The sequence below is a fragment of the Asparagus officinalis genome, chromosome 1, assembly GCF_001876935.1.
Source record: "Asparagus officinalis chromosome 1, Aspof.V1, whole genome shotgun sequence".
In the NCBI taxonomy this organism is placed as follows: domain Eukaryota; kingdom Viridiplantae; phylum Streptophyta; class Magnoliopsida; order Asparagales; family Asparagaceae; genus Asparagus; species Asparagus officinalis.
The window spans coordinates 843,848-895,268 of NC_033794.1; the positions used below are offsets into that span (position 1 = coordinate 843,848).

Below are 51,421 nucleotides of genomic sequence, written 5' to 3' on the forward strand. Positions count from 1 at the left end.
AACCGCTCGACAGCTGTCAACCGTGTAAGATTAACGCGTGTCAGCATGAGGGGCAAGCGCATCAATACTCAATTGACGAAAGAGCTTTGCTACTATTGGATAATAATGATGACCAATTCATTATCCAATAGGAGGGGGACACCTCACTTGTCCCCTTTATTGGTCCCATATTTTGGGTCCTTAAAGAATTTTTCATAAAATAATATATCATCTATGTACGGAAATTCTTCTAATTGAATGGAATGTTTCTTAAAATAATTTTTCAGGTTAAATTAAATTCATAGATCTTTTGGCTTATTTTGCCTTTTTTTCCCCTCAGTGTTTTTCTGTGTACATTTCTCCTGTTCGTTTGCCAACTCCTGTTCGTTTGCCTTAAAAAAAAATGGGAAATCAAAGAAATGGAAAATGAAGAATTGTTTTGGAGTGTTCGGTTGGCTAAAAAAAAGGAAATCCGGGCCCGGGCCCGGGCCGGCGGGCTTTTTGGACAGGCCTATCCTCACACATCCAAACACAAAGTTTGTTTACACCTAAACACAAAGTATAGAATACAAAGTGTATAACTACATACGTTAGAGTGCGCGCCATACACCTTAAAGTACGTACCTATATACACTCTGAATTCTATGCTTTGTGCCGGTGTATAGGTAAATAAACTGTATTTGCATGAGAGCATATATAACTATGCGTGTTGTAAATTGGGCAAAACCTTTGGTTTATAATAAATAAAAAAAATAACCCCTTTTTTTTACATGTTGCTTTGCATACCAAAAGTGATGTCACGTGACACCACTTTGCCATATTTGGATCCGCTCCTGACTATATTGGTTTTTCTAATAGTGATGTGCTATTTAAAAAAGTCTGGATCTACATTTTTATCTCTTTTTTATCTGAACCAGACTATTTATAAGGAGGGACTACTTAATACTCAAACGAGAGACTATCATAAGCTCACCCTCTCCCACCTTTATAATCCAGGTACTAATCATCTATGAGAACTAAGATTTTGTGACAAAAAACTCATCATTTTAATTCTACCGAGTTCTTTCTAAGATTTGTTCTATCAAATCTTTTTTTTTTTGGAGCTTCATTCTTTCCATGAAGAAACTACCCTACCAATTGATGCATGGTGCTAGTTTGTTTGTCCAAAGAGGAGAACTAGTGAATCATAACATGTTCTTAAATTTTGTTCACTTTTGATTCCATTTTTTAGTTAAGGTTGATATTCTAGGATCTCCTGAAGACAATGTTTCAATTTTCAATCTGTATGAATGCAAGTAAAATATTTTCAAAAAAGTAAATTTTTGTTTATTTGGACTATAGTTGAATCAATGTAGATATGTAAGCAATACATTAGTTGATTTGAGGGTAAAAATTGACATTTTTAGATGACATGCTCCAATTTTGAATTTTTTCAAGCTTATGCATCAAAACCGTACTAGTTGACTTGATGGTGAAAAATGTCATGTTAGTTACGATATCATGTTAGTTATGATATTAGTCCCAATGATTATAATTTCACTAAAAACAAACACTAGTGTGGACTATTTAAAATTAGTCCGAATTTTAGTCTGTGGGAAAACGAACATTGGACTAGTTAGAATAGTTTCATCATAGTTGGAGGACTATAGTTTATAGGTTATAATACCCCCTAGTCTTAGGATAAAAAACAAACGTAGCGTTAGTTTTTAGTTTTTTTATTAGGTAATGGAAGGATTTACAATATTTGTTGCAGCCAAATTTGTTTGCTAGAGGTTTTTTCTCTACGAAATAGAGATTTTGTTGTAACATTCGCGCTTGTAAATCTATTTCAGCTCCTGTTCGTTTGCCTTAAAAAAAAATGGGAAATCAAAGAAATGGAAAATGAAGAATTGTTTTGGAGTGTTCGGTTGGCTAAAAAAAAGGAAATCAAAGAAATGGAGATGAGATGAGATGAGTTGTCACATTATTATTGGATGATGTGAGTGATTTTTTAAGAAAACTAGTTTTGATGTTGTTCGGATGGCGAAAAAAAAAAGGAAATGAATTATAAGAAACTTATTTCCTGTAGTTTTCTTGTTTTCTTTTGTTCGGTTCATTCTTAAAAATAAGAAATGAAATGAGATGAGATGAGTTGTCATTGTATTATTGGTTGATGTGAAGAAAGATTAAGAAATGTGTTTTCACAACTTTTTGGGATGAAATGGAAGAAATAAAATGTTAATGAGATGGGGTGAATTGTTATAATATTTTATTCGATGATGTGAGTGATTTGAAATAATAAAAAGAGATGAGTTGAGTGATGTTTGGATAAAAATAATATTTTATTAGATGTGATGGATGAGTTGTTAGATGAAAATAATATTTTATTAGATGTGGTGGATGAGTGGTTAGATGAAAATAATATTTTATTAGATGATGTGGATGAGTTGTTGGATGAAAATAATATTTTATTGGATGTTGTGGGTGAGTTTTAGGGATGGAAATAGAAGAAATGGATTATTTTGAGATTTCCACCATTTCCATTTCCATTTCTTGCTTTTTTGAAAACAAACGAACAGGCCCTAAAAGAAAAGAAAATATAATCAAGCTTTAGAGTAAAATGTTCGAAACTTCTTTTGATGTTTTGAGAAGGAAATATGAAACTATTTACGATTTCCTTTCTTATCAATTTTATGAAGTTTTACAAAACAATAAAAATAACAGAATAGAGAAGAATGACATCAAGTGCAACAATTTAATAGAACATCAACCATTCAATAATACCTAATCATTATAGCTAATTGGCCAACAAGTAATCACCAACCCAACTCTGCTGATTTTCTGTCCCTGTAAATTTCTAATATACAATATAGATTCATGTTGTAGATACTTGACACATCAATTCAAACCAAATCAGAGCTCAAATAGCCGACCAAATCTTAGCATGTCCAAAATAATCAAGCCAAAACGTCCAAACAATTTTAGCCATTCGATGAATCTCAAAATTTTGAACTCAACAACCCCCCTCCGTACCAAAGTGCAAGAACCAAACAGAATTGCATAACAGAAATCAGGAAACGGCCATGAACCCTCATACAGCAACAAAACTGTACATCAGCCCAAAAACTCCATCAGAAATAGAGATTTAAAATAAAAAAAAAATCCATTCTTCATCCTCAAACAGAAACAAAATGTCCAACGAGGAGAATTGCACTCCTCCAGTACATATATACCATTAGTTTCGACTGGTTACTCTCGCTCCTCAAGAGCCAAATATTACCTCTCCCTCTGCTGACCTCCTCAGCTAAACCCTGTCCCCCAAGTAATTCAACGAAATACAGAAAAAAACGACAGGTTTCATCTTGCTCGACTCCTCTTGTTTCCTACAGCTTTTCAAGCCTGCTCTGAAAAAGTCAGGCAATTAGAAGTGGAGCATATATAACCGGCTGAAGAAAGGAACAAGCTAGCACATGGAAAAACTACAGACAGTGATGAACCACAACAATATGTAGCAAAAAGGGAAAGACGGGGGGTATCAGAGGACATGCATCCGATCAAATTACCAGGTGGAGGCTGCATGCGGGAAGTTAAAGAAGGTTGGTAACCCATGCATGGAAAAAGACTAGTGATGTAAATCAATCTCTTCACCAACAACTGTCGAAGATGAATCAACTACTACCAAGGAATATGCTCAAATTCCTGCGGTTCATCGGTACATTTTCTCACTGTAGACAGCAGCCGTACTATGTTGATGCGCATAACATGATATCACCAGAGTCCGTTAACATTGCGTGTTAATATATCTGATAATCTCATAAGTAGCTCGAGTTGGATGCATAAAGTACATTTAGTTACGAATGCTTAACCTTTGCTAATATGTACAAGATATACGACAGGCACGGTCGGTCTAAAAGAAAGATGCAACAAGAAAGACAGTAAAATCTTTTAACCTATCATCTTTCTCTATTCAGTTGTTACCGCTTGAAATAATTTTAAAATGTAATTAGAATGATGTTAACATACTTAATTATCAAAAGATTTCCTTGCACGCTCGATATGATAGAAATTAATAGCCTGTATTAGCCTATTCAAAAGTATATCGTAAGATCACTGGTTGAAACCTAATTAATAATCGTGAGACATCATCATTTTTAGTATGATTCTAAATTTAACACATTGCTGATGATATTATTGATGATACCATCGTAATCAATTTATCACCAACAATATCTAATATAATGTTCAAATACATAACTCAGGGGTTTAATGTTGCCACCATTTGGAAATTGGAATGATCAGTGATGCAGCTAATATCTAATTAATTGCTGCAAGCTCTTAGACGATAGTCTGTCTTCTTGGTTTCTTAACACACCTCTCTGAGACAATGCAACTATCTACACTATGGCATGTGTTAGAGTTAATATGAAACTATAATCCTCGATCCATCACCATAATTTCAGAGTGTTTGGTGTACTAGTAAGAGGGACTTAATTTTAGATGGTATCAGAGCAACCCAGGTTCGAATCTTGTCATCCACAAATTCAATGCGGATTTATAAAAAAAATTGTTACTGATGCGTGAGTCTAAGTATTAAGCCCATAAAGGATCTATTAATTGTTCCCACAATGTTGATTCAGGTCAGAGATCTAGAGGAACATAACGAGAGTGTTGGAGAGCTTATGGTTGGGCTGATTGAGGTCTCTGCTTCAAAGATGGGAGAAAGAAAACATCGTACTGAAGATGTTCATGTTGTCGAAATAAAGCGTGCAACTGCAACAAATGGCAATAATTTTTATATGTCGAGTGATTCCATAGAAGAATGGTAGCTAAAAGTTCTTTTTTGCTAGTTAAGAGTGAATCAGTTGTATGTTGATCAATAAATTACCAAGATCCAGAGACAGATTGAAGCACATAATTATAATTGATTTTTGCCATCTAGGAAGGTGGTGCTCAATGTTTATCTAAATCATCATTTAATTGGTCAAATTGAGGAGTGAGCAAGATGTATGATCATTTACTCATCGACTATAAGCCAGATATCAATTAATGCAACATAGATCAATTTCAAGCATACGTCTCTAGTTGTTCTGATATGCCTAGCGACCAATATGAAAGGTCGCAGATATCAAAAGATACCTACAAGAAGAAAACTACACTGTTGTATACCTAGTGTCTACTTCGATGATACAAGGCACGTGCATGACATCTATAGTTAGCATTGAAAAAAATAAACCAAATTTTACGACATTTCAATTTTTCATTTTAACTTCACAGTAATGTGTGTTCATTCTGTAGGGATTTTTAGATCTAAAAAAACCACAAAAAACCATCAAACGCAATAAATAAAATCACACAGAATTTAATGTGGAAAAACATCAACATGAAAAAATCACGGAATCAAAATCAATCCACTATCACCTCTAAATTACAATCTTTTATCATTTGTCCTGCCAAACTCTCTCTCTCTCTCTACACTTCTTCTTCTTAGTTTTTCCTCTAACAATAGAGGGACATATATAGGGAAATTAAAACTATATCTCTAGCCTAACTTCCTAATTATAATAAGATTCAAACTCCTAATCATGATAGATCTCTAACCCTATCTAATTCTCATAAAGTTACACAAAGAACTAAAAACACTACACTAACTTGGAGTTTGAGTTGATAACCAACATATCCTCCCTCAACGAAAAATCTTCAAGTGTCTCAACGGCTTCAGAAAAACTTACTCTCTTCTTCTTATTCTTTACCTATCCCTTGTGGACAAGAGTCTGAGAAGAGTAATCTATACTATTAACGAATCGCCCATCTAAATAGCAAATATGGTTGCTATTCTTCCTCCCTCGCAAAATCAAATCACCATCTCTATACACTTTGCACCATTCTCCTTCACCCACATACTTGTACCCACGTGATGCCATCTCACCCAACGAAATTAAATTAGCACCATGTACATGACGGCACATATCTCACATGATGAAGAATTCCGACCTTCCCAGTGTGAAGCTTGAAGCGAACACTTCCAACACCTTCAACCTTCATCTTCTCGTTATTTCCGGCCAACAATCACATCGCCAAATTCTTCATCTGTCTTTAATGTGTTAAAATAATTTTTGTTGTTGCAAACATACATAGAGGTTGCAGAATCTAACACCTAAGTGTTACTCGCATCAGTACATGTACTCTGCATTAATAAAATCACATCTTCATCATACACAACCACCGAGGAGTCCGCCTTCTTCCCGTTTTCTTGACGCTTCATCTGTCTAATACTCTTCAAATCATCACGCATTTGGGAACATCTGAACTGAATGTGACCATTCTCTCTGCAATAATAGCACTCCTTCGTCTCGGGCCGAGATTTTAACATTCCTTAATAACTATCACATCTTCTCATACTCCTTCCTCGATTAGAACCTTCAAAAGCTAGTGCACTCTCACCACCATTAGATGCGCTCTCCTTTCACATCATTCTTTCATTCTCACGTAGAAGTGCTGTCACATCGTCAAACTTTAAAGTCTGCTTCCCTACAATTATCGTCTAAACTAACGGCTTGTATGACTTCGGCAAGGAAGACAATAGGAGTAGCGCATGCTCTCTTCTTTAATCTCCTCATCAATATTCATAAGTTGGCAAACTAGCTGATTAAAGGCATTGATGTGGTCTTGAATTGCCGTACCTTCTTTCATCTTCAACGAATAAAGCTCCATTCTCAAACACAATCGGTTGGTCATCGACTTTGACGCATAAATTCCCTCGAGCCTTTCCCACAACCCTCTTGGTGTGGTCTCTTGCATAACATTGTACTTGATCTCGGGGTTGAGTGCCAAACGAACTATACTAACCGCCCTCTTTTGCATAGAACTCCATTCAGCATCCTTCAATCCTTCAGGTTTTTTATCCTCTAAAGCTTGATTAACACCCTGCTGCACAAAAATATCTTAAACCATGCACTGCCATACTATAAAATGTGTCTTACCATTGAATAGCGGAATATCAAACTTCGGACCCAAAGAAGTCATCATCCTCTAACCGCAATTAAAATTCAAATCATTCACTAGATTGAATTTGATAAAACCGACGTAAAAAACGAACTTAGCACGTCGAAGAATCCTAGGAACGACTCATGGATCACCAAAATCCGCCTCCAAATCCTCGATCAAAAGACAAATCAACCTCAACCATCGGATCTGCATGAATAGTGCCCGCTACAATATTCCCACTACAGTGTTGTCGCCACAATAACCTTTTTTTTCTCAATATCGATCACCGCGCTTCGCCCTCTGACGCCTTCACAATTCGCGTACCGATCAAACCTCTACGAACCGTCAAACCCTGTTCTGATACCACTTGTAGGGATTTTTAGATCTCGAAAAAAAACCCTAAAAAACCATCAAACGCAGCAAATAAAATCACATAAGATTTAACGTGGAAAACTCTCAACAGGAAAAACCAGAGGATCAAAATCAATCAACTATCACCTCCAAATTACAATCTTTTGCATGGACAAAAATTATCAAACCCTCTCTCTCTCTCTTTCTCTCTACATTTCTTCTTAGTTTTTCCTCTAACAATAGAGAAACATATATAGGGAAACCAAAACCCTATGTCTAGCCTAACTTACTAATTAGAATAAGATTCAAACTCCTAATCGTGATGGAACCCAAACTCCTAATCATTATAGATCTCTAACCCTATCTAATTCTCATAAAATTATACAAAGAATTAAAAACACTATATTAACTTGGAATTTGAGTTGATACCTAACACATTCTAATTTCTTCTTACAAGAAATTAACCAAAAAATCAATTATAAATGAATTTGATGGGATCCAAAACCCTTAAACCACACAAATCAAACAAGCACCAAAATTAGTTTGAAATTGAAAAAAAAGCACTCTAGATCAAAACCCAAGAAATCAAGAAACCGAAGTCTTAAGCAGAGATCAAAAGATCGAAGAGATTGGCTCACCTAATGCCAAAAGATGGCCGAATCGGTCCCTGAATTGGAGGTTTATGCTGCATTTGGGAGCTCACTAAGGGAAGGAAAGGAAGGATAGGGAAATGAAGGGAACTTGTCAATTTGTCCTTCCCCTCCTTTACCTCCCTCCCCCCAAATTGGGGTAGAATATTTTAGTGTATAATTTCCCCTCATTTCTCTCCTCTACCCTCCCAATAAAACTTCCAAACAAGGTTAAACTCATGTTTCTCTTACACTTCCCTTCTCCACCCTCCATCCAAACGCAGCATTAGAGATAAATGAGTGAAGTCATGAGTGCGAATTTGTAAAGAGTAACCGCGAGCTCCAACTTACGAATTTCTACAGAAAATTTTGAAAATAGGGGAGCTAGATGCGAAACTGCGCAGGGTTCGTAAGAAGGATTAGGGGCTGTTTGGATCTGTTTTTTGGATGAGTAAACGGGGGGGAGAGCTGTCAAAAATGGCAGCTTTTTGACAGCTTTCCCCCAAAATCACCTCTATAAAAGGTGATTTTGGGGGAAAGCTGTCAAAAAGCTGCCATTTTTGGCAGCTTTCCCCTTTTTTACCCATCCAAAAAAGAGAACCAAACGGGTAAAAGGTGATTTTGGGGGAAAGCTGTCAAAAAGCTGCCATTTTTGGCAGCTTTCCCCTTTTTTACCCATCCAAAAAAGAGAACCAAACGGGGCCTTAGAAGATGGGCCTTAATGCTGTAGTCCACGTCAAAGGAAAAGAACACAGAGACCCACCTGCAAATTTTCATTCCCATGGAAAAAACTTTCTTGTTTGAAATTATTAGAAAAAGAAAAGCAAAAAAAGCTGTGGAACTTCCGAAGCCCTCCAACAAATTCCTGTCACAATTAATTAGCCAAGCGATTCTTAGTTTCTTTCTTAGTAGTTGTACGCTCAAAACTTTATTGATGGTCTTCATTAAAACCTTACTTCCTGGTTGCGATGCAAGTTAATTTGAGGCAAATAAAGTCAGCACGTTGAGGCAGCTACACTAATCGCGTTGTTATTGGAGTTGCTCGCCTTCATTCTGCTGCATGCGTGTGCTATTGTAGCACCTTTCACTCACTTGAGATTCCGAAAAAAGCCATATTGCCTTTTTAATAATTTATATATATATATAATATAAAATGAGCAACGTGGGATTTGGGTCCCCGCACAGATCCAACTCGTGATCGTGGCAAAGAACTCGTCGAGTCAAGACGTCGAATGCGACCGTAAACGTACCCGCTTCGTGTTCAACCCGTGCCCTTTTGACTTGCTAACCGGTGGTGGTCCAAGAGGGGGTTTATAGAAAAGTTTTTTTTTTTTAAGCTTACAGGTTTTTTTTAGAGAAAATTGCAAGACTAATCAAATGGGACGGAGAAGGGCACTTTAATAAAGAGGCATCCGATACTCGATCATAAAAAAGATCTAAAGATACGAGTAAATCTCTAATTACATGAAATTAATAGTCAAAGCCGGCTATAAAGCAATATTTCACAACCTCGGTTAAGTAAGAAAATAGACAAAAAAAAAAACAATAATAATATTTAATTACGTATAATGCACGTGCATGCAAAGTAGTAGGATAAAAGTTTAACGTTTGGTTAGATTTCTCTCAACAAAAGAATGTTGCTATTTTTAGAAAAGACGAACAAAAAAATTAATTACCGCCAAAGCCATGCATTTAGACGTCGGCCTCTCTGCCTACTACCTACCTCGATTAAGTGTCTGTGGGCCCCACTTGCTTCCATCTTCCAGCTACTTCCTCGTTCGGGTCAAAGAACGTGGGGCGTCTCTCTCTCGCGTCGTCAGCGCGTGCCTTTAGATGCGTCGCCTCCTGTGTCTTTTACCTGTGGTGGCCATGCAAGTCCTTATATTAATTCAGAGATATGATTCCGGTATGGTTATTTCACGCGCAGCGGCGGTGAGCAGAACCCAGCGGATGGTGGATACCGCTTTCAACCGTTCGCCGACTTCCCCCCACTTCCATTTTTTTTTAGTACTGGCAGTGGCAAAATATGATGATTAAATATTTTTAATTTATTTTCGTGTTAAAATTTGTTTCTCAGTTTCGCTGTAATTGTTTTTGCTCATTTAGATCTCTAAACTTTAGCATTGTAATTATTTATTTTCTTTGATGTTTGTTTGGATGGACTACACCGAATTTAAATTTTTATGTTGATAATTGAATTGACAGGGAACAAATGTAATCTAAAGCCAATTTGGTGATTTGGACCGACATGAACCCAAACTTGACTTGATAAATTATAGTGTTGTGAAAGTGAAAAATAGCCTTATAAAAGCAAGACGGATAATTAAAGGCAATAAGCCAATATGATTGATTAAAAGCAGGCTAGAAATAAACTAAATAGAATATGAAATTGTTCTTAATCATTGATAGACTTCCATTAAAAACTATAAACTAAATATTAATGCTAACTCCAATACACATTTATATAATTTTTTAAAATATTGAGTGTGCTAATTGTGAATTAAAATTATTCGGGGGCTATTGTTAATTTCAAGATTCCATGTTTATTGTTGTAAGTTAAAAAAAGTCACGGTGTTTTATGTAATTTTAAACTTTTTTGGATATTTTGTACAAATTTTAAATTTTTTTAGTTTTTTTAAATTTTTTTATGTTTAATAATATGTTAACTATGCGTGATTTCTTAATCTTAGTTTTTTTAAAAAAATATTGAGCTATAGGTAGTTCACGTTTGATTAGTTTAGTATATAATTAGTATTAGAATATATTAAGATTTAAACGAAATATTCATAAAAGTGTTTCATGTATATTATTAATCTTATCTTTTTAAATTGTTGAGTTGTAGATGGTTCACGTTAGTATAAGATTTAATTAGAATTAGGATTAATCATTTAATTGAAATATTTAAAATATTGAATGATAATATTGATTACGGAATATTTATTTTTCAAATTCATATTTTTAAATGGAGTATAATATAATATAATCTATTCTTTTATACAAATGGGAGAACCTAAGATTCACTATTCATGCTAAAGTAAATACCACAATATTATTTACTGTAGCAACCAGGAAACGAGATATTGTAGCGTTTTTGAAGATTACCGTAGCGCAAGGGAACGAGGTGGAGTTTTAAAAAATTACTGTAGCCGAGCGGGATATTGTAGCAATTCAAAAAACACGACAGCAGAGCGTATACTGTAGTATTATCACTGTAGTAAATATGAAACTGAACAATGTTGTTTTTTTAAAAATATTACTGTAGCACACGGGGCTGTAATAACGGGATACTATAGCAATTCAAAAAATTCAAAAAAATGTTGTGACGGTTAAATCGGGATTACTATAGCGGGAAAAAATTATGCGGGGAAAAAAGTTATGCCGTGCTTTGCACGGCGTTCACACTAGTATGATGTAATACGAGTAACCGACACGCAACTGAGATCCGAACCCGAAAAAACTAGTGGAGCCGGATCCGTGCACCTAGGCAGCAAAATCCAACTCGAAATATCCGATCTCACGTATGCTGAGGTCATTTCAAGCGAAGTTCAACTTGCACAATATTTCACCCACAACACGAGCGGACCTCCCCCCCCTTAGCTTGGCTGAGGAAGTTGGGTAAGTTATTGGTGCGTTGACCAAACTATGGGTAGGTAAGCGGAAGGGCACCAGAATTTAAACCCCAACCCAACCCTAACAACCCACCCATACCCCTTTTAATGTGCCTCTCTCGTTCGTTCCCTCGCAGACAAAGGCATACGTACTAACCCCACCACGCGCCCCCCCCCCCCCCCCCCCGCCTTCCCTAACCTCCGACAGTCTCACAATCTCAACCTGCTAAATATAATAAATAACTAAGAGAGAAGAGAGAGAGAGAGCTCGGATCATGGCAATCAGATGACGATGAATCTATCACGCTCTAGATCTGAATGATGGCAAGACTAACGGGGAAGCCGGCGACGGCGGATTGGGCCGACCCGGGGGCGGCGGACGAATCGCTGGGAACCGCGAGGTTTTATGATCCTGACGACATCGATTGCATGTGTTTGAATTGGATGGACGGTGGTACTTTTAATGGCGGCGATCCAGGCGGGAAGTCGAGCAACGAACAGTGGAGCCTGCCGAACCTGCTTTGTGAGTCGCGAAGGAGCCGGAGCCTGAGGTCGACGATGGAAGGAAGAAGGTTACTGTGTTTTTCGGTACTCAGACCGGGACAGCTGAGGGTTTTGCCAAGGTTAGGGGTTTGGAATTTTGGATCTCGGTTTCTCTCTTGAATTTAGGGCTGGATTGAGGTTTCTTACCTATTCTCTGGGCTTTGGATCAGGCGCTGGCGGAAGAGGCTAAGGCTAGATACGACAAGGCCACGTTCAAAATCGTTGATCTGGTGAGAATTCAAACTCCGTTGCGAAGGACTGGAGAATTTGGAGAAATGTTGACTGATTTAGTTTGTGAACAGGATGATTACGCCGCGGATGACGACGAATACGAGGAGAAGATGAAGAAGGAAACCCTAGCTCTGTTCTTCTTGGCTACGTGAGCTGGAATTGCGATTTAATTTTTGTCTTTTGGATTTCATTTGTTGGAGTTGTTGCGTTGCTAATTTTGACGTTGGTTATCTTAGGTATGGAGATGGGGAACCAACTGATAATGCTGCCAGATTCTACAAATGGTTCACTGAGGTAGTAACTTGCGTGTTTCGTTGAATGATATTGGTACTTCCTTATGATTTTTGTTGGAGGATTGACGAGGGGATTGAATTTTTAGGGGAAAGAGGGGGAAAGCGGCTTAAGAGTCTCAGTACGCTGTGTTTGGTCTAGGCAACCGGCAGTATGAGCATTTCAATAAGGTCAGGCTTTACTTCGAGTGTTATGGATAAGTTTTGTGATTGTGATATGTGCATTCCTTACTGATGATTGGTCTTCTGGATTCTGCTTATTGATGTAAAAAGGTTGCGAAGGTGGTGGATGAGACCTTGGCCGAACAGGGTATATACTTTAAATCATTTCTCTTTTTTTGTTGCTTTAGGTGGACGGACTATCGTATGGTTCATCAAATGTAATCCACTGTGCTGTCTAAACTGTTTATTTCTGTTATTGCTTTATCATATTTTGCACTTTTCTGTCTTTCCTTTTCCACATGTTCTATCACAATTTGTCTGGGATCTTTTGAAAGTGCACTTAATATTTCCCCTCGTTATGTCTCGCTATCTGGGAGGAATCTCTCTTTATATAAGATAGTTACGGGTTGTATAGTTTCATGATTGAAATAATTCTGTGGGCATTAATAAACATGTATTTGACTTTTGATATATTAAGGATATTGATATTTTGACCTTCTCATACTTTCCAAGTAAATGGAGAGCGTGCTTCCAGTTCCAGAAAACTCTTTTAGGCGTAACTGAAATTCTTTCCTACCCAAATCACATGGATGGCTGCCCCCCACCCCACCCCACACACACACACATAATAAGTTAATATCAGTGTTGGTAAATGCATATGGTTTAGTTACATACTGAAATATCAATGCTTAGGAAATCCTAAGTTTGTAGTCAGTGACTTTTAGCTGCTCCGAAGCTGCAGGTAACTTTGTGCTTGGAAACAAAGTTATCATATGGCTTGGAAACAAAGTTATCATATGGTTTTAGTTGCATACTGAACGAGCGATTTAACTTGCATGCGAATTCACTTCTATAAAAATATCTATTATATGCTAGCTTTATGCTCGGAAACAAGATCCCCTTTTTTATGTATCAAAATGCATAATATCTATGAAGTTGAGGATAAATGCAATAAATAATAGGATCATTGGTGTGATGTGGCATCATGCAAATACATTATAGTCTATGTTCTTAAGGATTGGAGCTTACCTGATTTCCACATTGTACAGACTAAGGTCTGGTTATTTTGCTAAAAATATGTCAAGTGTATCTTGTTTTATTGTTTCTTTATGTTTGGGCTCAAGTATGTTTGTTGTTTCTCTTTATCATTTTTCTTTTCAGTTAAATCCAATAATTTGATATATGTTCCCAAACATCAATTTTTCTACTTTGGGCATGGTTGGCATTATTCTTGTTTCTTGCTTTTCATTTGGGGAAGAGAACAACAGGAGCATTTTTCATGCTTAGCACATTGGACAAAATACTCTTACAAAAAACCAAAATGGTCTTGCGCTCATGCAACATAAGTCTTTCAGTCCTATTAATATAACTATCAGTCTTCTTCCATGTATCCTGCTTGATCGGTTATTGTCCATAGTGTAGTCGGAAAAGCTATAATTATGTTTTCTGCCTTGTTTATGTGATTAAATAAATTTATAAATTTTCTTGCTGTGGTAGGAGCGAAGCGCCTTGTCAAAGTAGGCCTAGGAGATGATGATCAGTGCATTGAAGACGACTTCACTGCATGGTAACAACACGTTCATGTTGCTGCTAAACTTAAAGTAACCATTAAATAAATTTTGCCGCTTCCTGATTTGCAAAGAAATTCCTGGATGAATTTGCTTTTAGTACATTATTGTGTTTAAACGTTCCATATGCTGAAGTTATGCAAGTAACAAGGTATATATTCTTACAGGAAAGAGCAATTATGGCCAGAATTAGATCAGTTGCTTCGAGATCAAGATGATGCCTCAGGTGGATCTACTACTTACACAGCCACTGTTCCTGAATACAGGATTGTGTTTGTTGACTCAGAAGCCACATCACATTTGGAAAAGAAATGGAGTCTTGCAAATGGTCATGCCGTTCATGATATTCATCATCCATGCAGGTACTAAAGGAATGTTTTATATTGAGACATGGATTTAAGTTCATCTAATAATGGAATATAACATGATATCCGATCTTCAGAGCTAATGTAGCTGTGCGGAAAGAGCTCCACACTCCAGCTTCTGATCGTTCTTGCATTCATCTGGAGTTTGACATTGCTCGAACTGGTCTTGCGTAAGTACTTGTATTTCTTTTTTCCTTTCTTGATTCCATATCACATTATTTCTTTTTTCCTCTTTTGATTCCATGTCACATTATTCATTTTATGCAACTCATTCAATTGTATACTTAACATGACAATGATCTGATTGTTCGAGTGCCGGATATGTTCAAAGTCTTTATGACTTGTTTTTTGTCTTTGAACAATTTTGCCTTTAGATACATCATACATGAGAGTGGTGCTATAGCATGTGAAAACAACCATTGAATCAATCTTATGATCTTAAGCAGTTGTATGAATTCGTGCTCTGTAGGGGTTCGTAGATCAATGTTGTGCAGTTCATTAGAGGTTATACTCGGGGAGTTACATCATTTTTATACATGTAATGGACAGGGCTTTCCTACATTTCATGTTTTTCGTCTTATATCTTCTTTTTTTCTCTCTTTCGTTTTTTTTTTAAATTTTTATTTTGACAAGCTCATCAATATAAAAGCTAAACAAAACTTAAATTATGATTGTGTTGGTTATTTTTATGGTTTATGCTGCTGTCATGTCGTCATTATTATATGTCTGTTGTTGCTTTACAAACTTAAATTAGATATTGCTGGCACATTTCCTTGTGCTCACGGTAAAACAACTCTTCCACCAGATATGAAACAGGAGACCACGTTGGTGTATATTCAGAGAATTGCATTGAGACTGTAGAGGAGGCTGAAAAGCTATTGGGTCTGTCATTGGATACATTCTTCTCCATTCATGCTGATAATGAAGATGGAACCCCCCGCAACGGTGGTTCTCTCCCACCTCCTTTCCCATCTCCCTGTACTCTAAGAACTGCTCTTGCACGATATGCTGATCTTCTGAATTTTCCTAAAAAGGCAAGAACTATCTGGATTCGAACAACTAATTTAAACATTTGTTTCTAAAACAGTATATTTGATACTATCAATTGCCCCTATTCAGGCTGCTTTAGTTGCTTTAGCTGCACATGCTTCTGATCCCAGTGAAGCAGAAAGATTGAGATTTTTGGCGTCTCCTGCTGGCAAGGTAGGTTCAGTTATTGATGACTCTAATTGTCTAAGCTTTCAGTTTTATCATAAATCATTTTCTCATTTTCCATTGTTTTTCTTTGACATAGGATGAATATTCTCAATGGATAGTTGCAAGTCAGAGGAGCCTCCTGGAGGTTATGGCCGAGTTCCCTTCAGCCAAGCCTCCACTAGGAGTTTTCTTTGCAGCAATAGCCCCCCGGTTGCAGCCTAGATATTATTCAATATCATCTTCACCAAGGTGAGCAACAGTTGATGTTTTGGTTTTTGGACATTAATAGTTTCACACACTTTGCATGAGGTGTATTCATTGTAGCATTAAAGAATGGGTGGGACTTCTTTTTGCAGGATGGCACCAACTAGAATCCATGTAACATGTTCTTTAGTCTATGGACCAACACCGACAGGAAGGATTCACAAAGGAGTCTGCTCAACCTGGATGAAGGTTTGTCTTGTTCTATATCTTGAAAATTGTGCTTCTTTAAATTTTCGTTTTAATTTATCCAAAGATCCAGTTCAGAGATTTACCTCTACATGTCTGCTTACACACAAAGAGCCACCCAGATCCAAAGATTATTCCTATGAATTGAGTGTTCCAGTTTGCTCTTCTTTTTAATTGCTAAAGCTAACTAAGATTCTTATATTATTTTGTGAAGAATTAGCATATCAAAGTAATAAATAAATGCAGTCAATGATGATGCTTGTGCCGGACTTTAAGATAAAATATCACGAACCAATGGAAGTTTACTATTGTGTTACTAAGAACTTTATAGTGTTATCTAAATAGATTTTGCTCACTATTCTCGTCATCTTACATCACTAACTCACTAAGTCCTCAGTTAAGCATGTCAAGCTAGTGGTTAGCGTTTTTCCTTTTTAAACCTCCACTAGAGGCCTCACTTGACCTTGTTCTTCAACTTCCTTCTCACAGTACGCAAATCCTGTGGAAGAAAGTGAAGATTGCAGCTGGGCTCCTATATTTGTGAGGCAGTCAAACTTCAAACTCCCTTCAGATCCATCCACCCCAATTGTTATGATCGGCCCAGGCACAGGGTTAGCACCCTTCCGGGGCTTCTTGCAGGTCCGTTTCATATACTGAAGCTTCCTGTTGCTATTTAAGTTTTCTATGAGTTTAGTAATTTGACAAAAAAAATTTGTTTATGTGAAATTTCTCAGGAAAGGTTGGCCCTTAAGGAAGATGGGGCAGAACTTGGCCCTGCTATTCTCTTCTTTGGTTGCAGGAACCGGAAAATGGTATCTTTAACATGACATTATTTTAGATAAAGATAGTAAATATAGTCGAGATTATATATTCATTTCCAAAGCTGTCTGTGATTTTTGAGAGTTAATTCTAAGGCGAGTTAAAACTTGCAGGATTTTATCTATGAGGAGGAGTTAAACAGTTTCCTGGAGGCAGGAGCATTGTCTGAGCTAATTGTAGCCTTTTCTCGTGAGGGTCCAAGTAAAGAATATGTGCAGCATAAGATGACTGAGAAGGTTGTGCTCCTTATGTATTTTTTTTTGTAAAGTTTATCTTCATAATTAAGAACTATTTTTTCTTTATTATACTTAAAAATTATGATTGTTTTTCAGGCTTCTGACCTTTGGAATATCATCTCGAAGGGCGGATATATTTATGTATGTGGTGATGCTAAAGGCATGGCTAGAGATGTCCATAGAGTTCTTCATACGATTGCTCAAGAGCAGGTATGTTGCAGGACCATCACAGTTGTCGCTTTAGGAAACTTAATATTTTAGTAGCTTCTGTAAAAGTGCTTGTTTCTAGTAGCAAGTAGTCTAAATAAAATTATTTGTTGTCGGTATGTTTTTAACTGTTAAGCTTGATATTGTTAGATCCAGCTCTAAATTTATTTAATGCTGAATCATTAAGGATTTATTAGACATATTCCAAATTCAAAAAAAAATATTTGCTGTCGGTATGGTTTTAACTATTAAGCTTGATATTGTTAGATCCAACTCTAAATTTATTTAACGCTGAGTCATTAAGGTTTTATTAGACATCCCAAATTCAAAACCTTCTTAATGGGCTTACAGTCCACAACCAGCCCGTACTGGATCCAAATTTTTAGGTTTTTCTTGACGAGCTCCATCCATATATGCCTCTTTCGGAGTTTCTTTTATTTATTAATTATTTATAATCCGAGCTCAACCCTATCCATACTTATCAGTTTTTAGAGTAGAGGATCTTTTTTGTCAACCTTCTTTTGCAGGTACACATTTTTTTCAAGTTCCCCAATTTCTTTTCCTTGTAGTTCCATTTCAGATTCCGACTTACCCATTTAACACAAGTTAGATTGGTTGACTTTATTTCATTTAGAACCTTGGCAAGACCACATGAAACAGGGGTGAAAACAAAAAACCGCGAGCTTGTACATATCAAATTGCATTTCGTACAGATATCATTTAAGACTATCCAAAAAACCTAGTTAACTTTCTTCTTAGCACCATCTGGATTTGAAGAACCTGGCTCGTTGACGATGTAACGTGTTCTGCGTTGGTCACACTCACACTTGGAAGGGTTTATGACATAATGCAGACGTGACAATTTATATTCTTGTAAATTCGTGCTTGTAGGGATCAATGGATAGCACAAAGGCGGAGAGCATGGTGAAGAGTCTGCAAACGGAAGGGAGATACTTGCGAGATGTGTGGTAGAGTCACCCTGTGGCAATTATAACACGAAGGGAAAATGACATCATTGCAGAAGCAAGGAGCAAACAAAATCTCGTTTTATTAGCTCGTGTCGGGGATATTCCGGAGCCTCAAACTAGATTGTGGGTGGGACGGCGCAAGAAAAGTGTGCTGCTCTCTCCCCTGGTGTTGTGATATCATCAATTATATCATGTAGTGATTCTTTTTCTACATTCTAACAAAAGGATTTTGTACGTCTAGACCGGAGAATGCATATATGTTTTATTATTATTAGGTGGGGATTCAATGGGGGTAAGTTCCAAGGGAAATACCTTTTTTTTTTCTTTCGTTTTATGTTATTCGATTAGTTTGCTTGGGAAAGGTCGAGGTCTACTGTGGTAGAATTGTTTAATACACATTTCCCTGTCTTAGTAGGCTTGATATGTGACTTGAGAAAGATCGATGTAGCTGATTCCTAAGTTGTTTCTAGCTAACTAATAAATGGAATCCCCTCGTATGTTATGGTTTGAGAATTTCGGAAGATAACGCGAAACAGGGGCGGCCCGTAGTCTGGCGCTTGGATGAGGCATCTGACGTCATCACGTCAATTAATAATTTTTTTTTTTTTAAAAAATGGAGCAAACAAATGCCTGACATCCCTAGGCTTCTAATTATTCGAAAATGATGAAGTAAGTAGCAAACCATGGCCGACAACATTAGAGTGATGAACGTGATTTTAATTGGAAAAGAGTAGGCTTCAAAAATCTAATAGTGCTGCGCATCCAGGGAATCGAACCCTGGTCAGTACCGTGGGAGGGTACTATGATACCACTACACCAGATGCTCGAAAACTTGCATACGTTTACCTGAGCAGAACCCAGAGTTACATTGGACACTGTCAGTGCCACAATCAAAATACCTCATCATTGGTTTTCTAGTTCTTAGATAGCCTTATTTCATATCAACTTTTCCAAATCTCATTCTGGCGTTAAAATGACAAATACGTGTACAAATTTCAGGACTGGAAGTGTGTATAACTTCAAGTATGGAGCTATCTACCACAGGCCCGAGGCCAAAAAAAATTAACCGTATGTAAGTACCTACATCCTTCTACCAAACAACCAAAAAAAAAAAAAATCCCACCTCTCCTTACACAGCTAAACACAAGCAGCATTAAGTTTTTTGATTTCTCAGTCTTCTGTCACAGACCGAAGTCCAAACAGCAGAGTCCAAGCGTCCAATGAAGCCAATACCATCAAAACAAAATTTGACCAGGAAAAGGTAGAACTTTGCATAATCGGAATATCATAATACATTTAACACTAAAACAGGTTCACTGATCACTGATCTCCAACAGAAGAACATGTTTCCACTATTAAACATCTAATAAGGTAGAACAAATGGAAGTAGGTAGTTCTCACGAAGAAGAAACTCGCAGACTGGGAACATGGACTATTGTTTGTCATCAATCTGCATCTTCAATTTCCTCATCCTCTGGCACACCTCGAAGGTACAGCACATTGTTGCATCTGCATAGAAAAAAAGGAGAAAAGGGTAAGAGACACAAGACTAATGATTTAAAATCCTTAACTTTTAACATTGATGTTATTTTGGGTAATTTTTTATCCACTTGCAAGCCCCCAGCGAGTCAGTTTCGTTATCATGGCCTAGTTTTTGTCAAAGAAATTAAAAAATATTTATTGAAGTTTTGATATAGAAGTTAGATTAGAACAGGAAAAAAAAACTATTTGGAAAAAGGGAGAAATAACTATTTAACAAAGTGGAGAGTGTGAAGGATTTTCAATTAGCAGCGAGAACAAACAAGTACGTAGTTTCATCATGATGGTAGCAATGCATCAAGGAGAATATCGTTTAGAAAATTAAAGTTGGGTGGCCCTCAAACAGAGTTTAATGGAGAATATTGTGCTATGACAATAATATTTTGGCACAACTAAACTGTTTGTTTCTCCTCTGAATTTTAAGAACAAAAAAATGGTGCTTGCTCTCCCGATAGGGCTCTTGAGAGTCTTCTGATGTTTATCATCACATCATATGCCATAAAAACCATTATCTTGGTGTTTCTTCTTTCATAGCCTACCGTAGGTTTATCTTTTTGTTTCTTTCAGGATGATCTAGATTTTCAGTGCATATTTAGTGCATATTTAGATCATGGCATAGTTAGTTCTGCGATACAAGGCATATTAGCCCATTCTGTAACTTGGGTAAATCATGGCAAGTCCTTTTCTCTATGCATGAAATGAAGAGATCAAATATTTCTGCCTTACGAAGTAACAAATTTAATAAGCATCACGCACAGTTACCTTATCAGAATTTCCCCGAGGTTTCCTGTAAACTGCCCATCAATGTATTCCTCGGTGTTGGCAAGCTGCAAAAATGGATCTCATAAATAAAGTGAAGGAATCCATTGAGAGGCATTATTTCTATGCCTAGGTTACCCTATGTTATCAACTTTTATAGCCTATGGAGTTAAAAAATCACCTGCAAGTTCATGTAGGAATCCACCGAGACAAGATAACCTGCAGGAGAAAAACAAAAGAGGCAATGATAGAGTAAATAAAAATGTCAACGGTCCTCAACAAGGGAATATTCATTAAATTTAAAAGAGACTCGATGTGCTACCTTTGTACTCCATTCCCCACTTAAGTTTCACAATCACGGGTTTCCCAGTCAAGTTATTCAGGAAAGGCTTTGGGTTAACAGGTATAGCCTGCAAAATATGTGTTAAATAAAGCCAATTCCAAGATACAACACGAGCATTAGCTAAAGAATAGCATGCTTAATAAGAGCTCCAGGCATGTAATGTTGAGTTGAGAGGAGTGGTGAACACCAAGAAATATTTTTGTTATTATTTCTTTAGTGGTACAAACACACTATAAACCCCCACCCCCCGCCCCCCACTAGGATGTTCTTTGCTACTTGGAATGGATCTTTCTTGGGATACTTCATACACTAATCTTTGGCCCTTATATAGAGTTCTTACACTAGTTAGTGAAGGGATTAGTAGAGACTATTTGGTGGTGGGTGGACACTATTAAGATGGTGGCTTGGTAGATAGGGATAGTTGCTGATTACTAACACTCTTCCTCAGCAGCGACTTCTCTATCCACAAGTCCAAGAATTCTAACTTCCTTTTCACTGTTTGGGTTTCCTCTCTCACTGCTTGTCTCCATTCTTCACTCTCGTATGCTTCTTTGAAAGTAGATGACTCCTTCACATCTTTCGTAATGTCCACATTAGCATACTTGGGATTCGGCTTCCTGAGTCTGGTTGATCTTTGAAGTTGTTCAGTTGGTTCTTCTTCGATATTCTCTATCTGGCTCGGGCGTTCCTCTTCTGATATTATCTAATAAACAACAGTTTTCCATAGATTCTTCTCCTTCGGAGACATAGGAGAACTTGGTTCTATCTTCTCTAATTATTGTAGTCCTTCTTCTTGACCTAACTCCCCCGGCTTCTTCTGCAACTGATCCTCTAGATCATTGGAGTCTAGGAGTGCAACTTTTTGTGAAGCCCACCAAGATGAGGCTTCGTCAAATATAACATTCCTTAATGTATAGCATCGTCCGGTTGTGGGATCACAGTATCTCCATCCTTTTCTTTCAATGTCATACTCCACAAATATATAAGTTATAGCCTTTTTGTCGAACTTGTTGCGAAGGTGATCAGGCACGAAGATATAACATATGCAACTGAAAACTATGAAATGGCTTACGGTTGGGTTAATATTCCATAACTTCTGAAATGATGATATGAACTCTAATTTTGGTTGTGGTAGCCGATTGATCACATGCACCGCAGTCTTTATACACTCAGCCTAAAAACATCCTGGCATGTTCTTGGCATGAAGCATGCTTCTACAAATTTCGACGAGATGACGATTCTTTCTTTCGGCTACGCCATTCTGCTGCGGAGTATTTGGGCATGTTAGTTATCGCTAAATCTTGTGCTGCTTAAGGTAGTTGCATAACTCCTTCGATGTGTATTCTCCCCCGTTGTCTGTACGTAGACAACGAATTTTCTTGTCGAGTTCTCCTTCAACTTCTTCTCGGAATTGCTTGAATTTGGAGAGTGATTCAGATTTTTCCTTTAGGAAATAAACCCAGACATATCTCAAGTAATCATCAATAAAGGTGATCATGTACCACATGCCACTTATCGATTCTTGCTTCACTCGGCCGAATATATCTGAGTGCACAAGTTCTAAAGATTCATTTGCTCTGAATTGTTACTCCTAGCGCCTTACCATACTAACCACCTCTGAATATGGTCCCTCCTCGAATCTCCGAGTGTGGTAGACCTATCAATATTGACTTTTTCATCATAATCTTGAGCTTGTGATAGTTCACATGGCCAAGCCGAGCATGTCACAGATCAGTCATGTCACTCTTTCTGGTTTTATCAATGTATGTTGATTCCATCGACATCACATAGACAGATTCTACATTCTGTTCCTCCATGACAGGTTCTCCAGGTGGCTTCAAGTTTCGATAGATTTTTATATCTTGTGATCCAAATACTACATAGTTTTCAGAAGATGTTAATTGGAAAACAGATAAAAAGGTTCTTTTTCATACCCGGTACATGATATACATCTTGTAGTTGTATCCGGTTCGGGTTGTAGCGTGACATAAACGTAGTCTTTTCGATGCGTGTGATAGGTAATCTTGAATTATTTACTATTACAACTTCTCGGCCACCTTTATACTCCTTCCTTCATGTTGACAAGTTTCCCCTTATCTCCCGTCATGTGGTTGGAACAGCCAGAATCGACGATCCAATCTTTATTATAACTAATTTCCTCCCGATCTGAAACCGGTGCAAATGCGGACTTAGAACTTTTCACAAACGAGATTGGTGCTATACCAACAACCTTGTCTTCGTCGACCGGTACATCTTTAATAATGGCGACGGATGCTTGGGCATCCCATTCTTCTTCATCATCTTGACATCTGCGCGATGTTGTAGCATTGCCCTCTGCAAGCATTCTCTTGTAGCGACAATCTCTGACAAAGTGTTCTTTCTTTCCACGGTTGTAGCAGCTACTATTACATCTTCTTGTTGGATGATCACCTTACTCCTCACGTTGTTGTGTTTTGTTAGTCTATGGCCGTTCTGACTGCCTCTTAAACCGGCCTTTCCATACTCCTGTTTTATTGTGCCTCTTAGCTTGCCTCTCTCATTGCTGCTGAAGAGTGTTTCATCTTCGTTTTTTATTGAAACGCTAGTCATTTATTTGACTAGGGTTTCCTATGTAGCGAGCAAACTCTCCAACTCTAATAATGTTGGTTAAGTCGGCCACCCGTGTGTAGCAGCAACGAGTTCGTGATATTCCGATCTCAAACCGTGGATGATTATTCTCCTCATTTTTGCATCGGATACTTTAGAATCTGGATCTAGTTGAGCAATATTTAAACAAAGTGATTTTACTTGCTTGAAGTACCGACTGATTGTCATCTCTTTCTGTTGCAAGGTCATCAAATTGATTCTCCAGAAGTTAAGGTCGAGCATCGTTCTTTTTAAAGAAGAGTATTGCAAGCACATCCTATGCCTCCTTCGGAGTTCTAGCATCTCGCATAAAGTCTACGAAATCTTTTTCTACCGTCGTCTTCAGCATATATATAGCCTTACCGGCTTTGATGTTCTACTTTCTTAGTGTTTCATCAGCTTCCCGAGGTGCTATAGTTTCAGCACCCCCGATGACCTCCTAGAGATCTTTTTTTTGAGAAAAGACCTCCTAGAGATCTTTTTTTTGAGAAAAGACCTCCTAGAGATCTTATCCTAGTAAATAGGATTTCATACATGTCTCATAGTAGTTATAGTTATTACTGTTGAGTTTCTTGAGTGTAGTAGTCGTATTTGTCAGATCCGTCATCGTGACGCGATACTGCTTCAATATCTTCACGCAAGTTTGGTACTTGACCAACTAACTTCACAGTCCCAGACTGAACACGAACTTCGGCCTTCAAGAATGCTGATATGATCACCATAGGAGAGAGCATATCCCTGGCTGCTTTGTTTCTATCACGAGCTGCAACTTTGGTTATTTCATGTGAATAGTAACAATACTTGTGAACAGTAGCTGCATTCGTGAATAGTACTCATACTTATGAATAGTATAACTCTCGTAAATAGTGCTAGTGCCTTCAAAGGGTAAATAATAAGCTAACTTATTTTCTGATGTGGAGGATTCACCTTTGGTGGCAGCCACAGAGTATATGATAAGCATATACATGCACCCTAAACCAGACTCTGATACCACTTGTTGAGTTGAGAGGAGTGGTGGACACCAAGAAATTTTATTATTATTATTTCTTTAGTGAAACAAACACATTATACTCTTAAAATACAAATTCTCTCTCTCTCCTCTCTCTCTCTCCGCGCTACTGGGATGATTCTTTGTTACTTGGGTTGGATCTCTCTCTCTCTCTCTGTGCTACTAAGATGATTCTTTGCTACTTGGGTTGGATCTTGCTTGGGATACTTCATACACTCATCTTTGGCCCCTTATATAGAGTTCTTACACTAGTTGGTGAATGGGTTGGTGGAGACTATTTGGTGGTGGGTGGACGGTATTAGGATGGTGGCTTAGTAGGTGGGCATAGCTGCTGATTTCTAACATGTAATTATGAGATGAAGAAGCAATGCTAGAGGTCAACTGAAAATCAATAGCATGGAGGTTAAACAACATAACGAAATCAAATTTCGTTTTGCATCTAAACAACGTGAAGGATGCATTAGAGATGTGATTGCATCAAATTTGATTGAAAACTCTCTTTTCAATTGGTTTCCCAAGATTGAGCTCTAAAATTTGCACCTATTTAATGATATACCAAACCCAAAGACCCATCTATCCACAAAAGCCAACAACAAGAATCATAACCAAATCATGCATCAGTCACCGTGAGAAGCTGAGAGCTTACGAAATAATGCGTAAGCAAACTTTTAAGACTTCCCGGTAACAAAATTCCAGAGAAATATCTCTCTGCCTTTTCGTGGGTTCCAATTACAGCTATAATTTCTACCCAAAGGTTCCGCACTGAATCAAACCCAACTCATATAAAACGGAGATGCATAAAGATTTATTAGGGTTTCTCTCCAACAATTTCTCATCGATAACCAAAGAAAAGCCTCAGGCTTTGGAACTAATGAGAGATGTGGGAGGAGGGAGAGAGAGAGAGAGAGAGAGAGAGAGAGAGTTACCGCCATTGTGAAATACCAATCGGAACGCGATGCGACGAGAACGAGAGCGAAGAATCAAACAAAAATCTAGGGCTCCTTCCAAATGGGTTTCGATCTCTTTTTTATGGCGGAGTTTCAGAATCGGTTTGGCCCACGCTCGAAACCGCGGAAACAATTCCGAAATCATTCTGGGCTGCGGTCGGCCTTCTTCGGGCTTTCATCACTTGTTGGGCTTTTGGTGATGTGGTCGGGCTCTAATTGGAGAACAAGTGCTGGCGCCGGTCTTCTTCCAAGATTATAATGTTTTCGCAAACGGAGAAAAGGCCATTTATAAAATTTTCTGAATAAAAGTATCCTAACATCATCAGTCTATCTGAATAAATTTAAAAAAAAAATCCATAGAGAATTAAACTTCTCATCTAAGGACTTTTTGCCAATCCTACGCATGTATGGAGTGCCTATATAAACGTTGCTGCAGATTTACTCACGATCACGAAGAATACTTTCTAAGATTTCCAAAGTATTGGCAACATATTACCACAATATAAAGGCTCATTAATTTGCACACAAAAGTGAGGCTGCTGTTTTCGAGTATGATTAATTTATCAGATTTCGTCAATTTCAAAATGAATTTTTGGGGTCTATTATCGATCAAAATAGGAAGTTTTCTATATAAAAATCCTTTTCTAGACGAGCACACCAGAATTTACTTTACTTTATGTTATCAGCTAACAACAACTTGTGCCACTTTGATTCCCTCTATCTGCATTTTAAAAGGGGCATACATATAAGGCATATATAGCTTTTAAAGCTACGACTAATATTGTTTTTGTGACAATAACCTATCTGGTAACTTTGTTCCAGCCGCAATCCTTTTCATTTGAGTGGTTAATTTCCAAAAAACAGTGGGTGCATCTCACCTCAATTTGCATTACATGCAGCTTCGAACCAGTAGGAAACAGAATCCAATTATTTTCTTCTACCGCAATCCATCCTTTAACTAAACTAAAAAGAGAATCGCGCTTATCACAAAAAAGAAAAAAAAAGAATCAAATATGCTAATTAATATTTAGCTTTCCACTTTATTTTTCTACCAGCAATCTCCAACTAATTAGCTAGATAAGCATTGTATGTATACAAACGACGCTGATCCATTTTTAGAGGAATTTTTCAAAACAGCCCCAAAAAGTTTTTTATTTTTTAAAATCGATCCTTTTTTTTTATTTATCAAAATCGACCCACTTTTTGCCACGTGGGCTTAATGACGTTCCTAAACAGTCAGGGTTGCCACCCCCGACTGTTTAGGACATGAAAATTTCGGGTTTAAAGGTTCTAATTGGGGTTTAACACCCTCCTAAACAGTTGGGGTTGCCAACCCCGACTGTTTAGGAACTTCATTAAGCTCACGTGGCAAAAAGTGGGTCGATTGTGATAAATAAAAAAAAAATCGGGTCGATTTTGAAAAATAAAAATCTTTTTTGGGCTGTTTTGAAAATTTGTTCTCCGTTTTTAATATAATTAATAATGCACTCTCTTGATGAAAAAGGTTTTTCCTGTTACTTTAGAATCAAGATAAAAGGCTAGGGGCATGTTTGGTTATTTCGTTAAAGAAGTACATTTCCATAAGTTTCCAAGTGTTTTCCGGGATTTTTTTCTCAATCCTAAAATCTGGAGAGTAACTGTGGTTCACACTTTTTAGAGGAGCTTTCCGATAAAATCTTAAAATTAAAGGGCTTTCCTACTAAACTTAAAGAGGAGTTTCCTGATATTTTAAAAGTCATGAGACGTATCTAACGTTTGTCCTCCAAAACTAAGATGGTTATTAAAGCCAAATATGAACTACAACTTGAGTAATTTCTTCACGCGGTTAAATGTATTGTTGACGTGACACGTCCTGGCTATTGATGAGTAAACATTCTATTAGAACACCACGTGTAAAAGGGTGATCTATATCATTCACGGATGATTACATGGCTAGCTTGGGGATTGCAATTCTTCTATTTATGATGTAGATTACCCGGCTTCTATGATGATAATTCTGATGGGATGTCCACTGATTATTAGAACTAGATTATTAATACATCTACATCATAGCCGAAGGTAACGATATACGTACATCTAGATATTAGCTGATCGAAAGTAAATAGAGTGACACTAAATCCCCACTTTACCCCCAAACATAAAGGATTACGGCTGAGGAAATAATACCACGGCTAAGAACTAAGGGGCAGATTTGTCATTGGTTATGAACCCCACCATCTTCACTCTTTAAATAGCTCTGTCGCGTCCGTTAACGGAACTCAACGACAAACAAAGGAAAACAAATTCAGAGCGGCTTCTCTGCCTTGGTACCCCCCCCCCCCCTCCTACACACAAAAACGCTCGACGAACGAGCTATGGCTCTTCACGAAGCAGGCCGACGACTAATGACGCCAACGACGACGTCTCGCTCGATCGACGATCCGACGGCCAAATTCGTCATGCTAACCAGTTCGAGTTCCTCACTCCTCGTCGGACGAAGTGTGCACTGCCGATGACGTCATCGTCGGCGGCAGGCTCCCCCTTTCGTGGCCCCACCGCCTCCTCAGCCAAGAAGCCCCAGGCGCGTTATCCCGTATTTTCAATCGGATCAGATCTCCGGCGGTCAATTTCACTGGATGATCCTCACCCGAAAACTAAGAGAAAAGAAACCCACATCCACCGCTCGATCTCGTTAGGCGACCCTCCACGTGGCGGTAGGATCACCGGAGATCACCGGAAGCTGAAGAATCCGTGCATATTGGCTTTGGGTCGACCTGCCAGGGTTCCGGCGGCGATGGGGTTGAAGGAGATTCAGGCAGAGGCGGCGGGGACCGCGCGTCGACGAAGAGGAAGGAGGCGCGGAGAAGCATGCGGGGCCGTGGAAGTTGCTGGAGACGTTGAGCTGCAGAGCGATGGATGCGGTTGTTATTGCCTGAAATGCCCCTGGGGACCTGTTGGATTATTTATTACCTATCCGCCCCCGTGGATGGATGGCAGCGAAGTTTTACAATTATTATGGGACCGTTTTGAAAGAGCGTCTTCTTATTTATTTGTATAGTTGAAATCGAAGAAAATCAGGAATTTTTAGACGGAATAATTTCCTTTTTCTTGAGGAAATAAAGTAGCCCTTTTCTCATTCGTACCATTTTCATATATACTTCAGACTACTACGTGCAACTAATCGAGTAAGATTTTCTTGTATACACCTTTTAATTTGTTGCTGCTTAAAGAGAGAGGATTAGTTAGGATCAACAAATTTATCTAAGACTATTTATATGCGAAAATGGATGCATAGAAAATTACGGGAGCTCATTAATTAATTGCTGGTGTATAATTTGCAATATTGGTGTAAGTATTCTTTCTTGGATAGTGCTTTGATCCACGATTAATCTCTTGCTTCTTTTGGTAATTTATCCTTTCGTAATTTTCAAATATATATGTCCTAATTTGCAATATTGGTGTAAGTCTTCATTGGAAATACCTGCGACTAAAAGCTATCTGCCTTAAAAACAATGCATAATAGTTTGTAATAGAATGGAGCTATACTGAGGAATACTAGTTTCAAGCCCGTGCGATGCACGGATTTGTTTAATATATAAAAATTGATGTAACAAAAGAATGCAAAATAAAACAGTAATAATATATAAGTAGTCAGAAATGATACAACTTAAGTTGTATATATAGTTTGGAAAATTAGAAAGTTTGAAAACTTGAATTAGTTTAAGGTTATATATAGTTTGAAAAATGTAAATGTGTAAAAACGATATTCAGAAATAAGGTGGGAGTTATTTTATTATTTAAAAGGTAGAAAAAAGTTAAAATTAAAGTGAATTGTCAAAAAAGTACCAAAGATGGGTAAACTTAAAAAATTAAAGGTTTGGAAAAATGTAAACATGGGAAAATAATATTTGAACATTTTGTGCGAGTCATATTAATATTAAACTGTTGATAACTTTCCAAAGAAATTGGTAAAATAAAATTAAAATGTCAAAAGACAAAAAAAAAGTATAATACCTATCATATAAGAGGTGTATGACATCCACCTGACGAAAATAAGAGACAATGTAATACCTAAATCAAATAAAATCAGTGTAAGAAAATTGTATATGATTGCAATTTAAGAACATCATCATACCATAAGAATATGACATAAGAAGTACTCAATTACTTAAATAAAATGCAACTTTCACATTCTCTATATAAACATAAGAAAGAACATAAATATTGAAGTAAAATGCATTGCCATTGGAGAAAAATAACAAAACATAATATAAGAGAAATACATTCTAGTAAGATTATATTGAATTCATCACTTACTAATAGTAAAGATAAACAAAGAAACAAACAGATCTGAAAAAAAAAAAATATAATTATATAGAAAGAAAAGAAAAATACACTTGTATAGGCAGAATAATCTTTAATTCTATCTTTGCCTTTTGTATTCATTTTTTCCCTTTGTTAATGAAAGAGTGAGCAATCTACCAATCTGTAAAAAACCATAACAGTCCAAAACAGCAATAGAAAAAATGACAATCTAAGATAGAATGAGCTATTTTCATGGAAGAATTAAAATCTGTCAAATTAACATTAACTATGTCAAATTAGAGTGCATCAACTATGTCAAATTACAGCCAAAAGCAACATGTTAGCTTGCATTTACTGTCATATTTTAACCATTTAATTTTACAAACATTTAATGTACAACCTTGCATTTCTTCACCGAGCAAATTTAAGTCTTGTGCATCAAAGCGTTCAAGCCAACAACAACGTTCAAAACTCCGAATCTTTATCTTGCAAACAACAATAAAAACACAAACTCAAATCATCATTTATTGATATTCATAATTAAATAAACAAATAACTAAAAAAAGTACCTCATAAAATGATAAAGAAAGAAAATACAAAACCACCCAATAACAAAATTGAGTTCATATTGTGCGACAACATTGTCATACTCTGCTTTTTATTCCCACTTATCCCAACATTTCATAAATTTAATGCAAACTACAAGTATTATTAAATTAGGATACAAATAGTGTAACAAAGAACCTCACACTCAGAGCAAGGTAGAATTTCACATCAAATGTAACTACACTTTTTTTTTCCTATCAACACATTTAAACTTGTCAATAGATAAGCAAAAAATTTATTGATAAATATAAGTAGAAAAGCTTAATGTCCACATTTAAGGAATTCATACATTTTTTGGATTATGTTAATCTGTTTCGGTAGAAAAAAGATGGACAAAATCTAATTACTTTAATTGTGTTTTGTGTAATAGCAAAGTGATTAATTCTAAAGTTTCATGTGCGCATTGACAATTTATTTTTGAATTATGTGACCAAAAATAAGAAAAGCCGAAATAATAAAATCCATAAATTGATAAAAAAAAAAAACATTACTGGACCAAAGGTTTTTTTTGGAAAATTAACCTAAAATTCAAATGTCCAAGAAAATCTAAATCACAAAAGTGAGAACTTCAAAACTACTAAAATAAGTAAATACATCTAGGAAATTATATGCTTACTTACACTGATTTGTTAATTATTAGGCTTAATTTTTTTTAAGAATAAGCAAGTCTCTCATTTAAAAAAAAATTATGTACCATAAAAACGAAACAAAATCATAATTGATCATAGCTTTCAACAAAAAGAAAAAAACCAAATTCAGGCTCCCTTTCAAGAAAAAGAAAACATCAATAATAAAAAAATAAAATAAGTAAAAATAAATATGAAGCAACTTATAGGGTTTCATAAAATAAATATTTGCCAAAAATTACCCAAAGGAATTGAAATCTTTTAGACATTTGGATATAAGAACTAAGAATCATATGAATTATTAAAAGATTATTTCTCCAAATGCAGCTCTTAATCCAATCACACATAAGAACTAAGAATCATATGAATTATTAAAAGATTATTTCTCCAAATGCAGCTCTTAATCCAATCACACTACTTGAAGGTCTCACAAAAAAAAAGATTATTTCTCCAAATGCAGCTCTTAATCCAATCACACTACTTGAAGGTCTCACAAAAAAATTACATCATTGAATGAATGAGATACTTTGATTGAACATTATATCTTTTGTGTGCTATATCAAAATAATATGACCACTATTCAAGATAGAATGCAATAAAATTGGTTCAGCAAGCACAAAATGTATTCAAGAAAATACAGATCAAGTAGGGACGACCTTAAAATCAGCATAGAAAATTGTCTAGCATCAATTAATCATTATGAAGTCAAGCTCTTCACATGTACGAATATCTTTCACCACGTTTTCTTAAGAGAAAGGATGGGGTCTTCAAAGAATACCCCAGCCGAGCAATACATTCTTGAAATAAATGGGTGATTACAATCTACTTACATGTAATCACCAACATCCCCAACCAAAGAATAAATTGAACAATATATCTCATTACATCACACCAAAGAAACATAAAACTCCCTAGCTGTATACATCAAAGACCTATCAAAACAACTCCTAACATAATCACACCTAAAAAAGGCAAAAATAACAAAATTTAGCAACAAAATATAGAGCTAAAAAAACCATTCCATTCACCAAAGATCTGACCTCAACTAAATAGCATCAAGTTGTTGATCTCCAACAGCTCGCCATGTCTCTTACTGTTTCACCGGGGTTTTATGGTCATAGGAAAGGCAAAAGCAATAAGATAGGACATACCAAGACATATAGCCTTCTGAACATAAAGTAAATGAACATGAAACAGGGATGCATAGCAGCATAGGGAATTAGAGCAGATCACCTTCTTACATTAACATATATAATGTCTCATATGCTATATAGTCTATCAATAGAATAATTAAGCTAATAGATGCAAATGCATCTTGGCTAAATATCATTTTATAAGTTATCATATGACTTGTAGCCTATAAGCATAAAATTTTCCTTTAGCAATTGCATTATCGATTTTATACGTATCATGAAATTAGTACTTTCCGCATAGTAATTCCTATTGGCATTTGTGCACATGTTTGCTTACATAAAATAAGATATTGCAAGATATATACTAATTTCTAATTAGTAAAAGTTTACTATCTTATATGAATTTTCAAATTTCAGGATATTTAGTGTATAACAATTGAGTCAATTACATTTATTATTACATAGCTTAAAAAGTAAAGGGAAAAAAATAAAGCTCTCTAGACAAAATATATTAAACTACTATATCTACTTGTAGTTCTAACAGATGAGTGAAACATATATAGCCTATGATGATTTGTTAAAGATAAAAAAATGTTCAGTTAATTAAAAAAAAAGAGCCCAAGGTATTTAATGAGTTTTTATTCACTTTAACACATCTAACATTTCCCCCTAAATTTTCTGAAAATTAGATATAAGGTATCCAATTAAAAATGATTTCCTCAAAATATGATTTTTTTAAAGGATTTTTACCGACAAAATTAGAAGCCCTCGAGCAAGCCGTCCGAAAATAAAAATAACAGTTGAGACCCACAAGAGAGCTCATTCACATCTCGAGGGGATGGAATCTTCGTTGTCAAGGAGAAGAATTCCGTAGACTCCATCTAATTGTCTTACATTAGTATAACATATCACGTTATCATCAGCGATAGATCGAAACCACCATCCACGACAAAAAAAAAAACAGGAAAAAGAAATAAAAATTGAACTTACAATGAGAAAAACATTAACAGACTGCTCAAACTTAATAACCCATCTCTCCACCGCCACCGGCTCCGATTGCTCAGTGTCCATCTCTTTCCTCTCATTATCAAGAGGAGTCCTCGCTCGAAAAGAATCCTCAGCTATCACCTCCTCATCATTCTCCTTCAAGCTCGCAGCCCTAACCTTATATATTTTCCTAAAACTCAAGTAAATCACAAGAATTCATCACACACACAAAAATGACATTATTTCAATGAACAAATCGCAGGCAAAAATTATACCTAGAAATCGACTGCGACGAAGAGAGGGGCACCGAGGAGGGGATGTAGAACTGAGAGAGCAGGGTTCTAGAAATTTTCGTGGATGTTGGAGATGCGAGAAATGAAGAGGAAAGAGCAGCGACCATTGATTTAGGGTTTCAGGGTAAGAAGCTCGAGGGGTTTACTTTTGAAATTTTTGGGTGGAGCACGAATTCTGATCACAATCAAAACTGAAGACGATTAGGTTCTCAAGGAGGAGCATGAATTCTGTGCTCGACGAAGACGAAGAGGCGGAGCATGATTTCTCTAGGAGACGAACACAAAGAGGCTTTTTTGGGAAATGAAGAAAGGGAAAAAAATCTGTGGTCGAATTTAGGGTGAATTAATTAGAGGTGAAGTTTTAATGGAAGGTGTGAGAAGGTGGGTGAAAATGGATGTGGGTGAAAGGTTAATTTTGGGAATTGAAGAGATGAGTAATAACGTTTAAATGTTTAGAGCAGCTCCAACCGGGTTGCGTTTCTCCAAAATGCAGCCCGGTTGAAGTCCAACCGATCTCCATTTTTTGGAGATCGGCTGCAAAACCGGAAACTGGGCTGCATATTTGGAGTTTTTTCTCCAAATATGCAGCCCCACCATTTCACTATTCCCCCTAATAAAATTTTTATTTTACCCTTCTAACTAACTAATTATTTTTAGATATTTAATTTAAAATCAACATAAGTTTATTTCTACTAATTATTTTTAAATAAAAGTTTTACAGTTAGAAATGTTTTGTCGATACCTTCAAAATAAGACTAATATTGAATAATATTAATTAAAATATAAAATTTCAAGAACCAAGTAATTAAAAATAAAAAAGTCATTATTTCATTATTAAAAAAAGTTACATCGCTTCATTTCCATGTCTTTCCCACAAATGTTCAATCAATGCATTTCGAAGTGCAAAATGAGCTTCTTTGTTTTTCAACCTCTTATGTCGAGCAAGGAACCGTTGGAATCGTTCATTTTCTGTTATCTCCATATTTTCAACTTTTAGTATTAATTTATTAATATATTTTATATTTTAAATTAATTCATATAATTTTTTTAACATTTTATATTTTTTATATCTTCAAATCTATTTAAAGTATTGTAAAAGAAATCAATTGGAAATACAAATGGAGCTTCATATAGAGGGGATGGTTGGAGTGTCCCCCCCCCTCTAAAAAAGCATATTCCCAATAATATTCTTTGGGGAGGCTGCATTTTGCAGCCTCCCCATTGGAGTTGCTCATAGGAGGTGGTTCTCAGGTAAAGAGGAATTTAATTTTTATTTAGGAAATTAAAAAAATGTGAATTTGCCAAGTGGCATGTTCAAGGGTAACATTTTAATAGAAGATATAGATTTTTAAAAAAAAAAGAGAATTTGCCACGTGTCATTTTTGCCAAGTGGCGTTTAGAAGGGTAACCGTTTTTAGTAATAGTATATAGATTGTTCTTCCCTTGATGCAAAATTGGTCAATAAACACAAATTCATTGGAAAATTTTCTCCCTCCGCGTGGTTTTTTGCCATATAATTAATTTTCTCTTTAACCCGTGAACGGACGATGAGACTTGGTAATGGTTTTCTTCTTCTAGAAATGATAATGGGTCCCCCCAGTGATCGATGAAATTAACAATTAGAAGATTCCGAGAAGCAGAAGAGGACGAGAGTTAAACAAACAAGGTACTTAATCAGTTTTAATCACGCCTAAGAAGATTGGAGGCCAAGGAAACATTAATTAATACGTGGACAAATTATAAGGGCAGGACAAGAGCCCGTTCCGTTCGTTCTTCCTAATCCAAAAAAGACACGTTTCTCATCCAAAATTCAATACATAACAAGTCAAGAAATTAAAAATTCAGCAAATTAAGTTTATCCCATGCAAATCACATTGATTTTGTTACACTTACACCGCCTATAAAAGTTAGCCAGCGTAAAACAATAGTAGTGGTTATCTAATACGACCACACAAATTAAGTTTTGCGGTATTTTTAATTACTACATAGTTGTTGCAGCATGATTAACAAAAAAAAAACATAATTACTTTCGCTTTCTAATTCATTGCATTACTTACTTCGCATCAAAGACTCTTTATTTTAACAATATAAGAGATTTTAAATCTCTCACTATGCAATTAGGACATATATATTTGTTCCTATCTGTCATCAACCTACATGATCAACTTGCTCTCGGCCAATATTAAAATCAATTCACTTTTTGTGTAGGTAACTCTGATTCCCTTACATCTACTTGATTTAAACGGCATACAAATTAAGGCACATTAATCTTCTATGAAAAGTTTGTGTATCCTTTTTTTTTAAATCTTGAAAATTTTGTGCATCTTAATTATAACCGTACTTTATGAACTATAAATTAAAGAGATTTTAATTAGTCCCATATTCAATGATCTATCATTGTGGTTCTTTTAATATTTCGTTATTATATTAATAGATCAAACAACAACTTGTTTCAATGTAGACTCACAAAAAGATTAACTCAGAAAACTGTTGGTAGATCAGATTTCCTCAAGGTTAGAAAGAATCTCACTTCTGATCTCTGTTTTCGTCAAAAGTTGGTCTCGTTGTGGAATTCATTATATCTTCAGTCGATTACAATAAATTCAAAAGAGATAGTCTTTTTATAAGACTCCTTTTACACAACAAATAAAAAATTACAACTTTTGAGAAACAAACGCAGGATCGTTGTTTGGATCGCTGCTTGCGTGGGATCTTTGCCTGTGCCGGGAGCGCTTTGACTCGTGGACCACCAAATCACAGATTCTGATTGAATCGTGAGGGGTTTAATGATTCTTCCTTCGTTTATCGAAGTGAGAATTTGAAACGATATCTTATCAAAGTAAGATAGTCGTTCTTCTTAAGATCAAGTCAAAGCTCGAATCTCAAGGAATTGCTGGAAGCTCAGGAACTCTGCTCTCTCTGCTCCAAAGTGCTCCAAATGATCCCTCTTCAAAAATCGACCTCAGGGGGGTATTTATAGCCCCTAGGACAAACTGCACTCCCGAGACAGTGTTTGCTGTCTCGGCAGGCCAGAGCGAGACAGTAAAGACTGTCATCGGCCACGAGACAGTAAACACTGTCTCGGAAACAGTAACTGTCTGGCAGTTTTCTTGTAACTGCTCCCACGTTTTACAACTCCGTTATTTTTGTTAGTTATCAACGTGATTCTCGCTCACAACGTTTTCCACGTTCTTGAACAGTTGGTGGCCACGTTTGGCGGTTTATAAAATAGTTTCTAGCCTTCGCAGAACTGTCTCGCCGGGCGAGACAGTAAAGACTGTCTCGCCAGGTGAGACAGTAAAGACTGTCTCGCCTGTGAGACAGTCTATACTTGTGTTCTTTTGCCTTTTTGGATGATTTCCTCTTAAGCTGTATTTGGATATCTTTCAGTATTTTTTGACGCCTACAGATACCCCCTCCAAAGTGTTCCAGACTTATTCTTTTATAGAGGAGTCTGGGACACTTTGGATAAGACAGGTCTTATTTGTAATCCTTTCAATACTTAATTGAGTAGATCGTGTAGAAGAATCTGTAAAATGGCTCCAGCTCTTGATCTCTTCATCCATTAGTCTATTCAATTCCTTGTAGAATAACTAATGCTTCTCCGGCACTGCGTTTATCGTTTGACCGTTGTTGAGATCTTGAATCGAGGCTGGTATTTCCAGATTGATGCTTGTATGTCCATTGAGAGTTCGTCAGGTTATCCTTAAGAATATTCAGATTAATATTCTCCAGAAACTGCCTGTCGAATGTAGAAAAATAGTTTAGACTCGTGTACCTATTGGAGTAACATGGTCCCTTTTTTGTTGGTAGAGATAAACCCAAATCGGAGAGGAAGAATTTTATATTCTATCTCCTGGTCTCTTGTTTGTTGGTAGAGATGAACCGGGAATTGGAGAGGAAGAATTTTATATTCTATCTCCTAGTCTCTTGTTTGTTGGTAGAGATGAACCCGGAATCGGAGAGGAAGAATTTTATATTCTATCTCTGGTCTCTTGTTTGTTGGTAGAGATAACCCAAAATCGGAGAGAAAGAATTTTATATTCTATCTCCTGGTCTCTTGTTTGTTGGTAGAGATAAACCCGAAATCGGAGAGGAAGAATTTTATATTCTATCTCCTGGTCTCTTGTTTGTTGGTAGAGATAAACCCAAATTGGAGAGAAAGAATTTTATATTCTATCTCCTGGTGTAAAGGAAACTCGAAGTGGGATCTCCACCTAGAGAATCTGGATTGGTTTGAATAATCCTAACTGTCATAAAGTTTGATTATTCAACTGAAAGTGGACCTCTCGTTCGTGGAATGAATCGAGAAGGGATTTTGGTTGTGGTCCTAACTGTAGTAAGGTTTGACCAAATGAGAGTTTTGAGACGATCCTAACTATAGGAAGGTTTGATCGCTCGATTTGTGGGCCTCTCGTTCATTGAAGGAATCGAGAGGGGATTTTAGTTTTGGTCCTAACTGTTTAAAGGTTTTTTTGTGAGGGAAGATTGATCTAAAGAGGTGATCGAATCTCATCTCAGCAAAAGAGTATTCGGAAATCACCGTGGGGATGTAGTGTTTATCACTTTGTTTGTAATGATCGGGTTATCCCTAAGAAAATTACATATAGCATTCTTTCGAGAACTTCCCGTTACATGAACCATCCACCCCCAGCTTCTTTCGCGAAACTGGGTCTGACATCATACTGAGTTACATGACCGGGTTATCCTTAAGAATATTACATGTAAAAAATTCTCTAGGAACTTCCCGTCAAGAGTGGGAAACAGTTTAGACTCATATACCTATTGGAGTATCGAGGAGCAGTTTATACTCGTATACTCCTTGGAGTGAGGGGAAACAGTTTATACTCGTGTATCCAATGGAGTAAAGGAAAACAGTTTATACTCGTGTATCCAATGGAGTTAAGGAGAACAGTTTATACTCGTGTATCCAATGGAGTTAAGGAGAACAGTTTATACTCGTGTATCCAATGGAGTTTAAAAGTCATCTTTACTTGGCTTGTTTCGCCGTTATGACGCCGGAGTCAATTAAGGCTTGGATCTTGTTTTTGAGTCCAAAGCAAATTTCGGTGGGATGAAGAACCCGTCTGTGGTACGCACAGTAGTTTGGATCCGTAATCCTCTTAGCTCCCTCCTGATCTTTAATAGGTGGTAGCTCAATTTTGTCATTGGAGATGAGGTATTTCAAGATGGCTAGAGCTTCATCATCTTCGAAAGAATACTCCTTTTGAAACCTCGGATCGGGAGTAGCGTTCCCAGTGATTGCAGATGTCATCGGTCGGCTTCTCTCAGCTTTCTTTCTTTTAAGAAAGTGTTCAGCTTGTTCACCGCGCATTTTTAAATCTTTCCAAGTTTTGGATGGTACGACCCCCAGGGCTTCCAGGACATCGATAGAGAGATTATTATGGTATGTTTGCAGGATGAACTCCTCTGTAACCGGATCTCTGCAATTCATTGCCTTGATACAGAAGCGCTTGACAAAATTATCGACTGACTCTCCGTCTTTTTGCTTCTCGTCTAAAAGGGTTCCGATTGACACTTCGGTATCATCATCGAAGAAGTTGCTGAGGAATAAACTTTCCATGTCATCCCAGCAATTGATGCTCCCTGGCTTGAGACGTCAGTACCAATCGAAGGCGGGCCCACAAAGGGTGCCAACGAATGACCGGACCATTAAAGCCTCGTTTCCAGAGATTATGCCCAAATGAGACTTGAAATAAATCAAGTGCTGAATAGGCGAGCTCTTCCCCTCAAACGGTGTGAAGTTAATCAGATTGAAGTTTGCCAGATACGGTATTGAATCCCATTCTCTTGGATAGGGACATGGAATACACGTCTTCTTCACTTCTTGAGCCGTCATCAAAACGTTGATTTTGTTTTCAAGCTCTTTCATTTTTCCTTTATCGTCTATGTCTTCATTCGAAGGACGTTGGTGAGAATGAGTTAGACCACCCCCTGTGAGAGGTGCTATTGAACCACCCCCAATCTCGTTATTGGGAGAATCCGTTAGACCACCCCCAACGTTATTGCTATTGGGAGGTGCATCAGCAAAGATGACTTCCTCCACTTCCGGATCACTGTCATCTGCAATTTTTTGAGTGTGGCGGCTGGATTCAGCTCGCTGACTGGACTCAGGAGGTTGAGGTTGTTGAGTTAGCAATTCTCTCATTTGTTGAATAGCTAACTCCATCTCTGTCTTCATCTCAGCTCTAATTTCTTCATGTTGCTTCGCTAGAGCTTCTTGAAGCATTTGAGCAAATTGATCAGAGGTGATCGTGAGTACTTCTCTGGTTTGTCCCGTGCTAGGTATTGTATCATCAGAAGCGATTGCAGAACAAGTGTCCGAGAATTCATCCTCCGAGGACATTCCTTCTTGCATTCTCTTGTAATCTCTGCGTCTGATGGCTCCTAATTTGAGTCGAGACATCCTTTGAGCAATTCTTGGATTGACTTTTCCTCTCGGGAAAAAGTTGGGATTTGGTTCACTTGAATGCCACTTAGATTTTCCTTTATCAGCCATGTTGATTGTGACTTCAGGAAATTCATCCTCTTGAATAGCAAGCTTCTTGTTGAAACATTTCGGTTTGGGCTTTGACATTTCAGTAGAAAGTCTTTGGAACACAGAAACTTTCGGCGGAATGGCTTTAAAGCAGCTGCATTTGGACAACACTGCTTTGATAAGTTTTTCGCATGCACAATGACGATTCGTTTCTCGAACAGTCTTTTTATGTGATTTGTTTCCACCTTTAGTTTGATAGTACAACTCGTCAGCATGGTGACCAGAGCAACCTATCTTCTGTTTTTGTGTTTGAACCTTGTTAACATACTCAGGATGACTTGTCGTCGCCTCTGAGCGATCCAAGGTTATGTCAAGAGTCATACGTTTATAACCACCTCCTTGGGGGTGTGGAGTCTTAACAGGCTCCGTATGCTGATTTTTCACAACTCCAGACTTTGGAATCCAAACTTGGCAGAGTTTCGGTGGTTCTTTGGCCACCGTTTCTTTCTTCCTTTCTCGTCTTTGTTGTAAGAGAGAGAGGTTGCGAGTAGAATCCTCAGCAACAATTAAGCGAGAGTCTTCATCTGTAGTGTTTGACAACTTCAACAAAGAAGAAATCTTCCTGCATTTGCGAGGCGAGGAAGACTTTACAGATGAGGATGATAAATACTCCTCAAACTTCGCTTGGTCGAACTCGTACTCGACCGTTGATTCAACCGGGATCTTGATGGTTGGTTGCGACATGACGGTCTCGACAGCGAGACTGTTGGCTCCCACTGTGGTCGCCAGTTTGTTTTCGTCAAAAGTTGGTCTCGTTGTGGAATTCATTATATCTTCAGTCGATTACAATAAATTCAAAAGAGATAGTCTTTTATAAGACTCCTTTTACACAACAAATAGAAATTACAACTTTTGAGAAACAAACGCAGGATCGTTGTTTGGATCGCTGCTTGCGTGGGATCTTTGCCTGTGCCGGGAGCGCTTTGACTCGTGGACCACCAAATCACAGATTCTGATTGAATCGTGAGGGGTTTAATGATTCTTCCTTCGTTTATCGAAGTGAGAATTTTAAACGATATCTTATCAAAGTAAGATAGTCGTTCTTCTTAAGATCAAGTCAAAGCTCGAATCTCAAGGAATTACCGGAAGCTCAAGAACTCTGCTCTGTATGCTCAGCCTCTGGGTTTGCTCTGATCTAGGCTGGATCTGATCTCTCTCTCCTCCCTAAAAAATCATCTCGGGGTGTTTGCTGTCTCGGCGGCCGAGACAGCAAAGACTGTCTCGGGTTCCGAGACAGTAAAGACTGTCTCGGCCCACGAGACAGTAAATACTATCTCGGAAACAGTAACTGTCTGGCAGTTTTCTTGTAACTGCCTTCCCACGTTTTACAACTCCGTTATTTTGGTAGTTATCAACGTGATTCTCGTTCACAACGTTTCCCACGTTCTTGAACAGTTGGTGGCCACGTGTCGGCGGTTTATAAAATAGTTTCTGAGCCTTCGAGAACTGTCTCGCTCTGCGAGACAGTAAAGACTGTCTCGCTCGGCGAGACAGTAAAGACTATCTCGCGGGCGAGACAGTAAAGTCTGTCTTTTTCTTTGATTTTTCGATAATCTCCTTTTGAGCTGCGCTTGGATATCTTTCAGCATTTTTTGACGCCTACAGTCTCTACTTAAGATTAGAGCCAATAGAAAACGGAATCATGTGATTTTCTAACAACAGTAATTTTTTCTGAAAAAAAATAAGCAGAAGAAACTTATATCAGAAACAAAAGATTCATCATGTAACAATTAAATAAACTTAAAATTTACATGTAACTTTTCGCGAATTTATAAAAGATATAAAATCAATTGAACTATTTTTAGGCAAACAATTAGAATGTTTTTTTTATAGTGAGCAGGACAAGAGTAGTTAATTTATTCTTCTTAATCAGAAAGCGAGACGTCTCTTTATTCAACATTCAACATTCAATATATTTAGTCACTCAATATTGCCGTGATATTCCTGACACTTTTTGAGTGTTTATAATACTTGTTGCGTATCTAAGCGTACGTGGATTTAAATAGAGACTTGCACTTTCAAACTGCAACCAAGTTAATCCCACACAAAATCTCAAGCATTTACCCATGATATTTCATGTATAGCATCAGACCCTCATTAATTTGTTAAGAAAAGCATTACATAGCAAGAGAAAAAACAGTTATCAAACTAATTATTGCTAGGAGCTTTGCTACATGGACCCAAAATATGGGACCAACAGAGGGGACATGTGAGGTGTCCCCCTTCTTATTGCATAATGAGCTGACAATCATTAATGATGGCCGGCTCATTATGCAATAGGAGGGGGACACATCACCGGCCTGTCCCCCTGTTGGTCCCATATTTTGGGTCATTTGGGAATTTCTCTATTGCGAGATGTCATGATGGTTCAGTGCAAGGGCAAATTTAATCACAATCTTGAACAATATTAGTATTTTTAAGATTTTATGATAAGTTTAAAGTAAGCAATTAACAATTTAAGCAAAGACGTGGGATATATTTTATCCCTAGTTTATTTTTCTTTCTGATTAATTTGCTTCATTGCTTCTATACGTTTCGTTGCTTTCAACTAATTATAATAGGTTTTATGGTAAATCTAGTTCAACCCTATCCCCACGTATCTAAAAAGGGAACTTTCATTACCAATTAGTTTAGAGCATGTTGTTATTTTGTTGGCCCAAAGACTTTGAACCGTTTCCATAAAGGCCCATTTCCCTCATTTAAACTGATGAGCCCTAGCCCCTCTCTTCCTCTCTTTATTCGATGGTTTCTCACCTCCTCCCGATCTCTGTGATCTGATGGCCGCCGCTGTGAGTCCCATCCGTAGGTCGGCTCTGTAGGCGTCAAAAAATGCTGAAAGATATCCAAACACAGCTCAAAAGGAAGTCATCCAAAAAAATCAAAGAAAAGACAGCCTTTACTGTCTCGCCGTGCGAGACAGACTTTACTGTCTCGCACGCGAGACAGACTTTTCTGTCTCGCACAGGAGACAGCTTTCAAAAGATCAGAAATTGGTTTTGTAACTGCCCCACACGTGGCCACCAAATCATTGACGAGAGAGAGCATTTTGGAGCAGAAAAGGCTTAAGCTTTTGGTGAATTAGAGCAAAAGAGAGAGTATTCCTTCTTCACAAACATCTTTAAGAAGCTTTTGGCGATTCCTAGAGATCTAAGCTCTGACTTGATCTTTAGAAGAGTGAACATCTTACATCGATAAGATATTCGCTTCAAATTCTTACTTCGATAAACGAAGGAAGAATCATTAAACCCCTCACGGTTCAATCAGAATCTGTGATTTGGTGGTCCACGAGTCAAAGCGCTCCCGGCACAGGCAAAGATCCCACGCAAGCAGCGATCCAAACAACGATCCTGCGTTTGTTTCTAAAAAGTTGTAATTTTTCTTTTGTTGTGTAAAAGAAGTCTTATAAAAAGGCTATCTCCTTTTGAATTTATTGTAATCGACTGAAGATATAATGAATTCCATGACAAAACCAACTTTTGACGCAAACAAGCTGGCGACCACAGTGGGAGCCAACGGTTTCGCTGCCGAGACCGTCGTGTCGCAGCCGATCAAGATTCCAGTTGAATCCATGGTCGACTACGAATTCGACCAAACCAAATTTGAGGAATATCTCTCATTATCCTCTTCAAGATCTTCATTGTCTCATAAATACAGGAGGATCTCACAATTGAGGAAGACCTACATGCCAAAGAAGGCACAAAATGAAGACTCTCTCCGGATTGTTGCTAAGGATTTTACTCGCAACACCTCTGCTCACAATGACTTTTATCTAGTTAAAGAGTCATCGAATCAAAGCCCACCGGTACTGACGAAGAGGGCTCGTCAGAGACAGCGTCAGCGCCGTGCTCGCCAAATAGCTAAGGCATTTGAACAAACCGACGGAGTACGTTATTATGAGGACTTAGAGTCGAGGAAACAACAAGTGGTTTGTTCAACGCAACGACAAACTACTCACGTTTCTGCACAATTCACGACGGAGGAATGGACACTCGTCAAAAGGGCTCGTTCGACCCTCAAAGAACGTATACAAAAGCGTCGTGCAAACGCAGCTCATGCTCGTGCTCTCTTACAACAAAGACGAGAAAGAAACAAAGAAACGGTGGTCAAAGAACCACCAAAACTCTGCAAAGTTTGGATTCCAAAATATGGAGTTGTGCAAAATCAGCATTTGGAGCCCGTTAAGACTCCATACCCGCAAGGGGGTGGTTCTAAACGTGTGACTCCCGACATAACCTTGGATCGCTCAAAGACAAAGATAAATTGTCCTGAGAATGCCAACAAGGTTTTATACCCCCAGAAGAAGACGCATTCACCAAATGATATCGTCATACCTGGGAGGTCATGCCAACAGACGATACAATTTTTTGGCAATCATACCGATGAATCGTATTATCAAATTGGGGGTGTGAATAAATTTCGAAAAAGAATTACTCGCGCTCATTGTTCCTGTGCACGACTTATAAGATCAGCTGTCCAAGATGATGAATTCCCTGAAGTCACCATCAACGTGGCTGATAAAAGAAAGTCTAAGCGGCATTCAAGTGACTCAAATCCTGACTTTCCCCGAGAGAAAGAGTCAATCCAAGAATTGCTCAAAGGATGTCTCGACTCTAATTAGGAGCCATCAGACGCAGAAATTACAAGAGAATGCAAGAAGGAATGTCCTCGAAGGATGAATTCTCGGACACTTATTCTGCAATTGCTTCTGATGATACAATGTCTAGCACGGGACAAACCAGAGAAGTACTCACGATCACCTCTGATCAATTTGCTCAAATACTTCAAGAAGCTCTAGCCAAACAACGTGAAGAAATTAGAGCTGAAGTGAAGACAGAAATGGAGTTAGCTATCCAACAAATGAGAGAATTGCTAGCTCAGCGGCTTCAACCCCCTGAGTCCAGTCAAAGAACTGAATCCAGCCGCCACACTCAGAAAGTTATGGATGACAGTGATCCAGAAGTGGATAAAGTCATTATGGCCGATACACCTCCTAATAGCAATAACGCTGGGGGTAGTTTAACACATTCTCCCAATAACGATATTGGGAGTGGTTCAATGACACCTCTTACAGGGGGTGGTCTAACTCATTCTCCTCAACGTCATTCGAATGAAGACATAGACGATGACGGGAAAATGAAAGAGCTTGAAAATAAAATCAATGCTTTGATGATGACTCAAGAAGTTAAGAAGACGGGTATTCCATGTCCCTATCCAAGGGAATGGGATTCAATACCATACCCGGCGAAGTTCAATCTGATTAACTTCACACCGTTTGAGGGGAAGAGTCACTTGATTTATTTTAAGTCTCATTTGGGCATGATTTCTGGAAACGAGGCTTTAATGGTTCGGTCATTCGTTGGCACCCTTCGTGGGCCCGCCTTCGATTGGTACCGACGGCTCAAGCCAGGGAGCATCAATTGTTGGGATGACATGGAAAGTTTGTTCCTCAGCAATTTCTTCGATGATAACACCGAAGTGTCAATCGGAATCCTTTTGGATGAGAAGCAAAAAGACGGAGAGTCAGCTGACAATTTTGTCAAACGTTTCCGTAACAAAGCAATGAATTGCAGAGATCCTATTACAGAGGAGTTCATCCTGCAAACATGCCACAATAACCTCTCCATCGATGTCCTAGAAGCTCTGGGGGTCGTGCCATCCACAACTTGGAAAGAGTTAAAATCTCAGGGTGAACAAGCTGAACACTTTCTTAAAAGAAAGAAAGTTGAGAGAGGTCAACCGACGACATCCACAATTCCTGTGAACGCAACTCTCGATCCGAGGTTCCAAAAGGAGTATTCTTTCGAAGATGATGAAGCTCCAGCCATATTAGAATACCTCCTCGCTAATGACAAAATCGAGCTACCACCTATTAAAGATCAGGATGGAGCTAAGAGGATTACGGATCCAAACTACTGTGCGTACCACAGAAGGGTTCTTCATCCCACCGAGATTTGCTTTGGACTTAAAAACAAGATCCAAGCCCTAATTGACTACGGCATCATAACGACGAAAGAAGTCGAGTAAATACGACCATACAACTCCAGTGGGTGCACGAGTATAAACTGTTTCCCCACACTCCAAAGAGCATATGAGTATAAAATGCTTCTCGATTATCCAACTGAGTACAATGTTAAACCCGGTTTCGCAAAGGAAGCTGGGGATGGATGATTTATATAACGGGAAGTTCCTGGAGCATCTTATATTCTTAAGGATAACCCGAACATGCGACTGAGGATAACGTACTCCTCGTTACACCCAGTTTTGCAAAGAAAGCTGGGGGTGGATAATTCATGTAACGGGAAGTTCCCGGAAGAATGTTAAATGTAATATTCTTAGGGATAACCCCGATCATTATGAACAAAGTGATAAACACTAAACTCCTACTATGACTTCCGAATACTCTTTTGCTGAGATGAGATTCGATCACCTCTTTAGATCAATCTTCCCTCACAAAATTCCCATCTTGGTCAAACCTTTAAACAGTTAGGACCAAAGCCAAAATCCCCTCTCGATTCGTTCCATGAACGAGAGGTCCACAAATTGAACGATCAAACCTTTAAACAGTTAGGATCGTCTCAAATTCCCATCTTGGTCAAACCTTTAAACAGTTAGGACCAAAGCCAAAATCCCCTCTCGATTCGTTCCATGAACGAGAGGTCCACAAATTGAACGATCAAACCTTTAAACAGTTAGGATCGTCTCAAATTCCCATCTTGGTCAAACCTTTAAACAGTTAGGACCAAAGCCAAAATCCCCTCTCGATTCGTTCCATGAACGAGAGGTCCACAAATTGAACGATCAAACCTTTAAACAGTTAGGATCGTCTCAAATTCCCATCTTGGTCAAACCTTTAAACAGTTAGGACCAAAGCCAAAATCCCCTCTCGATTCGTTCCATGAACGAGAGGTCCACAAATTGAACGATCAAACCTTTAAACAGTTAGGATCGTCTCAAATTCCCATCTTGGTCAAACCTTTAAACAGTTAGGACCAAAGCCAAAATCCCCTCTCGATTCGTTCCATGAACGAGAGGTCCACAAATTGAATGATCAAACCTTTAAACAGTTAGGATCATCTCAGAACTCCCACTTGGTCAAACCTTACTACAGTTAGGACCAAAACCAAAATCCCCTTTCGATTCCTTCCATGAACGAGAGGTCCAGCTTCGATTTGTGCAATCAAAACTATAAAAGTTAAGATTGCTTCCAATCTCAATTGATCAAACCTTATTCAGATTCTCTGAATAGAAATCCCACTTCAAATTTCCTTTGTACCAGGAGATAGAATATAAAATTCTTCCTCTCCGATTCTGGGTTCATCTCTACCAACAAATAAGAGACCAGGAGATAGAATATAAAATTCTTCCTCTCCATCATCGGGTTCATCTCTACCAACAAAAAAGAGACCATATTACTCCAATGGGTACACGAGTCTAAACTGTATTCCTCCCCTCAACGGGAAGTTTCTGGAGAATATTACTCGGAATATTCTTAAGAATAACCTGGCTACCTCCAAACGGGTATATGAGGTTAAACTATTTCCCGAACACTCCAATAAGGTATATGAGTATAAACTATTCCTCCACCAGCTCTAAGTCAAGACTTCGACAACGGTCAAGCGATAAACGTGACACCGGAAAAATTTTGTCTATTCTACAAAGCACTGGATAGACCAAAAGATGAAGAGGTCAAGATTTGAAGCCATGTACGGGTCCTTCCGTACGATCTACTCAATCAAGTATTGAAGGGATTGCAAATAAGGCCTGTCTTATCCAAAGTGCCCCAGACTCCTCTATAAAATAATACGTCTGGAACACTTTGGAGGGGGTATCTGTAGGCGTCAAAAAATACTGAGCGAGACAGTCTTTACTGTCTCGCCGTGCGAGACAGTGTTTACTGTCTCGCAAGCGAGACAGTTTTGAAATGGTCAGAAACCACCTTGAACAACTTCCACACACGTCCATTAACTGTTCAAGAACGTGGGAAAAGTCGTGGGCGAGAATCACGTTGATAACTGCCAGAATAACGGAGTTTAAAGCGTGGGAAGGCAGTTACAGCGAGAAACTCTCAGACAGTATTTACTGTCTCGCTGGGCGAGACAGCAAATTTACTGTCTCGCTGGGCGAGACAGTAAACACTGTCTCGACCAGCGAGACAGTAAACACTGTCTCGCCAGCTAACTTCTTCGTTTGTTGAGTTTTTGTGCAGTTATTACCCCAGAGGCTATAAATACCCCCCTAGGGTCATTTCTGACGGGGATCGAGCATATTTTCGAGCATTCCAGAGCAGAGAGAGCAGATTTGAGTTTTCATATAACGCCTTGAAATTAAGCTTTGACTTGATTTTAAGAAGAACGACTATCTTACTTCGATAAGATATCGTTTCAATTTCTCACTTCGATAAACGAAGTCAGAATCAGTCAACCCCCTCTTCACGATCTGTGATTCGGCGGTCCACGAGCCAAAGCGTTCCCGGCACAGGCAAAGTCCCACGAAAACAAAGATCGATAGACGATTTTTGTGTTTGTTTCTCAAAAGTTGTAATTTTCGCTTTGTTGTGTAGAAAAAGTCTTATAAAAAGATTATTCTTTTGAATTTGTTATAATCGAACAAAGTTATAATGAATTCCTCAACAGAACCGACTTTTTACTCAAACAGGCTCCTACCTCCCTAAACCCTAGCCTCCTCCCCCGTGTCGGCTGCCCCCTTCCCTATTTAAGGTGAAGGGCCGGTAGTAGCTCGGTGTGGTGGAAATAAAGAGGGTGTCGAGATCTTGAGCTCTTTGCTTTACCCCCTTTGTGCGATCCTCTTCACGATCTGAGCTCTGTGCTCCTTCGAAGGCTCTGTGCTTTCAACCCTTTGTAAGATCTTAGAGAGTGACAGTAGCTTCCCCCTTTGTGTTCTTGGTGGTGCACAGTTCAAGAAGAAGGACTGATTGAGCAGGCTTCTGAGCCAAACAGCGACGTTGATACTCAACAGTGGTATCAGAGCGAGGTTAGTGTCGCTGTGCTTCAAAACCGCCGCCGATCGCCGCTGGATCCTCAACAGTGGTATCAGAGCGAGGTTAGTGTCGCTGTGCTTCAAAACCGCCGCCGATCGCCGCTGGATCGCCACTGGACCACCGCCGGTCGCCGCCCCTAGACTTCGCCGGACCGCCGCTGCGTAGGTAAGGTCGAAACCCTCCCCTAGGGTTTCGCTCAGGTGAGGTGACGGAAATTTGTTTCTGTAGTTATTAGCTTGATCTTGTCTGCATCGCCATCTTTGAAGTTCCTGTGCATTCAATCTGATTAATCTCTGGCTTTGTTGAAAAATTACAGTAAATCTTTGGGTCTGTTAAATTTTTTTTCAGAAATTAAAATACTATTTTTTGGGAGTGCTCGTGTGAAAGATCAAAGAGATTGAAACAAGAACTTTGTGTTCATCGTTCTTCTCATTTGTTCGTGCTAGTTGCTTCACACGTTTCAAGCCGGATAATTACCAAAATCGTGCTATTTTTTTGCTATTTGTTTTTTCTGTGTGAAAAATGTCCGCTGCTAATCAATATAGTATGATTCAATATGGTATGGCTCAGTTCAACGGAAAATCTGATTTTAGCATTTGGAAACAAAAAATAAAATGCATCTTAATTCAACAGAAGTCCGTTAGGGCTGTTGGTCAGACTTATTTAACCTCTGACACTAAAAATAAACGGGCGGAAATGAACGAAAATGCTTGTTGCACAATTTATTTGAACTTATCTGACTCTGTGATTAGAAAAGTTGGAATTTTGGACTGTGCTAAAACTTTTTGGGATAAACTTGAAGAACTCTATACTGAAACCTCTTTGCCCAGTAAAATGTTTTTGCTTGAAATTTTTTTCAAATTTAGATTGGATATGTCTAAGGACATTGAGGAGAACCTAGATGTTTTCACAAAACTTATTTCAGATATTAAGTTAACTGGTGATAAACATATAGATGATTATACTCCTATTGCCCTTCTAAATGCTATTCCTGACTCATATAGTGATGTGAAATCTGCTATTAAATATGGTAGAGACGAGGTTACCCTTGATGTTGTGGTCAATGGTCTTAAGAGTAAGGAATTAGATTTAAAACATTCTGGGGGAAATAAAAATTCTGGTGAGGTTATGCATGTGAGGGGTAGGCCTCGGAATAGGTCTAATTACCAAAAGAATGCTAGTAATGGGGAATCAAGTAAGAAAAAATTTGAAAATGGCAGGGGTAGATCTAAGTCCAGGTTTAAAGCTAAAAAATGCTATAATTGTCATGAAACTGGTCACTTTATTAAAGATTGTCCTAAGCCTAAGAAAAATCAGCAAAATGAACATGCTAATATGGCTGTCTATGAGGGCAAAATGGGTGAGATTTTCATGATTAATAATCTGTGTGATTATGCATATTTGAACTCTGGTTGTGCTTTTCATATGACTCCTTTTAAAACCTTGTTTTCAAACTACAAGAAAATAAAGAATGACTTTGTGTCAATGGCAAATGAAAAGAAATGCAATGTTTTAGGAACTGGTGATGTATGCCTTAGGTTTTCTCTGGTTCTGAGTGTTTAATGAAGGATCGTTAGCATGTTCTCTGATTACGTTATAACTGATTTCGTGTGCATCTCTAGAGAAATATGGTTGGATGGGAAAGGTAAAGGGTTATGAAAATTCTGAAAAGGGTCTCTTGTTGTTTTTACTGCTGAAAAAACAAAATAATTTGTATATTTGTCAGCTTGAAGCCTGTGCTTGATGTCGTTAAACTCTGGTGATAGGTGGATAAATCTGTTGATATGGCATAAAGATTAGGTCACATGAGTAATAAAGATTAAATTTTGCATAAGGAGGTCCTTTGTAGTGCATAAAATAATCCCCATCCCTTTCTGTGAATCTTGCTGTGCTAGGAAAAAACATAGGGTTACTTTTCCTACTTCTTCCTTTTCCTAAAATCAGTCTAAGTGCGAAACCCAGTGACTTGATATTGGCATGCTGATGTGTGGGGTGAAGTAATTCGGTGCTATTGCTCTAACATGCATAATACACAGCGAAGACATGTATGTACAAAAAATACTAAGCATGTAGAGAGCATGAAATATTCATATGGATCGTCTAATTAATCTAACATGATCCTTATTATAAGAAGAGCATACAAAGTT

At 37.8% G+C, this 51,421-nt stretch overlaps 1 protein-coding gene, 1 non-coding gene and 1 pseudogene across 2 annotated transcripts; 1 reads left to right on the forward strand and 2 right to left on the reverse strand.

The window, feature by feature from the left end:
- On the forward strand, positions 11,915-18,984 carry LOC109845219 (annotated as a pseudogene).
- Positions 19,322-19,392, reverse strand: TRNAG-CCC. Its single transcript has one exon. It is a non-coding gene; the product is annotated as a tRNA-Gly (tRNA).
- Positions 19,788-25,920, reverse strand: LOC109845246 (probable small nuclear ribonucleoprotein F). Its single transcript, XM_020414471.1, has 5 exons — positions 25,768-25,920; positions 21,187-21,274; positions 21,046-21,083; positions 20,868-20,932; positions 19,788-20,075 (listed from the first exon to the last, which is right to left on the reverse strand). The coding sequence occupies exons 1-5, from the start codon at positions 25,771-25,773 to the stop codon at positions 20,012-20,014; spliced, it is 261 nt and encodes an 86-aa protein (XP_020270060.1). The 5' UTR covers positions 25,774-25,920; the 3' UTR covers positions 19,788-20,011.

Excerpts from the sequence above, each read along its gene's own strand:
- LOC109845246 (XM_020414471.1), bottom strand. Across the intron at positions 21,084-21,186 it reads GTGGGGAATGGAGTACAAAG|GTTATCTTGTCTCGGTGGAT; the intron begins GTAGCACATCGA and ends TTTCTCCTGCAG. Across the intron at positions 20,933-21,045 it reads ATTCCTACATGAACTTGCAG|CTTGCCAACACCGAGGAATA; the intron begins GTGATTTTTTAA and ends CCATTTTTGCAG.